Raw genomic sequence first — 72,089 nt, 5'->3', positions numbered from 1 at the left:
ACTTGCGAATCAAAGCAGGTGCGATGCAATGAAAACATGCGGATCGCGCTGGGGGGACCGGCGTCCTTCGGCGCTGCGGACGCACGGGGGCCCGAACACCCTTTGTCTTCATCCGCAGATATTAAAAAGCTTTTGTTCCAGCGCAATGTACCTTTGGGTTACAATTATACATATTTACCACGAAGTACGAACCTTTGTACTCAATTCATTTGTCATAAACAAGATGTTTCAACACACCCTTCAGCCGATAATTATTTTAATAGCCGTTAATGTTTCCATTCTCGGAAGGACCCTTCAATCCTAAGTGTCATGCAGTTTTTTAAAATCTCACAGCTCAAACGTTTGCAAAGACACAAAAACATTCACATTCTGCAGTTTTAAAACAAACGATGACCTTTATTTTTATACCAACACTGCAATTTACAGAATCAGTTCAACTGGCTGTGTATCTGAGCTAGTTCGTCTAGTCCTACCTGCAGCAGACGTGGAGATCGTGACAGACTCTGTCCGGGCAGAACCAGGGTTGGGATTCAGACAAACTTCCCGAACCTGAAGGCGTGAAGCGGCATTGCTGGGCTCTGAGTTACCATACCAGCACAAATTAGCTTCTACTGTACATTATTTGTTTTAATAAAGTTTTAAAATATTCGAACATGTATTTCTATTAGCATCTCTAAATTTAGGAGTTTGCTGATTCATCATTTAACTTCCGCTAATCTCTGGATTCTTACGCTTTTATATTAAAGACATTTATAACCCTGGTGTGACTAAGTTGGTGCGGCTGTAAGTCACACTGTACGCTTGCACACATCTCTACAGGCATTACTTACCCCATAACCCAGTTATTGTGAGGTAGCTGAGCCTGATGATTCAGAGAACCTGCAATATTGCTAGTGTTCGCTCAGAGCTGCAGATAATGTCCTTCCAGATGTAGGGGAGAGACGTGACCTCATGTGGTGCTCAGCTCCGATCCCTTGTGGCTGGGTCTGTCTTTCCACTGGATGATACTTATCCTGCAGGAACATCACCCCCATAAGTTATGAGTGTATGTGTGCGTGTGTGTGGATTAGGTTTATATTACATTGTGGGGACCTGTCATTTTGACACTGTAGGGACCATTTTTCATGTCCCCACAAAGATCTGTTAATGCGATCAAAAAACTAAAAATGCCATAAGTCTCACATTTTGTTTGGTTACTTATGGTTAAGGTTAGGGCTGGGTGGGGGTTAAGGTCATCATGGTGGGATTAGAGTTTTCCCCATAGAAATGACTGGAGAGTCCCCACAAAGATATGATTACAAACCTGTGTGTGTATGTGTGTGTGCGTGCATGTGTGTGTGTCTGTGAATGGTTTGGTTTAATATACCCTTTCAGATTACAGCAGCAAAGGGTGGTGCTCCATGTCTAACTCCATGTGTATATCTGATGGTGGTGGTGGGTGGGTGGGGGGGGGGTGGTGGGGTCAGGATGATTTTGGGGTATTTGGGGCATATTTGGTTTGGGTTAGGGTCTGATATGGTGTGTTTTCACGGTGTCCTGTGTGTTTGATTAGAGCAATATTTGCATGTCAATACAGGCAGTTTGCAGGCTAAGAACAGGTTAATAATGATAATAATAATTATCATTATTATTATTATGATTATTGTTGTTGTAGTTGTAGTTAGGGACAGACTCAGGGAATTCGTTTGTACTCTGGAGCTACCAGTACAGGAATGTAACCCTACTGGGCTTCCATATCGTTATATATGCAGCGTGTCTCACTGAATTTATCACGCCAGGACTGCAGTTTTATTGGTATGCCTGCCATTTGTAGTCTAAGCTTTTTGACTAGTTGAACATAAAATTGCAGCTTTGTGCCCCCCAACACTAACAGAGTGGAGAAACAGCAGCTATGACTCAGTGTGTCGGCATAACTGATGCCACACCTATGAAGCGCTGAGTTTGAATACAGGGTTTGCAGCGAGCAGACAATGAGTGGTTGGGGATTCAAAATGTTAAATGCAACAGCCTGTGTTGTTACCTTCGCAGGGTGCTCGCATGATTCATTTTGTTGACATCGGTTACGCCGCTTGATGGGCTTAGTAACGACAGCTTCGAAGCTGGGTGAGAACAATGGCAGAACTTAAATATACTGTGTAGAAGGTTGTTTTTATTTTTTCTCTTTTGGGAGCGATCCATGATGAATGCAATTGCACGGTCCATAAATTTACCTTCGACGCCAAACAGCGCAGCATAAAAGCAAACCCTACTTCACCTCATCTGTCTGGTCGGCAGACAGCAGAAAGCGAGCGGGGGTGACTTTGAAACATAGTGGATATTTGTGATTTAAAAATACTTTCCTTTAAGAGCAGCTCGGGCTTCGGAAGGATGGTGGACTGTTTATGCTTACACCAGCCTCAGGGTCACACGAGAGGGACGTCCTCAGATCCGGGACACGGAAAGGACCCTCACCCACCCTGAGGACCCTCACCCACCCTCAGCCCTGTCAGATCCTACTATTAGCTTTCATTTGCGAGTCATGGGATTTATATTAAAGTGCTGCTTCTCTGCCTCCTAATATCTGACACTTATGGCAGGAATTCATCATTCGGATGAGTCCAAAAATGGCCGTGAATGAGAATTTAGAAGTAATCACAAAAAAAGTCTAAAAATACTGCGAAAAACTCTACAGATGGTGCTTTGTCACACGGCAAGGGTACGTTCCCTCCCCCACCCTGCTTTTTATAGATTATAAAATGTGAATTATGCTGGAGTGGAAGCTTCCTTCAGTCTTTCTGGGTCATTTCCTCAATGCCGTTGCTTTCACTCGGGTCAGCTTTGGCGTTTAGGCACAGATCTCCATCTCAGTCTCTCTCAGTCGCTCTCCTCCTTTGGCTGATCACCAGATCTTGTCAGCCCGTTTGATATGCATGCAGGTATGCCGCTCTCTCTCTCACAAGCTGTTCTTTCGGTCTGCTCGCAACAGTGGAATGTTCCGGCGCAGCCCACGCTGAGGCGTCTTGGACCGGCATAATCCGAAACACCGGGAAGTGAATAGATGTTTCTCACGGGGTGGGGGGGGGGGGGGTGTTTTTTACGCAACAGATCAAACCTCCACCTCCAGAGTTCTACACAGCAGCCAAATCAGGGTCTCTGGGATGAGAATACCAATCCTGGATGGGTTTAATGTGTTTGTGCATCTGACCAGAGTTGGAACACCAGAGTAACACAATTTGCCTACAAAAAAAGTGCTCATCTGTCTATGTTGTGGTTTAGATTATTTAGTTATTCACAAAGGAAATTCAGTACATATCTGGCAGGGTGAGAGAATTTAAATGACGCTGTACGTGTTAGAATCCATGCATGGCCCATGAATATGGAACACCTGACAGAAGGCCAACCATTTGCTGGATTAGATCTGTAAATCTTGTAGACCCTGACCGTTCCCTTCCCTGCCAGGCTGATGTGTGGGTCACGGTGCAGCCCAGATTACAGTTTGTGGGTCCCAGGATTATGTTCTGCATCTGTGACCATGGCCAGGCTCTGGGCTGCTGAGAATGACCGCGCTGGAAAGCTGCTCCGGAACCTTCTGAGGAAGCTGAACAGGATTTACAATATGTGGAATGAAAAGTACATTCATGAGCTTTGCAGCGCATCTTGTGGTAGCTTGAGGTACTGAGACCAGGTGTTGGACAGAATTTCTCGCTGCTCCCAGGTACTTAGAAAATCATTATTTAAATCTCCCTGTTTGAAGTGAAAAATGACGAGCCGATGGTCACAATGTACAAAAGTCTACCAGAGGGAACACACTCTAATTTTCAGTTTTTCAATTAATGCCCATAAATGCATTGCTGTAACAGGTTGCCCCTCGTAGGTGGTAATGGAGTTATCAGCATATAAATCGTAAAATACAAATTAAGTTTATAGTTTTTGGCCTCGTGCAGGGCATTTTTCTGTAAGGGATACAGAAAAACGCAACGCAAAGGTAAAAAGGCAGCATGGTTTTGCGTGCGCAACATGAGCAGGATGGGAGGACGTTTCCACGGTAACACACGAGGCCGGCATGTGTAGTGTTTAGGAGGCTGGGGGGTGCAGTCCCCGATATCACGCAGGGAGACTCAGCTTCAGACAAGCGCGCAGGCGGCTGTACTGCTCTGCCTCTCTGCGATAAAGCGGCAAGAGCCACCGTGAGACTGTCCGAGACAAATCGCGATGACGCGGCGGCCGCGGCGCAAAGCGGTGCATGAAACCGAGTCGATTAAACCCCGCCTTCCGCCCGGTGCGCGAAAACGCCCCCCCTCCGCGGCCGATCCAAGGGGCACCCGTCAAACGCGGCCCAGCTAAGCCGCAAACTTCACTTTCTGGATTCTAATGCGGAGTATAAAGAAAGGCACTTTAAAGTGGGCGTACCGTCTGTCTGCGTCAGAGGAGTGCAGAGAGAGAATGTGCTTTTGATTAAATGAGAGAATCAAATTTAGGGGAGACTGCCTTGGGCACCATTTCTGTCTCTCTCCCTCCCCACGTGTAACTTTCATTTCACCGACTTGTGAAGGCTTAGGGACTGCTTCGTGTCCTCTCTGCTCCCCAGGTGAGTTACATTTGTCGCTGAGCGACAGAGAGACCTGACAGGCTGATTTGGAGCCGCCTGACAGGCAGTATAAAGCGCCTCAGAAGTAGCGCCCCCACCTGGGCGAGGGGGGTGGGGCACGCTGTTTACACCTGCCTCTTAAGAGCAGGGATGAGTGCTCTGTCATCTCCCCCTGTAAAACCTGCAGGTGCTCATGCTCCCTGCCCTGAATTTTTATTAGCTGTTTGTAAGCACACAGAGAGATGGAAAAAGCGGGAGAGTTCAACAGGCACAGTCTCTGTTTGATTCGTCAAATTCAGGCTTCTTCAAAAGGCTTTTTACAGACTTCTGAACAAATAACATCGCATTTACTGCTGTCATACAGGTTTGCAAGCACCAAAATGCTTTTTAAAAAAATTGCATTTTATTAAATGCAGTACATTTATTGAAAACTGATGGTGATTTCAACTCATAATTTCGCTGAATTTGTTATATATATATATATATATATATATATATATATATATAGTAATAGATTAATCTAATCCATCATCAGCAACTCTCTCTTTTCCATTGTCACAAATGTGAAGGTCATGTGAAAATTGTACTACAGTACAATGTAGAGAGTTGCATGTAGTTAGCTGGTTGTAGCTGTATCTCTGCTTTTCAGTTCTCAGAATGTGATCTAACAGAATCCCCATAAGCATCCATCTTCTATAAATGCTTGTCCTCTTCAGGGTGTTGTGGGGGGGTCTGAGGTTATGGGTGCAGGGCGGGGAATGACCCAGGAGTGCCTGGGGAAACCCTAACCATGACATGGGGAGAACATGCAAATTCCACACACTGAACCCTGGCAGAAACCTGAACACTCGCTGGTCCCAGATGCGGGAGGCAACAGTGCGAACAACTGCAGCACCGTACTGCCCCCTCCCTAGACCCAGCATTAAGCTATTCACTGAGGAGGGTCTGGCTGCAGAACGCTCCACTAGGGGGCTCCACTGTGGGGCCGCAAATCACATGACCTCCACACCGGATATGGTGCTACCAAAATCGCGAATATGACATAGACTATTAACATCATTTCCCGTAGATTTTAACGAGATTATTAACGATCGCTCCCGACGTTACACTAATACCACCAAAGCAGTAAATATATATTTGAAGAGTCGATTAAAGTCCGCTCCCGATGTTGCACTAACGTCATGCCCAGCGCTGTTGTGGAGGTCATGTGATTTCAAGCCTCCGTTTCTGAAGTTTTTATAAAATCATGTGATTTCCGGCCCCATGGTGGAGATCCCCCTAGTGGAGGTTGCCCAATCTTCTGCGGCCAGATCTTCGAGTATGCACTGGAGGCTTATGCCAGGTCAGCCCAGGTTCTCCTCGCTCTCTTAAAGATGCAGGTCTAACATCGTAATACTTCTGCAATCGTGTTCAAAACACCGTCTTGCCTGAAACACCTCAGCAGGTACGGGCCCTAGCCTGGGGCCCTACCACAGGTGCGGAGTGTGACATTACAGCATGCAGCGAGATGACAGTTCATTTGTCCAGCATCCCCCTTTATTACAGGCCTCATTGATCCTGAACCCCCCCCCCCCCCCCACCCCGATGCCCTTTCCTTATGGGACACCGGATGGCATCTGCCCCTAACCCTCCATGTGTGATGTTTGATGAAATGTTTCTAGTGGCACTGATCAGCTGATCCACAATGCCACCTGCAAACCTCTCATAGGGGGTGACGTCTCTTCTATTTCATATAATTAATCATCTTAATAGTTTATTTGAAAGTGTAACTTTTTATCACAGAGCTTTGTGGAAGGCATGCTGGGTAGATGGTGATGTAGCCTGATGTATTTAGGGTTATCGGTCCAGCTCTGTGTGTGTGAAGTGTGCACAGCCTCCCCGCATTTGCGTGTTTATTCCCAGTGCTTTGACTTCCTCTTGCAGTCCAAAGACATACAGTTAGATGAACCGGTGCCTCATTTGTCCGTCATTGTGAGCATGTGTGCGCACCCGGTGATGGACTGTCATCCCATGCAGGCTGTCCCCTGCCTCGAACCCTGTGTTTCCTGTTACCACCAGGTGCTGGGTAAGTGGTTATGCGAAAAGGAGAGATACAATTCTCTATCAGAAGCTGCATAAATTGGTAAATTCAATATGGACGTCTGAGATTGGAAAGATTTGTTGAAATGGATCTTTTCTACTGATGCAGACTTGTGAAGTGCGATCTGTTTGTGTTTTTCAGTGCTTCTCCTGCAGTTATGAAGTGACACAGCTACTCTGAATCTAAAATCTTTAATAACGTGAAGCTTTTCTTTTTACACAGTTTAGCACGAATGTGCAAATTCAGCTTGTTTCTGCATGGCCGAAATCCTGAATGATTTCTCCTGCACTCGGACCACTTAAGTTAATTTGCACATATTTGCATTTTAAGTTGCACTCTGAAATGTGTAATGAGGCATGTTTTGTGGCTCTGATGCTTTGTTGTTTTAAAAAATAATTTTAAAAAATTCCTTGAATTGCAGTGGGGGCACCAGCAGTGAGGCTCAGGGAGCAGCATTTTTTCCTTACATCTTTAGTGCTGGGGGTTCAAGTCCCGCCTCAACTTGGAGGAGTCTGGAGGGGTGTGTGGAGTCTGCAGGGGTGTGTGGAGTCTGGAGGAGTGTGTGGAGTCTGCAGGAGTGTGTGGAGTCTGCAGGGGTGTGTGGAGTCTGCAGGGGTGTGTGGAATCTGCATTTCCTTCTTGCACTGTTTGGCTTTCATTCACATACTCCAGTTTCCTGCAGTCTGAAAACTTGCACTTGGGCATGTTTGGTCTCACGGAATTGCCCATCGGGTGAGTATGGACTGTGCTTCCCAGGATTCCCACAACTCTGCATCAGGAAGATGCAAAATGCTAATTTTACCTTGTAGATGTTTACAGAATATTCTACATAGCCTCAGTGTTTCAGTTTCTGTGAGATGCACAATTATTTTTAGTGGCTGGAATACCGCTGTCAAAAAAAAAGAGGACTCAGGTACAGAGTTTTGCGTAAACAGACCTGACATGCCTCAGGTGTAATTACCATTTCTCCTGATTAAACTGGTAAAAACTGGGCAAATTTTAGCTTTCATCTCCCAGCTTGATCCTTTTCATTAACATTTTTAATGAATATGCATGATTTCCAAGGTGAAAGCTGTAGATGCAGGTAAGGAGCGACTAGCAGGCTTCTGAGAGTCTTAGTGTGAGCTAGTAGTCGTCCCTGAAGTGAGGGATTAGTGTAGAAGTGCTTTCTCCATCTGCTCCGGTCGTTTAAAAGGCACGTCGACGATGCTGATGAACCGCGAGTGGGGAGCGGTGTGGAGAAAATGGGCAAAGATAGACGGGGGGATAAACACCATAAAGCTTTAGCCGATTCCCTAGAGAGGCGTGTGTTTGGGAAGCTTGTGGGACTCGCAGTACGGTATTCAAACAGATGCTCTCTCGTGTTTAACTCATTAACGAGGTCAAATATCAGCGCACCTGCTGGAAAGACTAATTAAATTCCGTTCATCTTCTTCGACTGGGGGGCCACTGGTTTAATAATCAAAACCTCCATCTCAAAGTCCTCCATCACTGCCTCTTTAGCTAAAACAAAATAGAGTTAAATTCAGTGATGGGAGAATTACAGGCGTTGGAATTTCGGTAGGTGATGTTTTGCCATGCGGCGTCAATCACTACCTGATTTAACCCAATAGGAACCTAGCAGGAACAAAAAAAGGAACCAATAGGAAGTGTGTTATTCCAGCCTGGGTTTGACGGCACACAATAGCCCCGCCCATTACAGGTTACAAAGGTTCATTTCTACTGAAACTAATTAAAACGCTACCTAATATGGACTCGCTGTGTGTGTTCACGCTCGTTCATGGGGATTACTTCAGTGAAGCTTAGAGCGTCACATATTCCCTTCCTTTCTATCAGTTTTTTTTTCATTTAATGAAAATTAAATAAGAGAATTAATTTAGATTATTTCCCGAGGCCCTGGCCACTAAGGATGTCGAATGTTTGATCTGTGGAGCTGGGTGCCTTGGGTGTGTGACCCTCGGGAATAGTGTGGAATCTGTTTCTTTATATATTCTTGGACAGATCAACTCTGGATGACCTCGGAATGGCACAGAGCTTCTGTGGCCAGCATGGAAAGGGGCCCCTTTAATGATGTCATCATTCCCTTTGCTCTGCGCGAGCTGTGAGCATCAGGCCCAGAACAGGCTTCTCATTTGAGCCTTGATCTCTCCTGTCGCTTCTTCGCCAGCTTCACGGTCTCATAATTGCGGTCTGACACATCCTCGGATTCCAGTCAGTCGTCCAGTCATACAGTAAGCTCCGCCCCCGTCCCTGCCCCCACTCCCCAACATTTCAGAGCTGGAGCTGGGCCTGTTTGGGAAGTAGCCACCTCAGTCCTGTGTTTCCCCCATTGATAACTTTCACGCACGACATCGGTTAGCAGTAAGAGGAGCTCCAATGCCTTCGCCTTCCCTAGGAGATGTGATCTGGATGCTGGGCTGAAATTAGTACAAATCACTGCCCAGTCCCGCTGACTCCCACCAGTGGCATTTAGCAGCGTGTTGCTATGCTAACGTGCTTGTTTTGCGAGGCTGCTTGTTTGGGTGAGTGCAGGGTCTGCGGATAGGTGGGTTACTCCTGTCGCATGTTATCTGGTGATATTAACATGAAATTGGTGTAGGGGTGGGGGGGGGACTTGGGTTTGGGAGCGAGGTGGTGAATAACGGGGACCGAAAACCCTCTGACTGTGCCTGCATTGATCTTTATTAAAGTACACTGGCAAACTGTAAGATGTCAAAGTTACCTCTGCCCTTAAAAATGGGTCGAATGGGCAGTGATTTTTCTGAAGATGGCATTGCAGGACTGCTGGATTTAACGGTGGAATGTTTTAAAATAAAATATAATGTCGGTGGCTTGTGTTCGGTGATGGTTTTCAGGTCACTATTGTTACTCCTTAATGGTCAATTGTCAGGTCAGTATTGTTATTCCTTAATGGTCATTTGTCCGGTCAGTAATGTTACTCCTTAGTGATAATTTGTCAGGTCAGTATTGTCACCCCTTAATGATAATTTGCACGGTCAGTAATGTTACTCCTTAGTGATAATTTGTCAGGTCAGTATTGTTTCTCCTTAATGATAATTTGTCAGGTCAGTATTGTTTCTCCTTAATGGTCATTTGTCAGGTCAGTATTGTTTCTCCTTAATGGTCATTTGTCAGGTCAGTATTTTTACTCCTTAATGGTCATTTGTCAGGTCAGTATTGTTTCTCCTTAATGGTAATTTGTCAGGTCAGTATTGTCACTCCTTAATGCTCATTTGTCAGGTCATTATTGTTACTCCTTAATGCTCATTTGTCAGGTCTTTATTGTTACTCCTTAATGCTCATTTGTCAGGTCAGTATTGTTACTCCTTAATTCTCATCTGTCAGGTCAGTATTGTTATTCCTTAATGCTCATTTGTCAGGTCATTATTGTTACTCCTTAATGCTCATTTGTCAGGTCAGTATTGTTACTCCTTAATGCTCATTTGTCAGGTCAGTATTGTTACTCCTTAATGGTCATTTGTCAGGTCAGTATTGTTTCTCCTTAATGGTCATTTGTCAGGTCAGTATTGTCACTCCTTAATGCTCATTTGTCAGGTCATTATTGTTACTCCTTAATGCTCATTTGTCAGGTCTTTATTGTTACTCCTTAATGCTCATTTGTCAGGTCAGTATTGTTACTCCTTAATTCTCATCTGTCAGGTCAGTATTGTTATTCATTAATGCTCATTTGTCAGGTCATTATTGTTACTCCTTAATGCTCATTTGTCAGGTCAGTATTGTTACTCCTTAATGCTCATTTGTCAGGTCAGTATTGTTACTCCTTAATGGTCATTTGTCAGGTCAGTATTGTTTCTCCTTAATGGTCATTTGTCAGGTCAGTATTGTCACTCCTTAATGCTCATTTGTCAGGTCATTATTGTTACTCCTTAATGGTCATTTGTCAGGTCTTTATTGTTACTCCTTAATGCTCATTTGTCAGGTCAGTATTGTTACTCCTTAATGCTCATTTGTCAGGTCAGTCCTTTTCGTTTTGCTTTATTCTGTTATTTCTGATTTTATTTCTTTTCCTTTTTTGATTGTCACACAGTAATTGAAGCAGCAGCAGTCTCGTTACCCAGGGTCGTCCATGGAGCCCATCCTTCTCCCCGTCCCAAATACGTTGCGTCCTGCTGTGTCGCTGCTGATTAGACAGCCGAATGCACAACCGCACCAAAGATCCAACGGCTCCGCAAAGATCTTAGAGAACCCCATGGGGAGAGCTCCACTCGCAGGGAAGGAGCAGCAGAACTGCCGTGCTGTGAGTTCAGTGGCCAGAAGGGGGCACTCTTAAATCATTAATTCACTTTCTTTTTGTTTTACTTGTGGCCATTTGAAAAGCAGCACTTGAAGGTCTGTGTATATCGTATTGCGAGTTTAAAATTGGAGATAAGGCGTTGGGAAGCGGGGAGGGGCCAGGTGCTGCGGAGATAGCGAGGTGAGCCGTGTTTTGTGCCGACTGCTCGCACCCGTCCCGCGTTCCAGGGGGGGCGATAAATCAGCACTCCGCTTCCTCTCGGCCCCCCGTGACCCTTGTTTACATTCACGCGGCGCTTCACACCCATCCCTCGACCTGACACCACCGTGCTATCAGCGCATTCTGCCATTTGTCTCATTTCAGCCTGTCCTCCCTTCCCCATCCTGTCTACTAAAAAAATAACCACCCCCACCCCCGCTGGGTCCCTGCCCAATCTCTAGGTCACGTGGTTCTGTCGGCCACCATGACTGATTAAGACGTTATCACTGGTTTGTCTGCATGAAGATTTGCGGATGTGTAAACTGAATTCTCTGTGGGGGGTGTTACCCTGGCTAGGAAGTCACTTACACATTGATTACTGAGTTTTTCTTAGATTGATATATGAAGAGTGTTTCATACGTTCCACCTGCACTTGGGCCCATGGTACAGAATGAAGGAACCACCATCATGTTGACGGTCAGTATAGGCATGGTGATAGAGGGATCTTCTGGGAGGGGGTCGTTGATAAATCAGTTGGCTTTTCAGCAGGTCTCTGCTCCTTTCGTGAGCAGGAATCGACTGAGCACCTGGACCTGCAGAACCAGACCGCTGCTGGTCCTTTACCAGGCAGTCGTTGTTCCTCTGGGCCCCTGCAGGACCCCATAATCCGTGTAGGTCTGAGCAGTGGTGGTGTGTTTAAAAATCCATTGTATCTGTCAGGATGCTGACTAGAAGGTTGCAGGTTCAAATCCCCGGGTCGGCTGAAGTGATTTCAGTGCTGCGAACTGCTTTCTCATCTACTTCACCTTGGATCAAAGCATCAGTTATGTAAACGAAACACAATTAAGTTAGTTTTATGTCAAACGAGACATAGTGTTGTTAATGTTTTTTGTTTTCTTCAAACAAAAAACTATTCATTTAATAGTATAAATCCTCCAAACAAACGATGAACAGACTCTGACTCTGAATCTGATCCCAAAGCCCTGGGGTCCAGCAGAGTCTCTCCTCTGGCATCCAGGCGACTGAATCTCCTCTATTCTTCCAGCTTAATGTTTCGGAATCTCGCCAAAAGTGTCATCGCCATTCCAGCCGGAGCCACTGGGGTTCAGATCAAGGCCCGTTATCCCATCTTGCCACTGCTTGGCTTCTTAGCGCAGTGCTTAGAAAAGTATTAAGCCAAAGTGTGATCTTCCCTGTCCTCTCCCTCATTTCAATGCCAGTTAGAGGAAACGGTCATTTATCGGGAGAGAAAACCGAGATTCACAGCTCCTGCCGGAACAATAAGCCAGACTTCCTGTTTCACGGTAATCTACGGGCCTTCTGAGCCGTGACAAGACAAATGGAAGGTGCAGTCGGGTCGGACTTTTTAACGACTTGGCCTTTGGGTGCCGCCTGATCCGCTCGGGCTGTAAATCCCTGTGAGAACCGTCAGAGGGAGGCGGGATTCTGCCAGGACCGCAGGAATCCTTAGTCCCCCGAGTATCCGGACTTGCGCTCGTCCCTGTGAGGCTGCCTCGTATCCCTTCCATGGAAAGCCGGAGAGGAGCTCGAGGGAGGCCTGGATTTAACGAGCCGCTTTCTTACGCTTGTTCGGATGATGAGGGGAGAGGGTTTGATCTTAAATCTTGCTGGGCTGTAATTACCTGCTGAATCTCCCCCCCCCCACAGGGCGAAATGGGTTTGCAGAATTTATTGACGTGCACATGTGCTCCTGTCACCTTCATGTATACACAGACACAGCCCTCACTGATTGGTTGCTCTGTCTCCTGGAGGTCAGCTTTGCAAATGCCCACTCGTCACCCACGATGGCAGATACGCAGTGAAAGCTCTCCGTCCAACAGCTGTTGTCCAGGGGGTTGTGTGGGTCACACTGTGCCTCCGTTCAGAAGGTCACCAGTTCAGATCCCTGGGCCACCAGAGTCATTTCGCTGTTGGCCCCCTGAACGAGACTCTTAACCTCCAATTGCTCCAGGCTGACTCTGCTTTCTCTAAAAAAAATGCACGTCACCTTAGATAAAAGCTGCCATTAAAAAAAAAAAGTCTAAATGTTGAACCTACAAACAGTTGACCAGTCCGTTGACCTTAAGCCTGCAGCCTAATAACATTTTATACGATTAAATTTATGAGGTCAACGGCTTCTTTTTTACCACTAATTTACTCCCTTCCTTGGCTATCCCCCCCACCTTTGCTTTACCCTAATTACTCCACTAATTAAAATCAGATTTCTTCCCAAAGCAATACCGTGTGTTAATTCCTGCTGTTCGTTCTGTCCTGGCTGCTTCCACCTGCTTTGGGTCATTAAATTGCATAGTTGAACTTGCATCATTATACTAATTATCATGGCCCTGAAATAGTATAGGGTCTAGTCTACGTTTATAGTCTTAATTTAGGCATTTATGTAACTTTTTGGGTAATTGTATGTTCCGAGATCATGTTTCTTACGCTGTTGTCGAGCATGTGTGCATATTGCTTTCAAACTGGCTTCCAAAGGCCTTTAATGGTGTTCCACTTCATGTAACTCCAAAATGAAAACATTAATAGACCAGCAAGGTTTGCCGTTAGATCTGAATGTCCTCAGTATTCTGGCCCGTGATCCCTCTCCGGCTAGAAAAAGGATAGATCTTGGGCTGACATTATAGCTGCTTGTCCTTTGATAAACTGCTGCTGCCTACTCAGTGCGCCAATCGTTGGAGTTCCTTCTGCCTGAATTAGCTCAGGATACCAGGTTTCCAGGGAACCTTTCGTCTGCAGAAGGATTTTTGAGTGTTTCCACAGTTTTCCCAGAGTTTCCCAATAGCACTGAAGGCAGGACTTTGATCGGGCCACTGAGATGCATCTTAATGACCTACTCTGACATCATTATCCACGTGTCTTTGGTTGCTGTCCCGCTTCACGGGGATTTCACTCCAATTTAAGGCTTTTAGCAGGCTGACATTGGGGTTTTATGTGGTATTTACCTGCCTCCTCTCTTGTCAGATGCACCAAGCTTTCCAACAGTAGTTTGTGGAGGATCTCTGTGCCTGTCCCGAATATTGTTGAATGCTTTCTACACTCTGTTTTGAACTTTCTTGGATGACGATGTCGCTGTTGGCCTCATAGCAGCATCTTCCAGCAGTTGTTGTCTTTCGTTTTTGCGGCTGCAGGAGAGCTCTGGCAGTCCCTGTGTTTGTTTCCTTCAACACTGGATGTTTCTCTTGAAAGGTAGCTGAAGACGAAGCAAACATCAGTCCTGGTGTGAATTAACATCGCGACACACCTTTCCTTGACTGTAACTGCACTTACTGTTTATTATTCATTATACATATTTATAACCCTCTAGGAGGACCGGGTTTTATGCCTGGCCTGAACGCGCCACCGGAATTTTCCGTTTCCTCTCTCCAAAGTTCCTTAACGTAGCTCTGCTAAGGAGAGTCGTTTCCCTCTGAGCCTGTTGGAAGCAGGAAATGGTCCATATCAGCGTGTTAGGGCTTATTAGAATTAATAACGATAAGAGATGTTAAGAGGTCTTTATTTTGTGACATACAGATAGGGCCCAAGCAGCCAGCCAGCTCCTGCTTCTGATTACGTGCCTAATCAGTCCCACGTGCAGCTCGGTAATCGTTCCGCTGGCCTGAGTGAGATGGACCCCCGCAGCTTTATCGTGTGAAAGATGCTAAATGAATTAATTCCTTTGACAGCCCCTAAAACGACCACACTTACTCCACCCACCCACCCCATTTATTTTATGATCTCCTGAAAGAAGCCTTATGAATCTCCTGCATAATGATGTGGGGGAGGGGCTTTTAAAGAGGATTGGATTTCAAAGAAAAGAGCCTATTCAGCCACCCTACTTTCCTTGTCAGATATTTATTGCGATGCTTTTATACGGATTTGTGGGAAAAGGTTTCAGTTTGAGGTGAATTATTGACTCTGAAACGGGCCTTTCTGAGCATGTGTGGGTCTGTGGGTATATCTGAGTTTTGTATGTGTTACATTGTCGGGGCCAAGTGTCCCCACGATGTGATAAAAACCCATTATTTTGGTGTTGTGGGGACCATGTTTTTGATCCCCACAAGGGAAAACTCAAGTTTATAAAAAATCTGTGACTGTAATCGAAAAACTAAAAATGCCACAAGTCGCACATTTTTATTGGTTTCTTATGGTTAAAGTTAGGGCTGGGTGGGGGTTAAGGTTGTCATGCTGTGATTAGAGTTTTCCCCATAGAAATGAGTGGAGAGTCCCCACAACGATATAATTTTAAATCTGCGTGTGTCTGTGTGTGTGTGTGCGTGTGTGTGTCTGTGTGTGTCTGTGTGTGTGTGTCTGTGTGTGTGTGTGTCTGTGTGTGTGTCTGTGTGTGTGCGTGTGTGTACGTGTGTGTCTGTGTGTGTCTGTGTGTCTGTGTGTGTGTGTGTCTGTGTGTGTGTGTCTGTGTGTGTGCGTGTGTGTGTCTGTGTGTGCGTGTGTGTACGTGTGTGTCTGTGTGTGTGCGTGCGTGTGTGTGTCTGTCTGTGTGTGTCTGTGTGTGTGCGTGTGTGTGTCTGTGTGTGTGTGTGTCTGTGTGTGTGTGTGTCTGTGTGTGTGTGTCTGTGTGTGTGCGTGTGTGTGTGTGTGTGTCTGTGTGTGTGCGTGTGTGTGTGTCCACGCGTCTGGACTCTGCCGTTTGTCCAGCGCCGACATTAACAGCTCAGGGTCACCGTCACCCTTCTGGATTGCAAAAAATCAGGCAGACGCAGATGCGTTTGTGATCGTTATGATATCTTCTACAAATGGACACAAACCAACCATCACTCTGGTAAAAGATGCAGGCCGTGAAGCCCCAGTAACATCCCTCTTCGTCCCTAACGGCTCTGAGTGGCCTGCGAGGGCTGTGTAAGTGCCGTTCCTGTCCAGAGTAAGCGGAGTGTGCCGGGGCGAACTGCCGGGGGCCGACAGGCAGGGCAACCATGCTGCTGGCGGAGCAGCCTGGCAACTGCCTCCCCTCCCCTTTTCTGACCCCCCCTTCCCGTCCTCCTTTGGGCATAAACAGGTCGCCATGCCGACGCACTCTGACCCGGCTCTACCCACAGGAAGCTGGGCTCTGGTGGCACAGGCTGGCGCTGTTTGTTGGCACTGCAAGTCTCACATGCTTGGCCTGCGGTCTCTGTCCAGGAATATTCCAGACCCTCCCTCAACCAAAGGAGCCACAATTATGCTTAGCAATTTTATAGCGGTCCTAAAACATACCAAAAAACAAAAGCTTTAAGGAAATGTAATTAATGGACTGGAATCCCGTCCACAGTGCCGCCTGCCCTGGTCTTCTGGGATAGTCGCCAGGCTCACGGGTGGTGTATTTGTGTGCTTATAATTCATGAATTGTGTATTTCTCATTTCCAAAGAGAATTAATAAATACATGTAGAATTACTTCTTGAAAGAGTTTTCAACATTTCATTCGTTAAAACTTCACGGATAACAGCAGCGGTGGGAAAATACTGCTTCTGTTTTCTTTGAGCTGAAAACTGATGTTTAGCGAGAACGTGCCAACGTCGATCCTGCCTCTTTCATGTTGAGGTTTATTATAATGATGGCGGATTTGAAAAGAAAATCTCTGTGGCCCCCTCCTAGATTCATTACTAAGCCAACCCCCCCCCCCCCCCACCCACAAACCATGCCATCTTGCTGCTGAATGGACGGATGACACAAGCCGCCTTCGGCAGACCGCAGTCATCCAGAGAGCCACGATTCTTCTTTTTAAACGAGCAGTTAGAGTAATAAAATACAGCCGCTCCCTGAGTGCGAGGTTCCATCTGTTAGACGGATTAAACGGTTGGGTGGCATTTCCACCTGTATCCTGTAGGGAGTGAGAAGCACCCCGAACACAGCACCCCAAGGATCTGCTTACTGTCTATTCTGAGAGAGAGAGAGAGAGAGAGAGAGAGAGAGAGAGAGAGAGAGAGTGTCAGAGTCAGTGGGTGAGTTAGAGTGACCGGAGCCCACCTTCGGTTCAGCGCCCCCCAGTGCTTTTCTGTCTAGTTTCCTTGTGACAGGATTCCATAATTCTGAACCTTGTTCCCATTGAAACAATAACTACATTTTTCTTTCTTCCTCAGTAAAATCCACATTTGTTTTCATTTAGCAGACTTTTGTCCAAAGTGACCCTAAGAACAAATTCTATCATAAAGTAGGATGTTGCGGTTCACTGACAGCTTTGACCTCGTTATTTGCCTGCATGTCTCACAATGATTGTAACTGTTCTCTAATACTTTATTTTAAAACTGCAGGTTTTTAAAAGATGTTTTTCTTGAGATTCTGCATATAGATGTTAAAAATGGTTCCAGATGAAATGGTGTCTTTTTTGCTACGTATCCGTTACTGAAGAAGTAGCTCAAATTGAATTTAGGGTTGAGCTAATTGGAATTTTCTCCTGTTTCACTGTATAAATATGCAGTTTAGGTAATGCAAATAAACTGTGTCTTTTGTATTTTCGGATGTTTCCAGATTTTAATTACATACCCAGCCAGTGCATGCCGAATTGAAAATAAACACAGTAGGGGCCTTTAATGTAATGCAGAATGTTATGAGGTGACGGACTTGTATGCTGATCAGTGACTGGTTTACAGTTTCTGTTTAGTAAAGACTTTCATCCTAAGCTACATTAATTTTTTTTTTTTTGAGGGAGCAAGGTCAGTTCAATCAGAGTTAAGGGTCTAGTGGTGAAATCATCCAGCTGATTCTGGGATTTGAACCGACAACCTTCTGATCACTGGCACTGAGTCCCAACCTGCTGAGCTGCACACTGATCCCGAAGTGAGCAGCTTAACTAGCTGCAGGCCATGTGAGTGTGAGTAAATGAAAGGGTGTAAATTAGGTGTCAGAGAGGGGTTCTTAGTTTGCTACTTAATGTGTTTTTTTTATTTGGGACGTGCTCCTTACCCCCTTACACAGGCAGCCTCCACGTTTGCCATTCAGCTAATTCATTTTCTCAAGAAAAATTTCATCTTATTATTCATAAGTAAATTAACCAATTTTAGGTGTCATTGCCAAACGCTGCCATTGGTTTACTGACCCACCAGGCATCCAGTATCCCCTAAAAACACATCAAAGGGTAACACTCCCTCATTCCCTTCCTCTCTACCTCCATCTCTACCTCCGGCTGATTCTCCTCAAGGCTTCGTCTGAACCTCTGAGCGCGGCTTTAGACAAGGCAGTTTGATTTAAGCGCGTCTGCAAGATCGATGGCGAGAAAAACATGGGGGCGGCTTTTGGACCCTAGGCTGTCTGGTCTCAGACGAATGGATATGAGTCCCAGGTAAAACAAGGAAGGGGGGGGGGGGGGGGGACCATCCCACTCTCCGAAGTACAGCTGGGGAAACGTAATCAGCTGATTAGGCAACGGCCTGCAATCTCCGTCCTGATTCTGCCGAGGCCTTGATCTTTCTTGCAGCACGACCGATATTTATACGCTTCAGAAGGAACATATCGTGGATGGCAGGGCTGTTTATTACACGCTGGGACTGCCTTGTTCCGGAGTGTGGGAGCATCCATCTCCGTCACGCCTTGGAAATTTGATCGTTATAGGGAGCGAGGGAGTGTTGGGCCATTGTAAACTACTAGCAGGAAGCCCCCATATCTGTGTAGCAGACCCCCGTGCATGTTATTTATGTTTGGCATCAAATCAAATCATGACGTTTTATTATCGAGGGATTCCATGCGCCTCCAGTAAGCCAGACCTGCCCTGTGGGGCCGTATGGAGGCCGGACATTGACGTGAACGTTGACGTCTTTCTCTTGCTAACGACGTTAACTTAAGATGCTACAATCTGTTGCTTTCGGACGTTTCGGACGCCAAGGATCGGCGTCCTGGTTTCTGAAGTCCAGCTTCCCGAGGGTTACAAGCATTTGAGCCCGATATGCAGGACTGTGAGTGAATCGATCATTATATACAGCACCGGGCAAAGCTCACGTGGCGCCCCCTGTCTGACACAAAATAAAATTGGCTTGCTAAGTCGGGCGATGGCATCCTAATGGATTGACCGGCTCTGATTATAATAGTACAGTCACACAAGTGCTGCCCCCCTTTTAAAATGCCCCGTAAAACAGGTGTGATTTATCACACCACATGTGTTTTCATTATATTCCATACATATTCATAATCACTTCCAGAGCTTTCGCCGAGCAGAAAATCAGGAAGCTAATTACATAAAAAGGTTTCATTGTAGTTACTCTGATTTATTGCTATAGTGCTAACAGAATTAATAATTCTGATTGATTGCTGGAGTAAGTCAATTTAATGGGAAATTAATGGTAAAGGGAAGAGAAGACATTGTGTTTATTCACAAAATATGTTCCCTTATTGGCCTCTCTGGGATTGTACAGTAAAGTCTGGATTTCTGTACACTCGCGTAGCTTTGAATGAATGGTTTCAATTGAACACAGAAGCACCTGAAAATTATATGAATTTGAAGCCAAGTGAACAAGCAGCACGCAATTCTGGTACCTGACCTGGTTCCATACGATCTCCTACTTTCGGCTGCATCTACTCAAAGTTAAACTGCTCGTTTCCAGACTGTACCGGAATACCGCAATGCATTTGAAGTCTGGCCTTTTCTTAGCACCGCCCGACACTTTATTTGACTTATTCGCTGACTATTTAGACTGGTGTTTTGGACCCGTGTGAATTTCCTTAGAACGTGGTTGGTGTTTCTAGAACCTGCATGCTGACAGTTGCATTCTGACAGACAGGAGTCTGCACTGGGTCTGTCCCAACTCACGTTTGAGAGATTTACCAGAGTATTTCAGCAGCTGACCCTGTTTATCCCTTCTGTTTGGGTTGAGATAAGGGGGGGGGTGTATGTATAATGTGTGGCCTACGATGGAATATTTGGATGTCAATTTCGTTTACTTTTCAAAGTTCAGAGCTGGGGTTGGATTGCATCGACGACGTCCGTCCTGAAGTGAGAAGCAGAATGTCGAGCTGTTTAAGTTTCATTCAAGCCAGATGCATCTCTCTGACAATAAACCTGGAAAACAGCAGATTTAGAGGTTCAGTCCTTCCAAGCAAATAGATATTAGCATCACGCTTTATAAGAAAAGGCTAACATCGCACAGTGTACATAAACAGGGATGACACAGGCCTTGATGGATGTGTTTATGATGTGTTCTTCCGACACCAGCGCTGCAGAAAGCCTGTTTGATTTTATTGCCATGGTGACAGGATACATTCCCCATTTTCCGCTGCTTCGATGACCCTCTGTGTGTTTTTTCAGCACGCTTGATGAGATGGTGTTTACAGTCGCAGCAGAAATGAACCACAGTCTTAAAGTAACACAGTAAATTTAACGTGTTCCTAAAACAAGTATGTTTAACACCTAAATCTTCCTCGGCTCAGTAGGTCTTCAGAGTTTGACTGGAATCACATAAAAAAAGCAATTAGATAGATCTATTTAATATAAATCCATACGACCTCGCCACTCTCCCAATCTCGATCTGTCTGAGATGAACATCTGACATGCCGGTAAAAACGCAATTTAAAACATAATGGCCTCAGACAAAGAAGAAGGAAATAAAAACTGCAAGATGAAGAGACTTTGTTCCTCTGTTGCTCTGTCGCTCACAGGGAGCCGTAACTTCAAACACTGAAGAATATCCAGCCTATTAGGACGTCTGTCAAATCATGTTGGGACATGGAGGGAGGATGTCCGACTGCAGCCCTGGGCAACGGCGCTCGCTACTTGAAGGCCTTTTTTCTTTATTGTTATTTACGACATGCCAGGTGGTTAAGACTCATGGGTCCAAGGTGTTCATGTCGAGCCCAGTCCCTTGAAAAATCATTTTATGACTTATTTGATGTTGAGCGCAATATAATAGAATTGTCCTGTGGGAACCATGGAGATGGTAACTCAGGGGCGGGCTGTCACTGTAAGCTCCTTTTGAACAGCGTAGTAATTGTTTTTCTGTACACACACACCCCCCCCCACCCCACTTTTCAGTTCACCCTTCAATCCCCGTTGACAGAGGGTCAGAGAGCCCACTGTTTTGTGGGGCTCCCACCTGTGTTTAATTTCTTACGATTGATTAATGCGCCCGACCCTCGTTTCTCCAGCACTTCAAACGGACGCCTTCGCCGGCTGTTCCTACGGGAGGACTCTCCTAATCACACACTCCGGGTCTGACCACCCCCCACCCTCCCCTCAATGCACTGTGGGCTTCCAGGGGACCGGTCACCTTGTATCCAAGCTGATGGGAAGCACGTAATTAACGACCGCGACTTTGCTGAAACTTTAAACCTACCCGGGTAGCCGGCTTGCCCCCCTCCCACATCCAAAGGCCAGACAGAAAAGGGTAACCGGAATGTTCTTGCTCATAATGTTTGCTTCTTCAAACGAACAAGACGGGAGAAATGGACTCCTGTTTGCTAGACTTATGTTCTTAATTCTCAACGGAAAAAGTGCACTGTCCTGCAGCTTTGATATTTAACAGGATACAGACTTAGAGTATAATTAACACAATGCATAATCGATTTCAGAAGATTTGATAATACGTCTGATAATCAGCTATGGCTCTTTTTCTGTTAGGTACTGTTAGGCACAGTCAGTTCACCATTTCTGTATTAAAAAAATTATAAATCCAATGCATAGACAAGCATATTTTTCTAAATATCAGCTGTTTCAGGTTACGGTGTGACTATCCTATACTGAAGTATGTGAGGTCCATTACATCATGTTCTCTTAATGCCATCGAAATCCAGGTGTGCTATCAATAAACAAGAACACATGCATATTTTAATATATCTATCAAATTATTACACTGACCCACAATGTGTTCAATGATAAATATATATTTATACACAAGTTTTAGTTCCTGTCTGTTATAAGCAAGTTTCTCAGTCTCGGATATGTTTTAAAATTTTCCCTGAAAATATATGTGGGCAGTTTCTAATGAACAGAATTGTACAGCAATTCACCAAGTTATTTTGGATGCTTGTGCAAAATAACTACCTGTGTTTCTAAGAAAAAAACTGCTGGAACCTGAAACTCTCACAGACAGCGGCTCAGAAGTTATAATCCACCCACCCATCCATCCATCTTCCACCTGTTTATCCTGGTTGGGGGAGGGCCAACCACAGCACGAGGTTGGAATGCCAGTCCATCACGGAGCAGGGGGCAGGGGTACACCCTGGATGGGATGTCAGTCTTTATTACGGGGCACAAGGCTGGGGTACACCCTGGATGGTATGATGAGATACAATAATATATGTTATTGTTGGTGTACATGAAGGGAAATTCATGCAGAAATGAGATTAAGTTCAAATGTTATTGACAAGATGCACATTAAAATCATATAGCAAGTGCAAAATACATCTTCAATCATTCTAAGCCTTGAAATTATACATAGATCTTCCTTTCTTGTGGCTTCAATTCAGTTATGATCAGTTTTAGGCCTGCGTCTCAGAAAAAACTCAGCATATAATGAAGGCATGTTAAACACTAAATTATGTTTTCTAAAATAAATAAATGTGACCAGGACCAAATTAAATCTTTTGAGACTTTATGGGAACAATTTTCATAATTGTCCTCTCCTTTTCGAGCAGACATTTTTGTGAATTTTTCCTGCCGTCGGTTCATTATATTACTTAAGCACGATGGTTAAATAGGCTCTGTTGTATTTCCCATAGAAATGACCAACTAAGGCAGTTTACAAGGATAGTTTTTGGTTAACCTCTAACCTACCCACGCCACCTTGACTCGCTCATAGCCCCAACACCGTTAGCTCGTATTAACGGACCCAAGCGAAGGGAAAATTGACCATAATGAGCCAATTTACTTGCTTTCTACTTCCTCCTGGCTGAAAGTAACAGTTCTTGGCTTTGAGCCTTTTTAACGCGGCGTAGAGGCTGCACTCATATGTCGGGTTTTTACTGGCCAGTTCCGCCGTCTGCCTCATTCGTCTTTATTGATTCCCGGTGTTTTCATCCCGTCTTGACGCAGAAATCAGCAGGTGCCCAATAACTTGGCTTAGCGCAGTCTGCCTGCAGAGCCTCTGCTTTTATTAATCGTTAGCGGTATTAGCTGCCTCGTTAAGCGATAATAAAGCCGCAGAGCGTGACTGGAGGAATGCATTTGGCGCTCCTGTGATATGACATGCTGAAAATCGGGCATCGGCGTGAGAGCTGCATTTGTTACGAGGCTGAACACAAAAGCATGTTTGTGCTTGACTGTTAGCTGTGCAGCTATTCGTGTCAATAATGACCCATTAATGATAAACCACCCACTCCGCCTGTGACTTACTGCTGAATCCCGCTGATTTCTGTTTTCACACATAACACTCCTGTGTTTTTGCAATTCTTTCTGTTTCTTGTCGTACGAGACAGGTTCGTCATTATGCCTTACTCCATTTTTTTTCAGCTGAGAAATATAGAAATTCTATATTGTTATTGTGTGTGGTGAGCAGTTGCTCTGATATTTAACCCCATATTCAGAACTGTGGCTAAGTGGGGAAAAAGAAATCACTCTTACCTTACTCTTATGGTGGAGAAATTTCTATAAAAGTCTGGAATGTGAAACAGCTCAGGTTTTCCCTGGTGACAGAGGTGAGACCTTCTTAATTGGCTGTGGATGCATCTGCGTCCTGAACAAAATGCTTTGGACAAAATAAATGACACAAAACTAATTACAAACGTGAAAATACTTTAGAGAAGCATCTTGCATGGTAATCCACCTGTGTCACTGACTTTTCATACCTCATTCAAATCAACACAATCTCCATGAAGATCTTGAAATGGCCCAGACATTTTTTTTGGGGGGGGGAATAGCAGAGCCAGGTCTCTGAATATTGAAAATGTGTTAATTGTCAGAAAGAATAAAAAAATCTATCAGCACCCCCCCCCCCCAACTGAACTCCAAAGTTTACTTAACCAGAGTCATGGAGTTTATCTCAATGCAGCCTTTTCCACTTCACTAACTGCAATTAAAAACAGCAGCCATTAGTGGAAACGCAGGATGTCGAAATGATGTTAACTGATTCATCTGTGGTATGCGAGACATCCCCCCCCCTCCTCGAAACTAGACACAGATTTGCACACTGGGGGCTCACAAACAATATGACCTTGCTGCAAGCATTTCGACGGGCCAAATTCACAAAGGCTATCCATTTCATAGCTGCAGTGGCTAACGGCTAATGGTGCTAATGCTGTTTGTTGGACTCTCTATGAGTCAGGCGTGGGCTTCAAGAGTCACCCTGGACTCTGTGACAGCTGCAGGCAGCCTTGTTAGCTTTCGAGTGCATCTTTAAATGACTTCCAGCAGGCGGGGGTTGTGGGACACGCAAACCGTTTATCATTTGATAAGCTCTTGTGCTGAAGATACTCACTCGATGCGTGGTGAACGTTAGCCTGCATGTGAAACTCCTATAAAGAGCAGAGGCTTCATCTTGATTTATGTACAAAAAAGTCTGACATGAAAGTATAAAATACAAAAATACGAAGAAAACCGATCTTGCGGTAAGAGTCTCTTCAGGCTTCTTAAAATGATTCCAACTCCTCATGGCATTTAGTTATTTAGTAAGATGAAAGAATCCCCCCCCCCGCCCCACAGCAAATGGTTTGGCTCATCCTTAGGGAAACCAATGACGTTGCTGACACTTCTCATGGGAAGCAGTACTGTGCAGTGAACGTATGAAAATAACTGCCTTGTGTGGGTGTCAGCATTTATGTAGCGAGGTGCAGTCTGCTTGTTTATATCTTCTTGGTGTCTTTCTCATCAGCGAGCTCTGCGGTCCGCACGCTTACACAGCCCGCCCGTCTGGTGGCCTTGCAGACCACAGGCGTCGCTCTCCGCCCTGTGGTCTCGCCTGGGCCCGAAGCCTTGGAGTTCGGCTCCTTGTGAGAGCTGATTCTAATCAGGCTGACAGGAGAACCAGGCCTGGAGCTGGAGGCTTATCTGCTAGCGTTATTAGCAGGCTCGGCCCATAATGTTTGCTAGTTCCTGAAATCATTATTCTGCATTCTCTAGTGTGTCTGAGTCAGTCTAGAAGCATTGCGGAATGAGTCCCAATGTAAGGCAGCATCAAAGTGACTGGAAAATGTTCCTTTATTATGAATAGAACAAGCGACAAAAAAAAGATGGATAAATGATTGCAAGAGAAGTGTTTCTTTCCCATAACCGCATTTAAAAACCTTAGAACTATTCCCTCTGTTGAAGTTTGGCTTCACTTGAGTTGAGGTTTGGCTTCAGCTGGGTTTAGCCCAACTGTATGCTGCAACAGTAAATATTTTCGGCTTCTATGTTTCCTGCCGAAATTCTTTGGGTTTTTTATTACTTTGATTGGTGTCACAAAAACTGTTGCCTTTTTTTTTGGACGACGGTCCCTTATGTTTCGATGAGACATGGAGTCGGGCATAAATGAAGACGACTCTTCATAACTACCAGTGGGAGGACACACTGGCCCCCAGCATGGGCCAATTATGGCATCAGCAGGAAGAGAAACGGATGTGTTTCTCGCCCCCATTTCCTCGTAGACTGTTGGTGTTTGTTCTGCTCCCACCATAACCTCACTACATGCCCAACAATGTAAGGGAAAGATTAATAAAAGAGATATGAATGTGTGGCTCCTTATGAAAGCACATCTCTGACGGTGATTCATGCTTTTCTCTGATTTCTCAGATTTCACTTAAGAAAAGGTGTTTGTCCTCCGAAAAACCGAAGACAAACGCCACATCTATCTCCTTTACATGCTGCGGGCGACAAATATTCATTTCGGAAAAGGAGGGGGAAAAAAAATGTAATTTGTCAGTGATGTTCACCATGTCCCTAGCAAAACCAATACAGGAGAAGCCACGTCTCTCAGCACGGGCCATCTGCTCCGGTCCCCTCCTGACAGAGGAAATGCCATGGAGCCGGGCTCCGCTGGCGGTGATTGGAGCGGGACCCCCCGGGACACCGGCAATGGACTGCCTCTGGGACACCGGCAGTGGTCCGCCCCTGGCTGACGGCCACCTTTCAAGTGCGGCGCGCAATTACTGCTAATTGCCTCGATATTATCAAGTCGTGTTTTCTTAAGATTTGTCATTTGGCATTGTCATGGAAATAAGGAGGGTGAGCGTACTGCCCATAATGCCCAGCTCAGGTGAGAGTGAGATTTTTCTTGAAGGTCACCGCTTGTGTTGAGGTGCGGCTGCTTCTGCTGAAGGACAAAGGCACCCTGACATTTTCTTGACTTTCCCTGGGGGCTGGGGAGGTGCGACATACCTTACATTTGCAGACTGCAGACTGTGTATTAATTATTCTTTTGGAAGTTTTATGCCTGGAAAAACAATAACCCGATGTTAAGCAGCAAATAAACTTACGGACCCCCCTCCTAAAGAAGGAAATGCCATAGATCTTGTTTATTTTTCAAGTTTTCAAGATTTGCAATGATTATTTAAAAACCACTAAAATAATAATAATAAAAAAAACCTGTATGAAAATCATGCCAATGTTGCATTCTGGGAGGGGCCCAGCAATCAAGTTTCCATCAGTTCGCTGCCTTAGCCTGCAGCGACTGTCAGCTACAGCTACCTTAATTGGTAAATTTGTAAGTGAATGGTGTATTAAACGTTAATTAGTCATTGAACAGCACTCCATTGACTGTGAAACTGGTTGGCTCTGTCTGTTTCGTTGCTTGGCATGGGCTGGACATTCCAACCTGTCTTCACGGCAACGAAAGACCTGATCAGACAGATTAAGCAGCAGAGAAGCAAACAAACGTCTTGTCCCCTTTAGCTTCTGTCGCGTGCAAATGACAGTATGTGCTTTTGAAAGGAGTGCTTGGGAATTCGATAATTGCGCCTTAAAATCTTTTCCACTTAAAACTTTTACAACCCACTATTGTTCATGTGGTTCATGCATCACATACAGGACTGGAAATAACCAGGTGACCTGCCGACTGTGGTTTCTTTAACCACAATGATGTCATGCTTGCTGTGAAATATCTCCCTTGCAATACTTGGCCCCATAGAAAGGTCACCATATTTTAGGTACGTCCTAAAATATTTACGCATAATTTAAACGTGGCTTCTGTCTCTGAGCTGTGCAGATCAATAATTTTGTAGTGTGAGGGTTAATCTGTAGCTAAATCACTATAGCAAAATTGGAGTGTTCACTGAACTGGACAAAGTCATACGACACAGATTTAAATCAACTTAACGTGCAACCCGACGCGATTACGGAAAGGAATCGGGGGCAGATTTATGGCGATGTCATGGCTGAGCTGAAAAACAGTGGTGAAAACAGAACCTTCGTCCGCCATGCAGTGTTTCATGCGAATTAGTATCATTCTTGTCGGTTTCCCCTCCTTCCCTTTCCTCTGCCTGTATTAATTTGATGAAATCCAGGCCCAGTCCTCACAGGTCTCACTTCCCTGTGTTGAGCAAACAAATGACAGGATCTGATTAAGCAAGACTGTATTTTTTTTGCATGGAACAAATGGCTGGACATTAGTATAGCAGACTGTTCAAAGCTATATTCACCATCATAACAGCACCATAGGATACACCCATTACATACCTGAGGGCGATCGCTTGTACCTCCCAGGATATCTCCCAGAATACCGTCTGCCTTTTACTGAACTCTGAAATATATAAATATTCCCCAACTACACCATACAAGTCGGGTCCAGATATTAATTCTGGGAATAATCTGTCCTGCAGCCACGCTTCATCTGGAATTGTTTGTCTCGATACAATACAAACATGCACCATTAATAAATATATAACAAAATATACAGACGTTAACAAATATACAAAAAAAATCCACCATTTTTCGCTGATGGGAAAAAAGTATCATGTTGTACGTTTTGTCATGATATGTGGCACAAAGGACCCAAAGGCAGTTCAGCAATGAGAAGGATGACCAGGGGAGGAGACCAATGGGACCCAATGCCAGGGTGGACACACTGGGCCGGGGACAGATAGGACGCCGGACAGGACAGAGCATGGCAGGACCAACAGGTTACAATGGGACCATAATGAGCACAGAACAGGCAGGGGCTGGACCTGGGACCTAAAGGACAACAGGGAAGGGCAATGAACAAAACCACACTGGCAAAACGCAGCAAATACGGGACAGAACCGGGCAGGAATGCGGACCCTCCTGGGCCAGTCAGGACCACAGGGCCTAAGAACATAAGAAATTTAGAAATGAGAGGAGGCCAATCAGCCCATCAACTCATTTGGGGAGAACTCAAAGCTCAAAGTTGTTAAAATCTTACAGTATCTAGCTCTGATGTAAAGGAACCCAAGGTTTTAACTTGCACTATACTGACAGGAAGATTATTCCAAACTCTACTACACTCTATGTAAAGAAGTGCTTTCTCAAATCCATTTTAAAATGTTCTCCCACTTATTTCCACCAATGGCCACAAATTCTGGTATTTAAATCTAATATTGAAGTAGCCATTTGGCTTAACAACCTCCAGACCTGTTAGAATCTTATATACCTGGATCATGTCCCCCCTTAGTCTCCTTCACTCGAGGCTTAACAGATTCAGCTCAGCTAACCTCTCCTCATAAGACATTCCTCTAAGACCAGGAATCATTCTCGTAGCCCTATGTTGCAAAGGACAGCAATGTCCTTTTTAAGGCATGGTGACCAAACCTGCACACAATATTTTAAGTGGGATCTTACCAAGGAATTGTATAATCTTAGCACCACCTCCCTTGATTTAAACTCCACACACCTAGAGATGTAACCCAACATCTTATTGAAGGGTCTCAGAGGGCCAGCAGGGCTGGAGGACGCCAAAGGGCTCCTAGGGGGCAGGAGGGCAGGAGCAAGAAGGTGCCGAAAATCAGGACAGCCAATACAGATAGTTTGTGACTGTTATCCCATTCTGGAGACGGTGATTCTGCCTACCCCTCTTTGGGGCCCTAGCCGATACCGGAGAGGCTGCGGGCTGAGTGGCTTCATGTGGCAAACAGGTGGTGGCCCCACGTCAGCCAGCAAGCACTGGACCTTCTCTGCCTCCTGGGGATCCGTGTCCTGGGTGAGTCTTGCTGACATCTTTCCCGCAGACTGGAAGAGAGTTTCAGCCTTGGGGTTATCCAGACTGTGGGAATACTCCTTCACTTCAGGTGGGTATGCAGAAGGGAGAAGAACTGCTCCACTTCAAGACAAGGTGGCTCCCACAACGCTGCTAATCCCTTCGGCCCCCAGATCCGAGGCACTCGGGGGATGCGGTCGGCCAGATGCAGGGAGGCATGGAAGCCAGAGCAGAGAAGTGGGCTGTTGGGGCATTTTTGGAGTCTGATCATTCTGTCACAACATGAAGGCATTCGTTCAGCAAGCAAAAAGGTGTTTTATTTAACTGAACAGGAAACAAACAAGGCCATGGGAAATGAAAAGGCGAGTATGGGGAAGGACACGGCAAGGACTGGACTGTGGACGACGAGACAAACAGTTACTTAAATACAAATACTAACGAGGGCGTAGCAAACATCAGGCTTGGCTCATGTTAGGGAGGAGCCAAGAAGGTAGTATTAGGCCTAATAATAGGGGCGGCATGGTGGTGCAGTGGTTAGCACTGTTGCATCACACCTCTGGGACCCAGGTTCAAGTCTCCGCCTGGATCACATGTGTGTGGAGTTTGCATGTTCTCCTCATCGTGGGGTTTCCTCCGGGTACTCCAGTTTCCCCCCACAGTCCAAAAACATGCTGAGGCTAATTGGACTTGCTAAATTGCCCATAGGTGTGCGTGTGTGAGTGAACGATGTGTGAATGTGCCCTGTGATGGGCTGGCCCCCCATCCTGGGTTGTTCCCTGCCTTGTGCTTCCGGGATAGGCTCTAGACCCTCCGCGACCCAGTAGGATAAGCGGTTTGGAAAATGGATGGATAACAATAGTGTTTAATTTCTATTGTGCTTTTCAAGAATCCACAGACACTAATCCAGTGCAGCGTGTGAACCTGGAGTTTCACAAGGCACACCCTGCACTGGATGCCAGTCCATCACAGGCATATACTCACAGAAACAAGCACATGCAAGTGTAAAAACGTACTTGTAGAAACGGATCGATTTCTACTGCACTGTGAGAGTAAAACACAAAACATGTAAAATGTGTGTAATTCTTGAATTAACTCACTGTTAGTGACGTTGAGGTTTTGCCACCAAGCTTCTGCTTGCAAGATGTGTCTGCTTGGGTCTGAGATCACCTCAGGGCCAGCAGGGTTGACCACCAAACGCCCCCCCCAGCAGAAACAAATAAACAGTTAAGTGGTGCACATGTGCTTCTGGATTGACCTGGCAAACGAATTTATGAGAAAATCAAACAAAAACGTTATTCTTCTGATTCAGAGCTTTGGAAGCACCTGCAGTTAAGGGAAGGTCCGGGGCTGTGGAGGCTGACCTTTCTGTTAGTTTACAGTTCACTAATTTGAGATCTGTTTTTATGTGTGTACTTTTGCTTTTTTTAAAAATACTTGATACTTGAACAGCTGCTGCCAGTAAAACCGAACATTTTCAGAGCCGTTTTAGGCAGAAATATTGTCTGTTTGAGTGCCACCCGATCGATGAATTATAAAATAGATGCTTCTTGTTTGAGTAAAATGCGGAGGGTGAAATGACTTGGAAGTAGTTTCTGGAATTAATGAAATGCACAAGTTGGGGAAAACTTTGAAAATGAGAAACACAGTTTATGTTGTGAACTTGTGGCGTGTTGAACTGCCCATCAGTGCCATGGTGGAAAATGCTGCACGTCGCACATCTGCTCGCATCGTGTTGCGCAAGTCGAGCGTGACGTACCTGCCATGCAGCCCTTGAGCTGATCCTCACTGATCCAGGCAAACTTATAAATCTGTTCCAAAGGCGGCAACTTGGCGCGTGTTGATATGAGCGCCTGCCAAAGAATATTTATCTGCTAGCTGATTAACAGCGACTTAATGAATACCCCATGGCATTTTCGCCATCATTTTCCCTAAAACAAACAGGCATATTATATGCATATGAAATATAGTTTTGTGCTGTGTTGGCGAGATAAAGCCTTTAATGCTCAATCTGGTATTGAAGGTCATGGAAAGAGGTCCAGTTTTCTGGAGGTGATCCGTCGTTCTAGAGTCTTTTTGCATGTCCGCCCTGTAGCTATCTGAGTAGGGGTGAGCCTTCTAACCTGCAATGTGTCCATCATTGAAGAACACAGCAGCTGCAAGCTTTTCAGGCTGTCCTCCGAGAGTCAACCGGTACCCCAGGTCGCGTAACTGCCTTTGGACTAAACGCGGAGTCAAGAGGGTGTTAAATTGGGATGTAGCATGCAGGCCCTGGTGATGACAGGCTCTCAGAAGGATGGTTACCTACTCAAAGTGGCCTGCTGGAGCAAGAGCCCGGCTTTTAACTCCCTTGCTTAAGGCCCATAAAATGCATTCGTGGCAAATGTAACTAACATACCACCTAACAGATCATGTTACCCAAAACAATCATGCTGGATATTCTTCCTCAGTCTTCACATAAAGTTGACGAGGGACTCCATGTTGGTTTGAAAATATACCGTAATTTCCCAAATATAGTAATGAACAAGGCTTGTTTTTACATACAGTACATGCCAAGACAATGCCTATATTTTACAAAGTTTGGTATAAACTTGCATTACCCCTTATAAGGTTCGCAGTGATTCCTTTTAGGGTTTTAACCAGAAATATACTATGTATGAAAAACCATACACCGTGCGTTATCCAAACGTGTTTAAAATATCTAAACTGGAGCAACACTGGTGTCCTGTTTACAGACACACTGCCAGGAGGTCTTGTGGTTCTGGAAGGTTCTGGGTGGTTCTGTCTGTGTGGTGTACTTTATTGCTTTGGGCCTGATAACTGCAGACTGGGCATCTGTGAGGCGTAATTATTGATTCTTATCCTAATTATTGATAAGCATTATTACAATTACTAAAAGTTTGGTCCCTGAGCCGGTCTGCATCTATGGTACACTAATAGCATGATTAGCTAATCAGTCGGACCCGTTTAAGGCTAATAACTGGCTTTCTGAGTAGAGTGCATGGGGTAACAGGGCTGGCTGCATGCCTTGCCTGTTGGAGATCTGCAAGCTGATTAATCCTGTTCCAGAAATTATTCGCAGATTTCTCCCGCATCGTAATTTGGGTCTCCCACAAACCTGCTGGGCCGCAATCTGAAGAAAAATGTTTTGCCTTCTCTAATCCAACACAGAGCAGCAGGACTGAACAGAACAGCTTGAAGGAGCGTCAGTTTTTTTTCTCCTTAAACGAGGAAGGAGCAGATGTGTCATCATCCACGCTAAGATGGAAAAGGTGGAGTTTATAAAGATGTCCACCGCACTCCTGACTTCTTAAAGGGGCTCGTGTGAGGCTAATGGAACTCAGAAGCCATGTGAAAAAAAGACATTTCAAGTTGAAAGCACTTCAAAACAGGAATAGCATTTCACAACAACTGACAATACCTGCGATATATAGTGGACCCTGGTGTAGGAACCTGGGGAGACGTGCCCCCCCCCCCCCCCCCCCCCAAATTTGGCTTCATTCATCCTCCCAACAAACAGACCTTTGTATTTATATTATTAGAATGTGTCCCCCCCCCCCCCCAGTCTCAAACTCCATCCTATGCCATTGGACACATGCACCTTTCTATTAAGGTATTTAATACCTTATGTTGACTTAGCCACCAATGATTTTCTTAAAAGGTTTTCCTAACATGTTCTAGTGTTTTTATTGGGCATTTTTTCTGACTACCTCAACGGAATGTTATTTTTAGCAATGTGTTGTGTGACTAATAAAATCCTAGACCTGTTTTCAGTAGGAAACCATTATGTCGATCTGTATGAACTTTCGTGCAGATGCAGAATGCACAAAGCCTCGAGACTCCCCTGCACGCGTGGCGCCCCCGCCCGACCCGGTCCGGACCGCAGGGTGCGCGCACTTGGGCACACGCCCCGACTGGCTACCGCTCTGTGATTCCGCTGGAATCTCTCGCCCGGTAATAATACTCCCGCCCCGGGACAGCGCTTGGCGCAGCCAAAGGGGGAAACCCTCAACTGCACTGCGCCACGCCCGATGTATCAGACGGCCAGGCACAGCAAAATGATCCCTGTCATCCCAGTTATCCCAGCGCTGTTCCGTCCCGGAAAGACATTCCTACACCTAAGTCTGTTCTTTGCAGCAAAACAGGTAGATTTAACAGTGCAGACAGAACAGCGCGACTGTGGTGTTTTTCTGGCGAAACAGTTCACTCGTTGCGTGGAAAAGTTGAATCCGATCGAACAAAACTCAGCTCGGAAAATTGCATTCCCCTTGAATATTTTTCACTCCGGGGGTGGACGAGGAGGGGAGGGGAGGGTATTCCACACTTCTGGCCCATGGTACAACAGCCCGCAGGGAATTATCCCCAGTTTTCTCAGTCTCAGTGCTGACGCGAGTAAAAGTTTACAGTGTTAAGTGAATAAAGAAATGCGGCATCACTGCCCTTAGTCAGAAAGTGCGCCTCCCAGACTGCGCCGCTTTGTTAGTGGTGTCCCTGTCGATGGATTTGTGATGACTGAGGTTCACCTACATCTCAGCTGCTGCAGCTCCACCTTAACTTAAAACATCACTCAACCTGAGTTTACAATGACTGTCACTGCCGGTTAAGTGCGGAGAAAATGGGCTTGTATTATGTCCATAAATGGTGACTTTTGAGCTCCTTCGGTCCTTTTGCGTCCGTCTCCCGGCCGCAGTCCGAAATATCCCCGCCGAGTATGTTACGCCAGACTGCGTATGTTACAGTCAATAACGAAACGCGGTATATATCAAAGCGCGTTGCTCTCCCCTGTAATTATACTGTGCAATAAACGATGCCATATTCTAACTGCATGTGACAGCTGCATTATGCGAGTTAAAATAAACTCTGTAATTAACGGTACGTATTACATTACTGCAATCTCATCCCGACTGAAAGAGTAGAAAAGCACCTCATTTGCCCTTTCGCGTTAATAATAAACAGCAATTAATGATATGCTGTTTGGAAGCGGCCGAAAAGCACCTAACAGCCTAGTGCACTTTCGGTCTGTGGGAATGACAGTTCAGTTGATCTTATGGGCTGTTTCCGTTAAGAAATAACGTGTAACGCATTACCTGTAGCCTATATAAAAAGCTCGTCATCAAAAAAATCTTAATACACGTTCCAGTTATTTTCTGATCTGGACTGAAATCAATGGGTCTATAATCATTAATGCACAACCTTAAATGTGCAAGAAGTCGCTTAAGTCATTACATCCTGATTTGAGTAGGCTATATGATTCCTATGAAAGTGGCAAACTATAAAGATTCAATACAAAAATCGTTTAAACTAGTATTGTAATTTATGCAAATAACGGAAGTGAAAAGACGAAGGTAAGACCTTAGAAAAGTCGCTTTTAAGTTTATACAAGATCATTTAAGCATTGTGCCGGAATGGCTGTAGCGTTTATGATACAATGAATATCTGATAATTAAATCTAAGCTTATCATAAAGTCAGGCTGGAAATTTAAGGGGGGTCGTATTGTATAGTGAAGACACTGGCAGGTAGAAAGGGAGAAATCCAGCTCGGAGCGGAGCAACTGGAGGCTGAGACGGGGCTCCTCCCTTGTACGGACGGCCCCTAATTGTAGGTTCATAGGCTCCACATCCAGCTGCTCATCCACAGGACGGGAGCGCGCTGACAGTTCGCAAACGCCCGGGAAAGTTCGGTCCCAAAACTGTCCGAAAACGGCAGCGATCGACACTGCAGTGCGTTTCGCTCGGCGCGGTCCTATACCTCCAAACCTTCCCCATCTACGTGTGGAGTCTTGTTCTGAACATCCCTGCATCATCTGCGCCCCCTGGCCCCGTTAAACAAGCAGCCCCAGTTTGGCAGAGTATGCCTCGCGGCGTCTGGATGATCTCTTATCTTCAAGTGGCATCTATTCGTGTGTCAGTAACCTCCTCCTCCTCCGCCTAAAGACACCGTGCATACAGGTAAGCTTCAGGTCGCTAAGTTTATATTAGATTAACGAAAGTGTTTGCAGCAAACAAAACCAATTCTCTAAAAATAACTCTCAGGTGTTGTACTCATGCCCGGGTGATAGTTTAAACACTTAATCTTTTTGATATACATGTTGCACACATTTAAGTGAATATGCGTGAAAGGATAATGGGACTTTTTGCAGTCACGTAAACAAGTTTGGTAAAATAAAGAATTAAAAGAGCGTCGAAATAACTGAGTATTATATAATATTTTTTGTGAAAATCATGTCCCGGCAATCAGTTCAGCATCCGGTGTATATATTTTATATCATTGTTAATGCATCATTATAATCTTCATCTTTATTTCAAGTGCCGATTATTTCTGTTGTGATATTCTACAGTACTCATAAATTAAATTCCCAGTATCGGTGTTATTTTGCTTTGCCCATGGATTTCTTTTTTAAAGCATGTTATTAACTTAATTTAACAATTTGAACATTTAGTGTAATTATTAGGAAAAGTTGAACTTAATGAAGTACTTCGGTGCGATCGTTTCTTGTAAACTTTCTCCAGCTGGTTGGCGTGTTCGCGGACCCTGTATTTATCCTGTCTCCTCTAAACCTTTTCATGTTCAGTAATAGTCAACCCTTTCTATCAGTAAGTTGAGCTCGGGTCTGAGCTGGTATTTAATTATCTCCATATAATGAAAGTGCGCCGAATAGTACTAATTATGTTTATTCATACATATAGGTGAATGAAATCTGTCCGAACCTCTTTTGTATGGGTAGGTAATTGAATGAGGATTTATTTAATTACATTAAGACTTATACCACATTATACCACCCAAATAAAAGCCCAATGTCAGACTTGAACCTCCATCCAATGTGCATAATTTTTATTTTATGAAACATTTTGCCAATATACAGGGGTGAGCAAGTTATTAAACTCAGAATTTTATTAAATTATTATTCAGTACATGTTAGTGTGATTTCTGTGTACAATCACTGGCTTACAACCAAAGGATTCATCTGATAAGAGAGGGGCCAGGGGAATTAGTTATATTTTTAAAAGAGGAAAAGGACACCAGCATGGGAACCAGGGTTTCCTGAAGTCCTCTTTCAGCCGGATGTGGTGGCCTGCATTTGTCCCTTGTAGTAACACGTTTGTAACCGACATACAGGCTGGTAAAGTATGACTAATTCCACAAGTTCCTTTTAGCTACTACCTACTATTAATCAGGAACTTAGGCCACACTGTGGTTGGTAGAGATGTCTGGCTGATTAAAACGCTCCTTTTCTGGGTAGAATAATGCTTGTTGAATGTGTCTGCAATTCCCCGCCACGAATGACAAATTACGCAGCTCAGGGTGTCATTGTGGAGGTTGTGGCTCTTAGGTCCTGCATCACAGTCCATGCCTTCTGGGAAACATGCCAAATTGTGCTCACAGTTTACTACACACATAAATAAATAACTCACACGTGCAGGGTTACAGCTAGTAATTCTGCAGCTTCAGAACACTGCACTGCAAGTGCTTTAGGCTTGTAGGGTTTAAGAAGTCCTTATATGACCGAGCTTTCCAAGTGCCAAGGTGGAAGAAGGTTTTGCATTATTGTGAAGCTTCCTTATCTGGTATGGAGGCCTTATCGCCACAGGGTGACAAGCCCCTGCCTCTGGTATGCAGAGGTGGTGAGGAACGGAGCCAGGGTCCAGCGGATGGTCAATTGCGGCTTGGTGCTGCACTCAGGCACGGCTGTCACTCCCTGTACCCTCCAGCCATTCCTCTGTACTTTAATATTCTGGAAAAAACATGCAGAAATCACAGAAGGAGGCGGGAGAAACGGGGTAGAGGCACTGGACTGAATTAGCGAGTCGTCTAAGCGCCCACAGCTCCTCGTCCAGGTCTCCGCCACTGCCTTCGCAGTACCGCTACACGGGCAGTCTGAGCACAAAGAGCCCTTTGAGCCGTGGGTGCTCAACACGCCGGGGGAAAGTAGAAGAGAGAGCTGCACTTTCACAGCTAGCGCGAGCTGCATTTTTGCCGGGCTTACGTGGCCGTAACCACATGCAGATGAGTGATATCCCGGTAACGATTAACCTCGAGCCACAGGGACGATTTGTAAGGGGTATCGGTTACTACTTAACCCCTCGGCCTTAATTGGGAGGTGCAGATATGAGCAGGCTGCTAAGGGTGGTGTCCGTTTAATCACGCGCCTTTAAGGGCGGGGCTGTCCAGAGTGTCTCGAGTTACCTGCGATTTGCTCCGGATTAGTGCGAAAGATTATTTCATCTAAGAGATTTCATGTCACCCCGATGACATCTGTCCTTTTTCCCAGCATCCTCTGAGTGTCTGCAGACGAGTGACTGGCACCTGACACCCAGGCTGTTAAAGGCAAATGAGGACTGAAAGGGCACTGATGCCATTTGAACTAAATGGATTGGTAAAGAAATATCATTTGATTTGATTCCACTTCCTTAGAACAGGCCGTTGCTTCCAGGATCCCAGTTTGATTACATTAGTGAGGGTTGGGGGGGGGGGGGGGGAGACACCTGCACTGACTCTGAATCCCACGTTTTTGGGGTTTTTTCACCGATAAGCCGAGGGTGTCCTTTCACACTGTCCGAGACGACATCGGAGTCATCTACCAATGCCAAAGGCACATTTTATAAATACATCATTGTGATGATACATCCCATGGAGATAAAGAGCCTCATTTCAAGGGATTAAGTATATAAAGATAAAGCATTATCAGATTCGCTGTAACTTTATATTTATAATCTGGTTCTGTGGTAAATCTTTTGACTTTTAACAATATGCTGTTAGTGTTAGAAGCTTATCAGACATTTCACCTTCTTTTTGCATTAATTAACAGCTTGATGACCAATTGGATGTTAGTGTGAGTGAGAGGAAGATTAGATACTAAACATGTCTAGTTTTGGGAAATGAATCACCTTGCCAAAAGTGTTTAAATTCAACATTCCCTCGATGTTTTTTTTCCCTCTTTAAGGATTCATAGACTATGTAGCTGATGTGGCAGATACTTTGTCTGTTTGATTACATGCATTCCTTTAAATGATTTAGCGCTCTGTGCTGTTGTGGAGATTTCAACAAACCTCTTGGGTTCATATACAGAAAGCTCAGCAAGCGCCTGTATGAACAGCACCTGTCCATGTGTGCAATGTACACACATCCCTTCCCTCCCTATCTATACTATAAACTGGGAACCGGTGTCCTGGTGCCAGACTCTGACAGACTTGAACAGTTTCTATGGGCTGCAGCCATATGTTTTGGTACAGTTAAGATCTCCTGGATGGATATTCCTCGTGGGACTGAAAAGAATAATCACACAGCGTAACTGATTTGCTGCCACAAAGCACACGATATCCACAGATCCTTCTCTAATATCAACACTTCTCTCTTGGATCTTTGGGTTATAATTTTGCTTCTTACATGATTCTGTTTATAAATATGAACCGAATGAATTCTGTATTGATTCAGTGGTCGCTGCTGTTTGTCCATTGCTGATTCTGGATTATGGAGATTCAGAGACTTCAAAGAGCAACAGAACATGCTTTGTATAAAGGCTTCTCAATTTCCCTTAAATTGAACTTTCTATTCTTCCCCCTTTTGCTATAAAAACACCCCAGATGGCCTCAGGAAGGGCCAAGGCACCGCGAAAAATGATTGCTTTTCATAAGTTCCATTTTAAAAGAGCTTTATGAAAGGTGGCATTTTAATATTACATCGCTCATAGCAGAGGGGCTCATGAGTAATGTTAAGCACGTAAGATCATCCAAACGGTTTGGTCACAGACTTGTGTCTCCAGGTTTGTTGACAGGTTATAGAAATGGCGGTTGACAAGCATATGTTTCAGAATCAAGGTGAGCTTATCCTCAATCAGGGAACCAGGTTCCCTTGGCTACGACATTCATTCTCATCAAGGACTGCATTGTTGAGCTCCGTCATGGTAAATGTTGGCGGTCCCTCAGAATTTCTTTAATTCTACGAGTTTATCCAGCTAAAAATAGCAATTTATGTTGAAGAAATAGGACTGTGAGAGAGAATGAGATGAGGGAAGGAGCAGAATTATAGTACGGTGCTTGTGTTTCTGTGCAGGCATCACCTTAAACACATGACAGGGACCTCCCACTGTGTTTTATTTGTAAGGTAAGTGCTCCCTAATTGGCAGCATAAACAGAAGCGTCCTTAGAAAAAGCAGGACCTGATTGGCAGCGTGTCAGTCCCCCCCCCCCCGATCTCTGTGGAGTCCAACTCGATACGACGGGACCTGGAAACCCGCTGATGCCACGTCTTCCAGACACATCCACACGCCACAGCAGAGCGACCCTGACAGGCTGCCAGTGTTGATGTGGGGGGACACATTGCAAACCTCTTCCCAGCACTGCCAAAACTCCTGTCCGCTGGGCCCCTGCTGGGCCGTGTGTGTGGGACACATGCCGATCACATGACGCAGGTCTCTTACTGGCCATCATTGTGTTTTCCTTTTTTCCTCTCTCAGTACAATAACAGATTTCTTTGCATGCCTGAGTTTGGTCCCGCCGTTCGCCTGTTGCCAATAGCGACACACCACGCCCTCTCCTCCTCCCGCCACGTCGAGGCCATCTCAATTGTGCAAGGTCACCAGGGGCCGTCCGCACAAGCCACTCCCAACTGGGCGTAGAACACATCGCTGTCCCCTTGTTTTTTAGTGTTTGGCCTGTTGAGCAAACTGACCCCCCCCACCCCGGCTGTGCAAATAAGACACTTTTCTGTATAAACTTTAAAGACACGTGCTGATACAGTTCACTGTTTTCAGTGATTTTACAGTGATTTACAGTGATTTTTCCAAAATGCTTCATCTCAGAGGAAGGATAAGTAATATTTTATAATCTTGTCATAGGATGACTATGTGATTTTCAGCTGTTTATTATGACATTACAAACAAACAACAAACAAACAAATTTATTTTTGTATAGCGCAGTTTCACGACATTACATCGTCTCAAAGCGCTTTACAGCATCCGCACCCAAAGCCCCCAGTGAGTAAGCCAAAGGCGACAGTGGCAAGGAAAAACTCCCAAGAAGGAAGAAACCTTGGGAGGGACCAGACTCAAAGGGGGAGCCCATCCTCCAGGGGCCGGCAGGGAGAGTCAAATAGGAAAGATGGTGATGACACAGGCAGTATGGCGAGCTAGATGCAGGGACGTCATTGGTAGTGGCGATGTCACATGTAACAGGGTGTGCTGGACATCTTGGTAGATTGAGGTCTCCAGGCAGCACCCCCCAGGAGGAGTAGGGGAAATGGAAGATGACACAGGCAGAACGGCGAACTGGATGCAGGGACGTCACTGATGGAAGCGACGTCACATGTAGTAGGGTATGCTGGACATCTTGATAGATTGAGGTCTCCAGGCATCACCCCCCAGGAGGAGTATGGGAAATAAAATGTACAATTAGTTAGAGTAGAGGAGGCTATAGGCAGTGCTAACAGCTAGGTGAGTACAATATGAAGTGCAATGTGCAAGCTCCGGCAGATATGGCTATGGCAGCATCAGTAGGAGGGAGAGGCAAGTGGGAATGCAGGCATGGGGAGTCCCTGAAATGTCAGCACTCCAATTCCACAAGGGATTGTGAAGCTAGAGTGACAGACTGACAGTCCAGTTTATCCAAAGCCAATGGCACCAATCCCCACCCAGCTCTACACCTCATACTTTAAGTCTGACTGGGAGTGAGGAGTTAGCTAGAGCTAGAACTAGTGTCCCTATATGCTAAATTAAACAGGTGTGTTTTTAGTCTAGACTTAAATATTGAGAGTGAGCCTGAAACCCGCACATCCGGTGGAAGACCATTCCACAGGTGAGGAGCTCTGTAGGAGAAAGCTCTGCAGCCTGCCGTAGCTCTTTCTACCCTAGGCTAACTAATATAACCAATAACACTAACAGATATCCCATGGCTTGAGAGTGAAGCAAGCGTGGAGGGTTGTATGTGGTCAGCAGGTCACTAAAGTGTTCTGGTGCAAGGTCATTCAGTGCTTTATAGGTTAATAGCAGTATTTTATAGTCAATTTGAGACTTAACTGGCAGCCAATGAAGAGAGAATAAGACCGGTGTAATATGATCAAATTTTTTAGTGTTTGTTAGAACTCTGGCTGCAGCATTCTGTACCAACTGAAGTTAATGCAAGGATCCAGACGGGCAACCCGATAGGAGGGCATTACAGTAATCCAGTCTGGAACTTACAAAGGCATGTATTAATTTTTCTGCATCATCAAGTGAGAGCATCTTACGTAGCTTGGCTATGTTCCGTAGATGATAAAACGCAGTTCTAGTAATACTTCTAATGTGAGTATCAAAGCATAGATCTGAATCAACAAGAACGCCAAGATTTCTAACCACCGTGTTAGGTTGTGTAGGAAGGCTACCAATGCTGAGGTGGTGGAACTTATTTCTTGCAGCCTTGGGACCAATTACCAGAACTTCTGTTTTTTCTGTGTTTAACATAAGGAATTTTTTTTACCATCCAGCACCGGATATCTAAAAGACAGTCTTCTAACCGAGATAGCAGTGATGTATCATCAGGGTTAACAGATATGTACACCTATGTATCATCTGCATAACAATGAAACCCAATACCATGTTGTCTAATAATGTTACCAAGAGGTAACATGTATAGAGTAAACAGTAGCGGGCCCAGGACTGATCCCTGTGGGACACCATATTCAACTTTTGTGGCCTTGGATGATTCATTGTTCACATGGGCATACTGATAGCGATCAGTTAAATATGAGCGGAACCAAGAAAGAGCTGTCCCTGTAATGCCAACTACACCTTCTAACCGGTCCAAGAGGATATTATGGTCCACAGTATCGAACGCTGCAGTTAAATCTAGCAATACCAACAGAGATACACAGTCACGGTCAGAAGCCACAAGTAAATCATTCATTACTTTGACTAGAGCAGTTTCTGTGCTATGGTTTGGTCTAAAGCCAGACTGATATAATTCATTGGCATTACTTTCTTGTAGGAAAGAGGACAACTGACGAACTACAACCTTTTCCATGATCTTTGAAATGAAAGGAAGATTTGAGATAGGTCTATAGTTCCCTAAAACACTGGGTTCAAAATTTGGTTTCTTTAGGACGGGTCTAATGACAGCCATTTTAAAAGGTTTTGGAACATATCCAAGCCTAAGAGAAGAATTTAACACATTTAACACGGTTGTGCTAATCTGTGGTGCAATTTTCTTGAAGAATTTTCTAGGAATTGGGTCTACAAGGCTAGTAGAGGATTTACAGGAGAAAATTAAGCTCAAAAGTTCTGAGTGTGTAATAGGAATGAATGATTCAAAGGTCTCATTATTGGTAGGCATAAGACTAGCAGGAGGCTGGCAGCCATAAGTAGGTAAGGATGTGCACAGGATGGTCTGTCTAATCTTAGTTATTTTACCATTAAAGAATGTAAGAAAGTCATCACTCTTAAGAGCTTGCGGGACTTGTGAGTTCAAAAATTAGCATTTAGTTTTTTTATTTAAGCAAACAAATTTTGTGGTTTTGTTACCTGAATTTCTTAATGGAAAGTTTTTTCCATTACGGTGAACTTCTCACTCGGGATAATAGTTATGAAGTAAAACATTAAATCAAAAGGTGAGGAATGTGTGACTAATGTTTTCTGAAATCGATATTCCGAGGGCGTTCCAGTATCGCCAGGCCTCGTGGGGGAAGGCGGGTCCCGGTGGTGGGGGGGTAGGGGGGTGACGACGGCTTTCCCCATTCCTCAGAGTTTTGCAATACTTCATCTGCCGATTTTCCCAGTTCTGTCTTTCGTTTGGTAGCCGGGATGAGCGTGAAGCTGCTCTTTCAGGTAAACAGGCTGTCTGCTTTTATCAGCAATGATCACACCCCATGACCTACCCCCTGCTCTAGCGTCTGGGTGTGAGGAGCTGCCGCGTGTACTGATAGCACAGCTATCGCGAGGGCCAGCTGCGCTTGATAACTACAGTGATACAGTATCACTAACTGTGTCAAATCAGTGAAATTCCTTTATTTTTCCTTTCTGCCATTTTATTTAATTTAAATTAGCACACTTTCCATGTATAGAGCCGTTAGGATGTCAGCATGAATGTGTGAATGGGAATTTTGCTTTTGATCTGCAGGACATCGTTGGGGCCGGGTCAGAGTAGTACATTGTGTCCGCACAATTCATCCCGTGGGTTGGGGATTGTTTGACAGGGGGTGGGGTGTACGTGTTTGTGTGGGAAAAGCTTGTGTAGATTCGGGGTTCTTAGAGCCAGGCTGGACTATACAGAGGCCGGCCTTGAAAAGAGAGGTTCTGACCCAGAAGTAATGGAGCCCATGACATTGCTACATCTTGGCTGTCACAGTGAGTCCAGCGTCAGGGGACTGATTAATGAGGGTGGATTGGGTTAAAAGGACGGCCAGCCGCATGTCAAAGGGGGGCTGAGATGCGGCTATGAGTGGGGGGGGGGGGGGTAGTTTTACATGAGAAAGAGTGGTGGGGGGTGATGCGAGCGGACCTGCTACTTTGAGGCTTTTTCTGTCAGCTAGACTTTGTGTTTGCGGCAAACAGATTTAGAGGAGTCTGTGGACAAAGGAGAGGATGCAGAGTAGCTGGGGGGGGGGGGGGGGGGGCGAGGGGGGCGGGGCATGCCGAAGAGGTACCATGGAAAAGCAGAGTAGGGAGGGTTGACAGGCTGATGTACAAATACCCCTGTGGTCTAACCTGCCCCCCTCTCCCCGCAGCAGCTGTGGCAGCGCAGCCTGACGCCACCTCCAGCACGCCATGGACACAGCCCCGCTTGTCGGCCGCAGGACTGGGAGCAGCAGGCGCTGGTGCCCCTTACTCTTCTGGCCAAGTCTTTGCGGGGTTCTGTTGGCGCTCCTCCATGGGGCGGCTGGCATGAAGCAGGCCGTACCCCGAGTCCGACTGGGATACAAAGGTGAGCGAGGCAGCTGCTTTCCACCAACTGGTTGTTCCATTAATGACTGAAAATGGGCGTTTATTTTTTTAACACTATTGTTCATGACGTGTTAATTTTACTTCTGTTTGTTGACCTGAGGATGTAAAGCTATGTCTCATTAATGTGCTGTCATGACTCATCGCCGATGTTTCGAGAAATAAACAGACCCCAGACCCCTAAGCTGTCCCCACGCCATCCCATCCAGAGTGCAAAATCACCCCAAATGGCATTCCTCCGAATCAATTGGCACATTTTCAGCTTTGCGTCCCGTTTCGTGGGAGCGTCCCTAGAGCAGCACTCCATACCTTGGCCCCTACCCACCTCCTCTGCTGCTCTGACACCCGATAGTGTAACTGAGATGCCCATGATCTAAAAACCGTGCAGTGCATTCAGGTCCCCATCGTGCCCCATCGTGTGATTTACGAATGTGTGATATCTTGTAGTTTTATTGGGAGCTAAGAGCCAAACACAAGGATTAATTGCTGCTATGGTGGCCCTTGCAGGCACCTTGCAGGGTGGCCCTGACATACCCACCGCAGACATACATAAAAAAAAAGCATTCAAAGTAGTGTTCTTCAGCAATGCCCTTCCTAGGTTACTGCTGAGGAGTCTCTCCAAATGAATGTTCTGCCAAACACCCCCCCCCCCACACATCCGATAAGCGTGCCTGTTATTGGATCTTGCTCTGGAGCACATCATGTGACTGTCTGGAAAAAAAAGAGTGATACTTGGGGACCGGAGAGGCGTCTGCACGTCATTCTGATGTGTGAGGCAATGGAGTCTGTGTGACCACTGCATGGTATTTAAAATGCTCTTCAGCCTCAGTCACCACAGTAATGCAGCATCAGTCTCTTTTCCTTTTGCTGCTTTAGCTAACTTGTGCTCAGCTTTTCTATATTTCTCTACATGCATATAGTGTATTTCATTACCTGGGACAGACTGCTTAAGGTAGTCTGAAGTCTACAGGCAGTTTTATGTATATATAGTATGTTAACCTCACCAGAGATACTGCAGTCAACCTTAAGGAGGCATTCATCTTTACAAAACAAGCAGCAGACGCAGAGATCATTGTCTGTCTCATCTGAATCAATAAGATTAAATGGTATATTGGTGCTATAGTTATTATTTGCTTTGAGATTTTTATTCTACGATGCTCAGTTGCCGAATGATAAAGTACTGAATACTCGTCTATGTCTTTGTGTAACATAATAGGTAAGAAGATCATACAAGTTGTTGTTTTTTCTTGAGTTTGAGTCCCAAATAGTACCTCGAAAAACAATGACCTCTCTTTTCATCGACCAGGAAATCAGCTTTCGGAAAATCCCCAGTAAAAGGATGAATTACAAAGTATTGTGGTCACTAATAAATGAGATTTTTTTTAAATGCTGCCCTGTTTGTGATTGTTCTTCAAACATGCAGTGTTTATGGGAGTGTTAAATCCCTTAGCTCCACGTCCAACATCCACATGTCAGCGCTGATTTCAAAAACGCTCCCTTATAAACAAAGAATGCAGCCTGACTGGTTTTGGTGTTCCTGTAATATTGGTGAAGAACATTCCTTCTTGATATCTCCTGGAACACACTTCGGAGCATCCTGTTGAGGAATTTGGGGCCTGGGCGACATCTCTAAGACAATACACTGCCTGTATTGCCTGGCTTTCTCTGGAAAACCTGTGCCAGCATCCCTTTGTTGGCCTTTGAGTCTTTGCTCCTTAACCAGGTTGGTACTGTCGATACGGGGAGGTGTAAAGCAAGATGAATGAGCTTCTTGAGGTCTTATGCTTTACTGTCCTATAGCTCCAGCTAGATAGCTAGCTCAAGAAAACCTCCAGGCTGCTATGACTTGGAATGGCACAGCAATGGAATAACAGTTTTTTACGTGAAGATGTTTATTTGTGGCTGAATCCTGAACTTGATGGAATCCCATGGGGCCGCTTATGGGAAATGGTTTCCCCTGCAATACAGATGAACTCTGGAGATATGCACCGATATTGTTCATTAAGTAAACTTCACAAATCCTTAAGACTCTTACTGTTCGTCTGCCAGAAGTTTGCTTTTCATGTTTTATTTTTGCTTATTTTACTGTATTGCTTCGAGTTGCCCTAAATGGAAGGCATGGTTTCTTAGCCTAAATAAATAACTGCAGACTTGACCTGCCGTTTTTAACTGCAGACGTAACCTGGGTCATGAATGAAATTGATTTACAGACTGTCCAATGAGTTCCACGTAGACCGAGGCAGGCAGGCTTAAAATCCCGCTTGAAAGACTTTTGATCCCTCATACCTAATTAGATGTGGAATCCTACACGCCCAGGCAAGTCCATCAGCACTGTTTCTTCAGTTGAAGCCATTCCTCCCCCCACCCCAGCATCATGGTCATTACAGGAGCACGTGGCATTTTTTTTGCTAACCCACATCAGACTGAGAGAGACAATTACATTTTTACTCAACCAAAGGGTGGTCTCTTCATCATTAGTGCAGTAGCAAAGTCTTTGATCCTGAAGACCAGCCACAGCGGGTAAATTACAGTACAGCTACAATGTCATGCACTATCGTGCACAAATGAATGAAAGGATTACGTCTTCATCACACACATTAATCAAGTCTTGTTGAATTAGCATGTAGCAGGGCTCTAGGCCGAGCCTTTGGTTTGGCTCTTGGCTCTATGTGTTTACATAGCAGATTAGAGAAGCTGGACCTCGTCTAATCTATTTAGGGGCTTAGCAGGGGCGCTGGCGGGGGACGTCCAAAGATGTGGATCTGCAAATATTAGTTGAAAGTGACCTGCGTAATCCCTCACACCCAGGTCTAATCAAACTGTTCGTCCTTTCAGACCTCGTTTCTCTTGTGCAACGTTTTGGTCGAGCTTGTGGAGAAAATGGTCGTCTCCTCTTGAGCCGAGTGCTGCTAATAATCTTCCAGACTGCTCATTGTCCTGCAGCTCATAACCCCTGGGGTTCCCTTCCCAGGAGGATGACTGCCAGATGTGTGAAAGGAAGGAAGACGTCTGACGAATGACCTCAATCTTCACGCTACATCTGAAACAACTTTAATGACTATGCTCAGAGGCATGTCAATCTTCATGTTGATTCTGAACACAGTGATGCGAGAATGTCATAACCATCTCTCCAAGGTTTATAAATATTTATCCTACGGTCACTGGAACCAAACTATATCCTTCAATACATTCGAATGCAGTACAAGTGAGGACAGCCATGCATTACAGGATATTTGTTTTGTTGATGCCTATGGCTTTTTTGTGGGTTAAGGCATTAGTTTCTTCATGCCTAGAACACTTTACTGGAATTTATGAGAGAATGTGATCTTGAATATCCAGTATTACATACAATGTGTTTTCCTTTTTTTTTTTGCAAATAGATGCATTTTTCTTATACTCTAAAAAGTAAAAATACATGGTGCACCTCCCTTATGGAACTTCCAAGCTACCAGATTTGTTGCAGACTGATCAGATAAGCCCAACTTGGAGGAGAATATATTAATGAGGACTTGTGAGATGATACCAGCTCTCCAGGCCTGTCTGCGAGTGTGTAGCTAAGCATGTTAAAGCACCTGTTCGTGGAAGTGGTGTCTGGAAATCCCGCTACGTGTGAATGTGTTGTAAACGTTCCAGGAGTAGCAAGACACACTTACTGTGTTTCCTCTCCCTGGCGCAGACCTACAGCTGTCGGGCGGTGCATCCCTGTTCCTGGGCTCCGCCCCGGGCCTGCGCTTCCAGAGTTTCCTGTTGGACGAGGAGCAGAACCGCCTGCTACTTGGTGCCCAGGACCACATCTTCCTGCTGGAGCTAGACGACCTCAACAGCAACCCCAGGAAGGTGGGTGGCTGAGGCACCTCTCAGAACTGGGCTTCACGCCCTTAGGCGTGGAAGTTGCATGGTAAATAAGATAAGATACTTTATTTGCCAGTTTTATAGGTATGTTGGAATTTGTGGGCGTGGTTCACTCTGTGGCATCATTAAATACAGGACACTTGACACAGACATGGACAGGTGTAAGACATGAATATGTATAGTACATGTGTAGCTATGCAATATGGAAGCATGGTACCCAGTATGTGCATGCATGTGCAGAATACGTATAGGAAGAAAATGATGGTAGTGATTTGCTATCAGACATATGTAGCACATTCACAGGCCTTCAGAGCACTGCATGGTTATCTGACTGAATAGTTTATAGGACTGGGATGAGCTACCTAACTCTGCATGTTTTTATTGGGGCTATGAGCTCTGGATGGGTTACCCCACCCTGTATGTCCTCAGACACCAGTCTTACTGCTGTGAGAGGAAGCTGCTGGTAAACCTGTTCCTCTGAATTCTGAGGCATTTAGGTCTGTAATACCTGAATCGGTATTTTGGTATCACATCAGGTGAGATGCTGGTGCCTGGGGTGGTGAGGATCTCTGATAATGGGCCTTACTTTGCTAGTCAACAGACAATGCATGTTAGAGAGACCTGAACCTGCACTCACTGGACACTTTATTAGGTACACCTGTTCACCTGCTAGTTAAAGCAAATATCTAATCAACCAATCATATGTCAGCAGCGCAAAGTAATGTTATTGTTCACATCAAACACCAGAATTGGGAAGAAAGGTGATTTAAGTTTGACTTTGAATGTCCTATGGTTGTTGGTGCCAGGTGGGCTGATAAGAGTATTTCAGAAACTGCTGATCTAGTAGGATTCTCATGCACGACCGTCTCTAGGGTTTACAGAAAATGGGCCAAAAAAGAAAAGCATCCAGTGAGCAGTGGATCTCTGGTTCTAAATGTGTTGTTGGTGCCAGAGGTCAGACATGAATGGACAGATTGGTTCAAGCTGATTGAAAGGCAACAGTAACTCAAATACCTACTCGTTACAACCAGGGTATGCAGAAGAACACACAACATGTTGAACTTTGAAGCAGATGGGCTACAGCAGCAGAAGACCACACCTGGTGTCACTCATGTCAGCTAAGAACAGGATACTAGGCTTACAGTGGGCACAGGCTCACCAAAATTGGACAAGGGAGGATTGGACAAATGTTGGCTGAGTCTTGATTTCTGCTGACATTCGGATCGTAGGGTCAGAATTTGACACATGTGGCATAAAGCATGGATCCATCCTGCCATATATTGACAATTCAGGCTACTAGTAGTGGTGTACTGATGTGGGACATATCTTCTTGGCAGACTTTGGGCCCCTTAGAACAAATTGAGCATTGTCCCTTCATGACCACAGAGTACTCAGCTTCATATGGCTACTCCCAGTCAGATATTGTGCCACGTCGCAAAGCTCATATCAAAGCTCACTGGTTTTTTGAACATTAAATTGAGTTCATTTTACCCAACTCCCCTCCACAATCACCAGATCTCAATCCAATAGAACACCTGTGGGTTGTGGTGGAATTGGAGATTCGCATCATGAAGGTGCAGCCGACAAATATGCAGTGTGTGATGTTATGTTAACAAGATGATTCTATAGTCAAAAGGGGGTTCAAACCTGTACTAGCAAGGTATACTTAATAAAGTGGCTAGTGAGTGTATAAACACTAATTTTATGATTGCCTGTACAGTTTTTTCCCTGTGAGTGGCTGTTTTCTCAGGCTTGGCCTTTTTAGGTGCTCTCAGCAGTACGGAGGTTGCTGTGATCATTCCATAATGGCTGATGTCTAGTTCAGGCAGTTTGAAATGCCCAGGAATTCAGATATGTTTCTATGTCCCAGATAATATCCTCATTCTTCTCTCAAAAAGTGTTAAGCAAAACACATTTTTCCAGAAGCCTTGAAGAAGGTGAACTAGACCTGAAAGCTGTCAGTTATGTTATGAAAAACATCACATTTGAGCGTCAGTGGTCGCAAGAGGGCTGATGGACACCTCTGACCTGTCAGAATTAGCAAGCAAAATAAACAGGCATGTGGTTTCATGCACGTCGAGGGCTGGTTGAATAGCTTCCTCTATTTGGCTTTCGGGTCTGTGTGATTAGGGTTGTTTGGTGGCATGATTTAGAAAAACAGCAGCTGTCATACGACTGATGACAAGAGCCTGCTTTTCTTTAGCGCTGATTAAACAGTGGGATGTTTCACCCAGTTGTCCTGTCAGGGACGATGTCAGACTATTGAGAATCTCCTAATGATGTGTGACATGTTACATGTTTTGCTGTCTTGTTTTGATATTTGAAAGTTTTCAAAGTTTAATGGAAGAGCTCAGCTTGCTTGGTTAAAGGGCAACCTTCAGGAAATTTGAATTAGGAGAACTTCTAGAGTGAAAGTAAGTTCAATGAGGCTGGCCATGGCTCACCGGTGAGTGAGTGAGGTCGAGTGTGGGCCTCGTTCATATCTGACATGTAGGTAGTCTCTGAATGAGGTCTTCCTGCCTTTTTAAGCTTTTTAAAAGTGATCCCCATACGTCATTGTCACCCAAAGCCTGCTGTCTTGTGGGATAATGGCGGTGGCAAAGGTTTGAGTTGGCTGTGCGCCAGGGGTGCCGTTTTGCCCCAGGTGACAAGGAAAGCATCACGTCACCCAAGCTAGTGCTTTGGCCTCCTTTGCGGCCCTTGGGTAACATTATAATCATGGTGGGTGAAACATTGCCTCAACTGATTCCAACAGTACACTAATAAATTCCATTTTAGTGTCCTTCAGCATCCACATAGGTCACGGCTTTGCTACCACATGTCCTTCACCTATGGTGTCGAGCCTCTGATAGCAGAGAACCTCAAAGACCAGCTGTGATCTTGCTCAACAGATTTCCGATCAAGTCTGTTTGGTCAGCTGCGCTCCCTTCAGGGTCAAGAGATGATATCCATTTTGATTTCTGTCTCTCCTGTGTTTTTAAACTCCCAATCAAAAGGCAAGCGTATCTCCTCTCCATACGCGAAAACAGATTCTGAGTGCGATCCTATAGAATCCATTACTAAACAAATAAAATCCTTCAGTGAAAATATGCTGCGCACTGGGTCATTTTTCAAACCATTTCTTATCCAAAGGTTTTATGAGTCCCGCCTTTGTTCTCTGAGGTATTTTACAATCAATTAAGCAAATAAACTGGGTATTTTTATAGTGCCAACATTTCTGTGTGTATCAGTTAAAATGTTCCAATAAACTATGTACACACACACATATACCCATCCATCCATTTTCCAAACCGCTTATCCTACTGGGTCACGGGGGGCCTGGAGCCTATCCCGAAAGCAATGGACACGAGGCAGGGAACAACCCAGGATGGGGGGCCAGCCCATCGCAGCACACACACACACACATATATATATATATTTACTTATTTATTTACACATATATTTTAAATGTTTTTATATACAGCTACTTATTTTCATTCCTTTCCAGTTGCATTGCATTGAAGGTATCTGTTCTTGACCACAAGCCCCGGATCACAGTCCGTTGTGTGGTTTCTAGGCTTCCACCAGTGGGTACTCAGAGGGCAGGCAGTGCCGGGCCAGTCCAATGCTGTCTCTCCCCGCCCACCCGGCCTATGCACAAGATACGGAAATGCCTTCCAGGAATGCTGCTAGGTCAATTAATTTCATCCTGCCTCAGCTGAACATGCCAGTCATTATCAGAGGAGCCCTGGGACCAGCTAAGGAGACAGTACTTACTCCACCCCCACCACCATGCCATGTCTGAAGAGAGGATGCAGTGCCTGTCTGTCACACCCCACCCCGGCAAGAGAAAACAGCCTCCTCTTCCAAAGGAATTGTAAACGCACAAAGCCCCTCCTCCTCCTTCTGCTCCCCAAAGGAATGCAATTGCCTAATGACAGTTCATTAGTATGATAATGTTTCAGAAACGGGACGCTGTAGTGTTTCCGTGGGTTTTGTCTGACCAGAGACCCAGAGCACTTTAAGCTCCGTCTGAGAAAGGCTCACTTCCTGCCTGCTAATAGGAGGCCCCCTGTGAATGCTCATGTCTGTCGTCCTCAGGCTGGCCAGCTACCAGATCCATCTCCCACCTTTCCTGGTCAGCCACTGCAGACTCTGTGAAGGTGACACAGCCCAGGAGTCTAAAATGATTACAATTAGTGCTGTGTTTATCCTGTCAAGCAGTATTCCTTCAGGCTGCATTTATGAGAATCAGGACCCTCCTGCCCTTTTAAAAATGGCTATAATTCAGTGTCTTCCTTGTTTTTCACAAAATGCAAAGCATAAAATATCGTCAAGATGATTATGACATAATACAGAAATGTCTTTTAAACATTTACAATCTTAGGCATTTTATCAGTCTAGATAAAACTTTGTATTTCCTACACAGCAACCATCAACACTCTGACTGCAGATTTATGTGTGGGGCCATCATGGACGGTCTAGTGATACCTCATTCACCGCGGAGAAAAAAAAAACACACATCCCAGCTGTTACCTTGTTCATCTGCCACATATTTCACCAGATTATGGGTAGGCAAGTCGGCAACCCCCACTTCGGTAATCCAATAAACCAAGAGAAACTCACAGAATGTTGCCATTCTCACAGTGGCATGGAGAAGGCTGATGGGCAGCGGGGGACCGGAAAGAGGCACGTCTGTGTTTGTTTTAAGTAGACTTTGAGAATGTCGTGTGTTTCCAGCCGCTCCATATGTTACTTGTTGCTTTGGCTATGGAATGACGTAACTACAACTGTGTTTGTCCCCAGGATTATCCTAAAAAGGCCACAGCAGTAAAGTCCGCATTCTCCCTCCATAACTGAGCAAGATAATACTTGGTCTGTCCTTTTAATGGGTTCCTGTACCGGTGAGCCTCTTAGGTGACAGCCTTCATTTTGCCAGGCAACGTAAGATGTGTGTTGGGGGAACCCAAGCTTGCCATGACCCCCGTGTTCATATCCTGGTTGGTTAAAAATGCAGGGTGGTTGGTCACAGAATTCTGAGACATGCCGCCAATGGTTCTGCTCCCAGCCTGGCACAGCCAAGCCCTTGATATGGAGGGGGGTGGGATAAATGAGAGCACAGGGCTGTCACACAGTTCCTCAAGTTAGATGGAGATGCCAGCTTGCCTGGGCCCCAAGATTTCATTCTCTTGGCAGGGAGAGGTTATTACTTGCTTTATTGTAGGGTTTCTTTTCTGGGCCATTCACACGCTGACTGCAGCCAAGCTGCTTCAAAGCTTGCCTTCCAAAGTCCATTCGGAGGCGCATGAGTGAATATAGCATGTAGCTGTTATTTAGGGATTCCCTGGACCCGTTTAACACTGGGTGACTGGCCCTGGTGAGAGTCAAGACTTTGCGTGTAAAGCAGTCCTGCAATTTATGACACGGATGCATGTGTGGGTTTGGCAAGTGTGTCATTAGGCCTTATTTCAAGAGACACACACACTAGTTATATCACAAATAATTCCTGAAAACCTTAAATTACGCACATGGAGGGAAGATCAGTATTACTTTGTTTCTGAGTTTCAGTTCAGAATTCCACAAAATATTTCCTTGTTATTTGACAAATACATCACACCATCCCTTAATGAGGGCACTAGCCTTCAACTCACACCTCCAGGGTGGTAGTGTTGATTCCTGCCCCTTTGAATTGAATTTGCATGTTCTTCCTGTGCAAGTCCACCCACAGTTAAGAGATACACAGATTAGCTGTGTTTGTACATGTGCTGTCCCAATTATCCCATCCAGGTTAATTCCTGCCTGGTGGCTCCTAGTGATCCTACATTATATCATGTTCTCTATGACTGGATGACTGTGGGGGAAAGGCGTCATACTTGGAGATGGATTTCCCTGGTGCTGATTGGCTGGATTTTGTTGTGCCCTTGACAGATTAACTGGCCTGCACCAAAGGAGAGAGTAGAGATGTGTACTCTTGCTGGAAAAAGTATTCAGGTAAGACAATGTTCAACTGTGTCTTTGTTTCCATGAGCATAATTATTTCTAGGGTCCAACATCTGGGTTTCTCTGCCCACAGACGGAGTGCGCCAACTTCATCCGTGTCCTCCATACATACAATAGGACTCACGTCTACGCCTGTGGCACAGGGGCCTTCTTCCCCCTGTGTGCCTTTGTGGAGGTCAAGGGACAAGGAGAGGTAGGAGAACCTCTGCAGAAGATGGAGGAGTGGGGCCAGGCGTGTACTGCAGTCTGTTAGACGCTGGCCCAACATCAGTGGCTAATTGTACTTCACTGAATTTTTCTGAAGTTTATTTTTCCAGCAATTACTGAAGTTTGTTCTAGAGCTGCAATGTTGATAAACATTATCTTCAGTCTCTACAGATAGGTTTTCGTGTTTAAACTTGAATGAAGGAAAGAACTAAATCAAGGGTTCTACTTGAACTCAACAAATTCAAAGGTCTTTTTTCAAAGGACTTACTTAATGAGTGTAAAATAATCAAGCTCCCTGTAAGAATCTGTTTATATTTAATGAAATTTAAACCTATCCATGGTACTTCATCTATATTTTAAACTGTTGTCCACCACAGGAAACCACGTTTCACCTGAACACCAACAGCGTTGAGTCTGGAAGGCTGAAGTGCCCGTTTGACCCCTGGCAGCCGTTTGCCTCTGTTCTGAAAGGTCAGGAAAGGTCCTGACCCCTTTCCGGGTGCTGCCAGCAATACTGTCCTGCTCACCATCGTCCATGTGCTTCAGGCTATCTTTTCACGTCTGCTTCCTTTGTAACCATGGGCCGCCCGCTAGCCGTATCCATGCAAACTCAAAAGAGAAATTCTTTAAATAAAAAAAGAAAACACATTGTGGGTTTTTGACAATGTTTAACTGCGTAACTTGGTGATGAGCTGCAGCTGATGAGAGGAATAGGGAGCCAGTGAATCTTTTTGAAATGAATTACGCGCAGAAATGTTTGAAGGGACAGAGGATTAAGGAAATTTATATGGGCTCCTCCTGAAATGGGGAGAGCGATTATCCTAATCCTGCTCCATTTATCTGCCTTTATCTGCTTCTGCTGGAAGATGTCTTTTGTCTGTCACGTGAAGGAATGTATGGATATGAACACTGATAATTACCCTTGAATCTTGGCTCGGAGCTCCATGTGGAAGCTCCATCGTTATGGTGTCCTGGAGGGAGAGGGTCTTAATTCATCCACTTCAAACAGAGCTACCACTTAATGCCTCTTAGTTTGCTGTTCCTCTAGCTGGCCACATAGGAATTGAACTAAGGGGTCCAGGATGCCACAAGGAGTTGGGGTCTAGTCAGTAGGCATTCACTTTTGAATGGCACTAAATCTATGCAAGGTTGTATTCTGTTTCAATGATTCTATTTCCCTTGATTGTTTGGAGATGTTCTGACCCAGGGACTGGTTAGTTCTACCCTTATGGTTCTCTGGAACATCAGTGTAGCACTGTTCTTGAAGTGATGTTTAGAGTGATGTGGATTAACTGTAAATGGAATGTTGACTTGGAACTCTGAAGGACTTCTGCACTGCAACATGTGTGATGTCTTACAACTATTCTGCAGCTTACATCATTTGCAACACCCGGGGCAGTTCCGAGTAGCTCCCTTGAAACGCTGATGTTGAAGCCTGCTTGTGGTATCCATGGTCTTGTGAAATCTTGTTGTGAATGGGCAGCCGGGCTGTTACTTGTCTCAACCATTCGTCACAATTAAATCCTGTTTATTTTTATAAATCGGCATCCACAGTGTAGCTGCTCCAGAGCACCCCACGTACACATATACAAACACAGCACACTGTTTAAGCAGGAAAAGTGGAGGAGAGGAACAAAAACCCCTTAGATGGGACTACTAGGGGAAATAACCTCTGGAGGTCAAAGGTCAACTATCCGTTCTCCTCTCCCGGGTAACCAGCCAAGTTCAAGTACAATGACATTTGCCCTTCTAGGGGAGTAACTACTACTCATACACTAAGGCATAGGGGACCTCAGTAGGGGGCCTTGCCCTACTCCAGCCGAAGTTTGGGTATTGGGTTTAAATTCCAAGCCTACTACTACTACTGCTGATGCGTAGAAAGGGAAACTCACAGAGCTAGCCGGAACAAATGACCTTGAGAAGGTCGCAATCCCCAGCCTTCTATTCTTTTGAACACTGGTGTGTCCCTTGTGACCGGCTAGGACTCTGAACAATGACATCACTGATTTATTATGCCAGTCAAAATCTGTTGGTTTCCCATGTACATCGCATGTAATTTTAATGAATGAACAAAATCTGACATTACTTGAAATCAGGAGCTATCAGATCTTTGGTGATGTCACAGGCTTGTTAATGTAATGGGTCCTCTATTCTGCTTCCAGATCAGTTCTTGTACGCTGGCACAGCGTCCGATTTTCTGGGCAAGGACACAACATTCACCCGTTCCCTGGGACCCCCTCACGACCAGCATTACATCAGAACCGACATATCTGAGGATTACTGGATCAACGGTAAATGCAAATCCAAATTTTATTGAAAATTTGTACTGTGAGATGCCAGCTGTGTGCCTAGTTGTAAACATGATTAAATTATGATTTCTTTTGATGTATTTAAATGCTTATTTAGGTTCTTTGGATTATTGTTTTCTATTGTTTTATAACTTTCTACTATTGACCTTATTCTTCCCAAAGTTCAGTTAGAGGGAGCCTTATCCATTAGTACAAAGACCTGGAGATTATATTCCGAATAAAGGCTCCACCATTCAAGCATGCCTTTGGTTTGGAAGCTGCATAGGAGGAAAATACAGACAGCTCTGTGCTTTGTGTTGCCACGAGTGTTTCCAGAACCCTGTTACTGGAGTTCACACGCCACTCATTGTGCATGTGTAAAGCTGCTGCCCAGTTTAATGAGATACTTCAACTTATCGGCATTTTAATTTTCACTTAGCTCCAGATGTTGACACATGCTTACCTCAAGCCTTTGGCCACTCTCCTGCCTCACGTGCAGTTGTGTGTGTGTGTGTCTTGTTTCTGTGTTGCATTTTTTGGAAGGCACTTCTGTCTGGAATTAACAAAAGCATCTCTGTAAGCAGGGCCAGGCCTATTACCTCAGTAGACATGTTCCAGAGTTTCCAAGATGCAATATGACCTCAAAATGTTTTTTTCTCCTTCCAGTGCATGAGTGAATCCTGCATAGGAAACACAACAACAACAATAATAATAATTATTATTATAACCGTAATAATAATTATGATTATTTCTATATTAGTGATATTTTCTGTGCAGTCATTTTTTATTTTTTAATTGTTATATTGTAAACTCATTCATAGAAGTAAATCTGAGTAAACAGATCTAAAGCTGAAAAAGTTTGTCAATAAGATGACAATAACATAATCATTTAAACGGAAACTAAATCCTTTGGAGATACGTCCAGTGTGTTCCGTCCGTTGAATCTTCCGGACGGCTCCTTTTAAATCCCGTCGGACAGACTTGCCTACTCCGACTGGAGGGTTTTAAGCGGCATATTTAAGGTGAAACGCCGGCGTCTTTCTCTTCTTGCGCCAGAGGGCCGCTTTGTGGCCGCCCATCCTGTCTCCGACACCTACAACCCTGACGACGACAAGATCTACTTCTTCTTCCGCGAGGCGTCTCGAGAAGGAAGCTCGGGCGATAAGAGCGTGCTGTCGCGAGTGGCGCGAGTGTGTCAGGTAAGGGGGGAGGCTGAGGGGGTTTGTGACCTGTGCCTTCACTACTATAACTGGCAAATACGGTTTTGCATTGAATAAGCAATATTAAACGCCCCTTCGGAGGTGGTGCTTCCTTTCGCATTACTTTTATGATCTTTTAATTCAAGCAGACCCAATATATTTTCGCTTTTGCTAGTGAAGTTAAGTTCGGGTCAATTTACACCACCGATTCTATTTGACTGTTCGTTTAAATGCTAATGCATTTTGTTATTTAAAATGAAGATGTATTTTTGTAACATCTTATTTTTATGAATCTCATAGTCTAGTGAATGTTTATCAACAACACACCCCAGGTATAATTACTATGAGACGCAATCGCATACGCAAGGCTTTAGTTTTTTTCTTACATATAAATCAACAGCCAGCCTCCAAAAGCCTGATAAAATCTGAGTTGCCTTAAGAAATTTGCAAACGTTTGCTATAAAAGTGATTTAATTAGAAGGTAATAATGCTAAAGCAACAAGTCTATATAATATATTTAATTTATTAATATGTATAATGCGTAGCCTAATTAAGGCTTAATTTACGGTATATTGTGGGCTTTTGGTATCGGCACATTTACTAACCGGTTCTTTTAACTCTCGAATAGACTTTCGGAGGAATCGAAATCGGTTTGTTTCGCGTCTTATGAGTCTCACGAATCTTGGCGCGTAACCGTAATTCGTGAAGGGGGGGGGGGTCTTTCGAACGGGCTCTTTTCAATGAATCGGTAGAACCACAAAGCCAGTGGCCCAATGAGACAGTATGAGGAAGCGGGGAGTCAGTGAAACACAGCCACCATGCGGCCCGGCGTGCACGCTGCACGAACACCACGGACTACGGTATGGCAATATGGCTACAGTGTACGAAAAAGTAATTTGTAAAAAAAAATAGTATAGTAAAAAAATATTGAAATGTTCTACTCGCTGATGGTGGGTCATTGTTTAAATATGGATAAATTCGCCCGTGTTTTTATAGATGGGATGGAGGATGGATGATGGGTTCCTGATCTTTAAACAAATTTATTTGCAAAATACATTATATTTTGAATTACCTCAGAGTTTTAAATACTTATTATTATCTTTGTTTAACTGATCAGATACTTTTTTGAGGGAAAAAAGTATATTACTTTTAATAAATATATGGGCACACACATTTCTCTTTTAAAGAAAAGCACAAAGATCACAATTACTTTTGGAGCTAAAACCTGTAATAGCAGCAATGGTGTAACACTGATTTTATCGTCTTTTGAAGATGAAAGCACTGAAAATAAGTCTCATAAGCCCTGAGATTATTTTGCATGTCTCCTGCTTGCCAGGCATTCCGAAATGATGTCCTGGCTTTTACAGTACCTTCCGGTTCGTGGGCAAGGCAGAAACTCGCCAGGCATTTGTTAAGGTTCCCCAGAAGCACATTTGGATAATCCGCTTGACCATGCTCACTGTCCCTCTAAGAAAGTTCTCCCTTTGTTGGTTTTTTTTTTCTCCACAAGCATAGCATAGACATGCAAATCTGATATAGTTAGTAATTGATGGAGTTGTCTCATATTGAATTCCCCTGTTCTCTTTAATGGCTTGAGTAGGTCCAGCCTCTTTGAAAGCAAATTAGGGGAAACTATTCTCCGTTCTCATTTAATTAGACCATCAAGTTAGTGGTGTTTTTAGTGCAGATCTGTATATGTCCCTGTGAGGTTCGTTAAAAAATGCCAACCACCCCTCCCATCTCTTCCTCCCTCGGACTTTAGAATGATGTGGGAGGTCTGAGGAGCCTACCTAACAAGTGGACCACGTTCCTCAAAGCCAGGCTGGTATGCTCCATCCCAGGGCCAGATGGAGTAGACACACACTTCAACGAGCTGCGTAAGTCATCCTCTCCATTGAACCCTGAGGTCTACATGACATTTACTGTGAGTGGGAATTAACAGCCTTTGGCTTGCTTTTTCAGAGGATATCTTTTTCCTCTCCACAAGAGATGAGAAGAACCCTGTTATATATGGAGTCTTCACCACTACAAGGTAAAAACTTGCATCTCTACTTGAGATTTACTTTAAATGGCTTAAATATTCACATATACATATTGTCCAAAACTAGTTAGTTAATACATCACAAGTGTATATGATGTCAAGCAGCCAACTTACAAGTGCTGCTAAACTGACCTTCAAGTGAGGGACTGATAACAAGTACACGTTCGCACTAGACGCTAGAGCTATAGAAACGTCGTTAGATCCGAATATCAGAAAAGCTGGTCAAATCAAAATATGAGGACCAGGGAGTGTTCCACAAAGAAGGACTGGTCAGTTAGCTGGGATAACTTAAGCCAGAAGTCATGATCATCCAGTAACAGTTTAGGTAAGCAGCATTCCTGTTAGACAACCACGACTTCTATCTTAAGTTATCCCAGCTAACTGAGAAATCCTGCTTTGTGGAACATCCACCCAGGTTTCCACTTACCAGTGAAAAATAAACAAAAGGAGCATCCAGTGCACAGATTATCGTAAGTGTGATCGTAAGTGTAAGTGTGGGAATCCTTAATCATATTTGTGATTTCGCTGTGCGTATGTGGCCAGTTCCATTTTCAAGGGTTCGGCAGTCTGCGTGTACAGCATGGCTGACATCCGGGCTGTATTCAATGGGCCGTACGCCCACAAAGAAGGACCGGACCACCGCTGGGTGGAGTACGAGGGGCGGATCCCGTACCCAAGGCCTGGCACTGTAAGCGTAAACTCCACCTGCATTAACACAGTTCCGACTGAGCACTGAGTGCTTTGTTCCCTGTAAGGCAGCACAGTCAAGTAGATGCTTGTCTAAGTGGAGCAGAGTGTCAAAACAGTGGGGTCAGGGTTTCATAAATATGTCCAGATCTATTTTCCATAGCAGCATTCCATTCTCCCACGGATTTCATCCTGAAAAATCCGGTTTGAATGCCGCAGGTTCCTGACTGCATAAAGGTCAATGGAAAATCAGTGTATTACCTCTCCTGCAAGCAACAACCTTTATCAGAGCTTGAGTGACAGAAATGCTTGCTTGATGCTAAACCATTCGATTGGAACCAGCAATGCATTCCTTCTGTATTCGTGACAGCATTCGATTTTAAAAAAACAGCACACTGTGTTCTAGCTATTGTTTGGTATAAGGAGCTGTGCACACTAGCATAACACACCAACATATACAACTTATACTGTTAAGATAACATCTGGCTCACAGATATATATGTTATCATATGCTTGTATAATGGGGAACCTTTTAGGTACTTCGAAGTAACGAGGCCATACATTTAATTGACAGTTTTTTCTATAAAACATATACTGTCAGAGTACTATTTGTATATTTTCACTCTGTGGTAGCAGAGATAAAGGGATCATATTTATCCAAAAAGTTTCATACTCAAGAATGTTCAAAATGCCCAGCTGCTTCTCTGAAAGCCCTGTATGTGTCCTTTGTATCAAAGGGAAAAAGAACATCAGGTCAGATCATGTAAATACTTTCAGTATAAATAATCAGCCCGTAGCCTTTCCCATCAGGATTGCTTATTTTTACAGGTAGCGTTGGAGAGTCTGTGAAACACATGTTTACGTTGCAGTATACCGCGCATACCCACTAGGGGGAGACATCTCCTTTTTAGAGGCCGGGAAATAAGGGCGTAGTGCCAAGTACATTGTTCAAAGTACGGTGAAAATATTTTATTTCAATAAAGCAACTGAAAGTATAATTGGTTGTTTTATAAAGAAATCGTTTGTCTCTTAATTTTAACAAAATATTTTACTAAATCACCCTTTCTTTCCCTGATTCATGTTGTTTTACAGTGTCCAAGTAGGACGTACGATCCTCGAATAAAAACAACTAAGGACTTTCCGGACGATGTGATCAGCTTCATAAAGTACCATCCCATGATGTACAAGGCTGTGTATCCCGTCACCGGGAGGCCGGTCTTCACCAGGATCAACGCCGATTACCGGCTCACGCAGGTCGTCGTGGACCAGGTGGCGGCTGAGGACGGCCAGTATGCGGTCATGTTCCTAGGAACAGGTACGGTCTTTGCCGGCGTATTTTAGCCTTAATATTCACTGAGGTACTGGCAAAGTTTAGGAACAACTTAGTATATATGAATCATATGGTACATACAGAATTAGGTTAAAACTGATTGCAGATTGACTGTCAACTCTGAATTATGAAATCCGTAATTTAAAACTTTTAAAACAAGATTTGTACATTATTAGTAATATCACTTGATTTTTGGGATGGTTGTTTTTTCTTTGTAATCATACATTTGGAAGTAATTAGAAAAATTATATTTTAGTTGCTTCGTATTTACTGTTGCGAATGATTAACTTTGTAAGTGTTGCACCTTCTCCCTATGAGCAGCAGATGGCGCTGTTGTCCATAAATGAAGGTGTTATTCGTTTTAGAAGCGGTGTGGATTGTTCTCGCTAATGACATTGTCCGCTTTCTTTTACGTGTTCTTGCTGTCTGATCCATTGGTTAAACACACGCTCGCTTTATGCAGTTCCATAATTTGTTGTCATTCGGCACCATAGAAGAATTTATTATTATGTGTTAGAGTTTACAAAGCAGTCATTTATAAATCAGTCATTTCCATCATCCCTAATAAATTGCAGTCAGCACAGAGTAAAACCATAGGGGATTAAGGTGGGGGAACCATGTCAGTTAATACACGTGTGGTTCTTATCAGACGTGGGGACAGTCCTGAAGGTGGTGACCATCACGCAGGAGGACTGGGTCACGGAGGAGGTGCTGCTGGAGGAGCTCCAGGTGTTCCAGGTGAGGAGGAAACTTCACCAACAGCAGGAAGCAGGCAGTTACCATCTGTGTCGTCGCAGGGTCTGATGCTGGGTGCCTTGTTTACGGTCAAGGCTGGTCTTTCCCCAGATCGGCAGCGTACACTTCTTCAGTTTCAGGGACGTAGCAGCACGGCTTAAATTTAAACTGTCTGGTGTTTCTCGAAATTTAAATTGTTAATTAACCCGGTGGACCGCTCTAGCCAACTGACGCATCAAATTGGTTTACGCTTTACTTCCTTGAATGGATAGATTGTAGATTGCAGGCGTGTTCTTTAAATGCTGATCTGCTCGCTACCCGTCATCTGCCTCGGGTGGGGGGGCCGGGGCCAATCGACGCCCCACATGGATGCACAGACGGCGGCGGGGAGGAACGTTTTCCAGGAGAGGAGGATTCTGAGTGGCAGGTGTTCCTAATTCTGCCCCCCCTCCCCTCACGCCCCCCCTCTCGAACACTCTGCCTGTCTCTTATCTGCTCTTTCATCTGGATCGCATTTAGCCCGAATAAACAGAGCCTGTAAAACCACAGCGCCATTTAGATTTTATCTGCACAAGCACACAGAGAGTCACAATTGAATTATGGCGAAATGAGATAAAACGGAGGCTATGTTGGCCATTTTAAAACAAGCCGTTTGATTGGTTAAAGAGAGCTAAGAAGAAATGCCCTTTATACCACGTTTCTGGATACCTTAACATGTACCGTGCATTTTTTTCTTTAACATAGTTTGTCTTTTCCAGGTCCCGTCGCCGATTCTGAGTATGGAAATCTCCTCCAAAAAGGTAAGAACATCCACGTGCACCTTTGTTCACGATCTGTAGCGTAGTGATGATCTCTAGCACCCTCCGCTAGTCAGTGGATAAAATCCCTCAGTAGGACAGCGTCGCTGGGCTGCATTCTGTGAAGTGACACCCTGCTCGGGGCATGTAAACGGCCCCCCAGTTCCCCCATCCTCCTCGTTACCGTGCCGACAGCCCATGGAAAAAGGCTCTCGGGTGGGTGTTTGTGTTGGGGAGCGCTTGATGGCACCAGACCCCTCTGCTCTGCCCACTGAGCAACCCCCCCACTGCATTTTATCATCTTACCAGGTTCACTGAAGGGTCAGAGGGACATGCCCCCACAGTGCCCCCCCCCCAGTGTAGTTGCTGAGCCGGAGCCCCCATTCGCATTTCGGCTGTTTTTGCACCATATTTTTGAGCTTAAAGATCATCTTCTCAGCCGTGACCATCCTGGCATCAAGGAGGCCGATAATTCCTTCCTCAAGCGCGTTTATTCCAAGTGTCTCCCCCCGAGAGCCAGCACCGCAGGGAGTCTTGCATAAATCGGCTGCCACGTCCGGTTTAGGTGTGACGCGTGGATCAGTTGGCGGAACGACTGCTGTGCGTCGTCATGCCCTCCCCCCTGCCCCGATGGCACAGGACCGCGTCTGTTTATATGCAGCCACGTGGCCAAAATCGCAGGAAAAGCATGAGACCTTCCAGTCTGTGCGACATCACAACGTCAGTGCCGCTTCGTCGTCACGGTGACGGAGGAAACGATCCTCCAGATGAACACGTTCGGAGACTAGTATCACCGCCGGTACGAAGGTTACGAAATTGTCCCCAATAATGTTATTATGTTATTTTTCACAGAGAGAGCCAGTATTCTGTTTCATGTTTATTGTGTTGATATGTTGAGGTCTTTTGAAAACTGGGTCTGAGAGTCTGGTAAAATAACACTGTGTATTAACACTCTGTAAGAACACCATGTAGCTCTGTTCTGATCTGCCTTGTTCATTATTATTGTGTTTTCCATAGCAACAGCTGTACATCGGCTCCCAAGATGGCCTGGCCCAGGTGTCCCTGCACCGCTGCGCCCTCTACGGGCAGGGCTGCGCTGAGTGCTGCCTGGCTCGAGACCCTTACTGTGCCTGGGATGGCCACTCCTGCTCCCGCTACATCCCAGCCTCTAAGAGGTACGTCAGGCAGTAGAGGTGCCGGGCCTAGGTCCCGATGTGGCGGGTCGTGGGTTCAGACGCTCTCATCTTGAAGGAACGCACAGGTGGCCGCTCGTTATGGGGCACGATTAACGATGTGCTTCGGGAGGACTCAGGTGACTCCACCCCCTAGCTGTTTGTTCTCAAGGTCGTAGTGGGAATTGGAGCCTGGGGAGGGGCGCGAGTTTTTATTTCATTTTCATCCTTTTTGCTGTATGTTTGGGGCTGGGGGGAGGGATCACAGTTCGATGATTAATGTTGGCCGTCGCTGTTGTTTTCGTTGTGCCGCAGTACACATCTCCCCCCCCCCCAGTGGTGGGCAGCATGGGGCATGCCTTGGCTCCTTGTCAGGAAACATGCAGTCCTCTCTTCCCTGGGGGGGGGTCATTGCACGGTTGGGTTTTGGGATTTTTTTTTTTTAATCTTTGAAAACTGATCTGAGAAACGTGGGAGGTGGAGACAAAGGAAGAAAACAAGGGTAGCGTTGATGTTTTGGATGGGGGGGGCGTGGTGTTTTGGGTCTGTAGGCCTCCTGTATATTCATGTGTAGCTGTTAAACTGAAAAGATAAATGTGTGTTTGGGGGGGGGGTTAATTTGGGATCAAGGAACCCTGACAGGATAGCGACCACCCCTATAAGGGCACGAACTTTCAGGTCACTCAGCCTCCTGCCTCGCCCCCCCTGTGTGTCAAAATGGGCCCCCTAATCGGGGATGGATCTGACTTCACAGGCGAGCCCGGAGGCAGGATATTAAGAACGGAGATCCGTCAAGCCAGTGCTGGGACCTGGACGACGGTGAGTGCACTGCCGGCTTGGGACGGCCGCCAAGGAGAGAATCAAACATTGGCTGCATTATGGGGGAAAACGTTACTGTCAGCGGGGGAGGGCATCGGCAGAGCGAAAGTGTTTGAATAAACATTTCATCTGCCCTTTGTGTGCTCGCCCAGGCTGCAGCGGTTGGTCTGTTGTGATTTATTGTGAAACTATCCTCCTGGTGTAGCCATGGTGATGGAGTCTGAGGAGAAGCCGCTGTTCGGAGTGGAGCACAACTCCACCTTCCTGGAGTGCGTCCCCAAGTCTCAGCAGGCCCAGATCCGCTGGTTCTTGCAGAGGACCGGTTCTGACCACCGGGAGGAGGTAAGGTGCAGTCTGGGCCACGGGACCCGTCTCAGTGACAGAGTCGGTCTCTCTCGGTGATGACTGACAGGTCGCAGAGTCTCACCTGTTGCTTATAAGCAACAACGTTATTCAAGCTGGTAGACTCTCTGCTAAAGAAACTGTTTTTCAGCTGATTTAGCATACTCTTTCAGTACTGAATTCATTAGCAGTCCCAGCTTGGTCTGAGAACCCCTGTTCATCCATGATCATCGATTCTTCTGTGTTCCTAACAGCTTGAAGACTTGATTACTGACTAACAGAGTAGCTGTAGACTCAGAATCTCCATGCTCGCCATGAAAGTGTGTGGCTGTCGCTGATTGGCTCACCGATGTGTGTGGCCAGAGCACTTGAATTGTTTGGTAGGTGCTGCAGAGATGATTGAGACTTAGGTGGTTGAGGTTGCGTGTAGAAGCATCTCGTCTCCTGTAGATGTCATGAAAGGCGTGCAGCCTGCTGTGGATGATATTGGAGCCTCAGGAGGATGTACCTGCAATCAGACGCAGCAAGAATAGTTTAATTTCCATTTATTGTCTCAGCACCAACCCCCTATATTTTTTGTAATATAAAAAAAAATGTGGACATATTTATGACAGCAAGGGCAGGACAGAAGTTTAACCAGTCAGACCCTCTGCCTCCCAGCTACCCCAGTCTACCGCAGCCAGTCAGCCGGCCGTAACTCTCGGTGGATTTAAGCGATTGGGAGTCATGGTGTCCCGGACTTTGATAGTTATTATTTTCCTGGGCCTCAAAATATGACAGATTATTGAGCTTAAAGAAAGATCATCTACGTAGGGAAGCGGTTTGAAGAATGGCAGGGAAGCAGATTCTGCACACACCCATCCACAATCAGATCTGCAGCGAGTACGTCACGCGAATGTGGAATGCCGTGCCCGGCAAGGGGGGTCAGCCAGGGGGGTGAGCTACAACTACATCTCAACAACTGCACCTCTCTTAGGTTTACATGTATTTCAATGGAGAGCATGCAGGTTCATAATTGTGTAGTGGAATTACAGAAACCTCCCCTTCCCCGTTCAGGGTCGCAGCGATCCTGATCCAGTCCCAGCAGCCAGACACTGGGATGTTTGGTTCCATATGATGTTGTGTTAACCAGAGGAAGTGCGTCCAGATGAAGGGCAGTTCCAGCAGGGGTGAATAAGAGGAGTGATGTGTGACTCAGTAGGTTAGGATGCAGTATCTGTGATTGGAGGGTTGTTGGTTTAAATCCCAGCACAGCTACACTCCAAATGTGCATCGCTTTGGATAAAAGTGTATGCTAAATAAAGACGTTACAATTGAATAAAAATTTCATCATCTAGAGCTGCAGCCGTCTATTTGTTGTGTTGTTTTGCGAATGTCATTATGTTCTGCTGCCCTGGCTCCACGCCGCCGTGCGATCATGTTTACCGCCGAATCTCAGGTTGGGAGAGAACCATGCAAACAGCAAATGTAATAAACTGTGATGGCTGAGATGAGCCACGATCCTGTACTGTTCTCGCCCTCCCCCGCTTTGCAGAGCAGAAAGCAGACCTCACAGAAATGTTTTCCTGCTTTTATGAACTACTTAGGATTTTAGAAAGGTGCAATTAAAAGAGAACAGAACCAACTGGGTTTTTTTTAATGAAACAGTACTGACCACAGCCACCCAAATAACTACGATTTTTGGCTGCTTAGAAATCTGAGCAGAGTTATCTTTTCGGCTCTTGGTTTGGAGCGAGGCGTCTGTCCAGCGTTTTTTTTCTCTTGATGGCGCGCCGACAGCGGGATGCTTGCCAGCCTGACGCACTCGCCGCCGTTCCTGTCGGTCTCCCTGCTGCAGCACTGCCTCCCTGCGAAGGACGTCTTTCACAAAGACCCTCCGCCACCGCGGCAGCGCCGCTTCCTGCAGTGTGATAAATCTCCCCCCCCAGCTGCGGTGCGCGGCGAAGCAGCCATCTTGCTCTCGCCCCAGCCGTCTCCGCTGATTAATAGCTGGCCTGTTTAACGGCTTCCTCCGCGTCCGGCTCTCTGTCCTCGTTATCGATCGTGGCGTTAATTAATAGCGGCGCGCCAGCACGCTCGGGACCAGGGGCGGTCTGGGGCGCGGCGTTTTGATTTAGTGCGACGTTGACTGCCCTCCACTCCGTGTGCCTGCCGGTTTCCATGCCATCCTGCCCACCTGGGCATTCCGATCCAATTCCAGAAAAGGGCTTTTATTGCAAGGGAGGGTGCCATTCTCTCTACATGGCTTTTATATATCAGCATCTCTCTCTCTCTCTTTGTCTCCATCACTCTCTCTCTCTCTCTCTCTCTCTCTCTCTCACTGTCTGCCTCGATGTCTTTTTTTCTCTCTTGTGACCTCTCTTTCAGTCCCTCACTCTCTCTTTCTCTGTCTCTTTTTGTCCCTCTGTTTCTCGCTCTCCCTGTCTCTCTCTCTTTCTTGCACTTCCTGTCTCTCTCTCTGTTTCTCGCTCTCCCTGTCTCTCTCCATCTATCTCTGTTTCTTGTTCTTCCTGTCTCTCTCTCTCTCTATCTCTCAAATTTTCACTCTCCTTTCTCTGTTTCCCTCTCTATCTTTGTTTTTTTGTTTTTGTTTTGCTTGGTTGCTTATTTGCTTCTCTTGTTTGGTGTTGTGGTGACGACCCGTCTTACCGACTGCATTGGGGGGTCTGGTTTAATAAAAGCTGGTAAAAGCTCTCTATCTCCCTCCTTTCTCTTCCTGTCTCTCTATTTATCTCTTTGTTTCTCTCTCTCTCTCCCTGTCTTGATGAAAATTTTCCAGATTAAAATTGCTGCCGGTTGTTCCCACAACCTCCTGCTTTTGTACAGCCAGTCTGCACACCTGTAGCCTTTTCAGAGAGCACTGTGGCTCGCCCCGCCCCCCATTATATGCATGGGCATAGCTTGTGCCAGAGGAGATGTTTATTGTGACTGATCAGAAGTGACCGCGTCTCTGTGCTGAGCCTGAGAGGTGCGGGGAAGAGAGGCGAAGCGGAGACAGGAAAACAAAGGATCCAGACAACACTGGCGCGTGTCTCCCAGCCTGTCGGGCCCCTGCCCCCCCCAGCAGCTCATGTGGGGAAGCCGGACATTTTTCCACAACCCAGACGGTCAACTGGGTTGTCCTGTTGATGGAATCACGGCAATGTACTTCCAGTGACTGTGTGGCTGTCGCCATGGCCTGAAGGTGACATTCCCAGTGTCGGCACTGCACTTGGTGTCCTGCCCGACATCCACCCCCCCCACCCCCCCCCCCCCCCACCACATCATTATTCCTGTGTTTTTTTTAGATTTATGCGTCAGTGCATAGGTTTTTTGGCCCTGGGGAGTTTTCTTTTCACTGGGCTGTTTGCTTTTAACATGTAGATGGTCTAGGATCATCCCAGACCAGCAGAATAAATCTGGGGGCAGCAGGTTTGGTCACTCCGTCTCCGAGGGGGTGGGTCGGGGTGGGGGGGTGAGCATATTGCTGCTAATTAGGACCATCTTGCAACAAATGGCATGTGAATCGTTTGACCCGCTGGACTTAAGGTACATTTTTATTGAGCTGTAATGCATTTAAGAGATTTATGGATTATCTCGCCACCATGACTGACCTCTGTGAGGTGCTGTGGTGTCCCCCTCCTCAAGGTGTGTGACCTCCTTGTGTGTCAGGCCAATCAGACTCTGTGTTTTACATGTTCCTCAGTGCCAGTCACACGTGCCTCATGTCCGTCACGCTGGTCAGCTGATCTTCACTTCTATGGAGTTTTCGGATCTGCACGCTTAGTTTTCTCCGTCTCTTGCCATCGCGTCCCAGTGGCAGTATTTTCACAAATACGCCTGCCGACGAGCCCGGAACAGGCCGGTGACACTGTAGGGTGCCAGCGACATGGATCTCCATCCCGCAGTCTGTTTGCTGTGCAGCCTGTTACGCTAGCAGGTGTAAACCGGCTGATTACATTGCCATCTTCTGCTTTTGAGGATTGACCTTTATCCAGCACGTCAAATCCACTCTTCTGGTAAATTTCTCAGGTCACTTATTTGCACGGGCCGGTGAATGAGTCAGCACTTTTCCATGTGGTGGGGGGGGGGGGATGGGTGGGCATTATGTTTACTTAACGTGGGAGAAGGGATGCAGTTGAGTTGCCTTTAAAGCCCGCCCCCCTCCCCGATTCACACTTATGTTCACGCCTTTCAGAAAGCACCTTTGATTCTGAATGTATGCTTTGAAGTGCCCCCCCTGCCTCCCCCCCATCCCATGCTGCCCACTTGCAGCTGTATTGTTCTAGCCTCTGACTCCCCATGAGGCATAAAACACTGTTAGTGGGTCATGCGCGACACTGACCCGCACCGTCACTTCCATTAGCAGGATCTGTTTCCGTTTCCTGCGGTCGTGGCTGTACACTGGCGGGTGTTGGCTGTGCAGCTCAGAAAGTCAGTTACCAGTGGGGGCAGTGACCCCATGATGTACTAGGCCTTTCATAGGCCTTGGTCAGTTGTCCTAAATTATGAATACAGTCAAGTGATTGGCTGAGTGATTATGAAAATGATGCTGATTGGCCCTTCGGCAGGTGCTGCAGATTACCCAGTTAGCTGGATAACTTAAGCCAAAAGTGAACACTGTTCAATAGAAAGAGAGGTAAGTAGCAATACCGTTGGATAAGCCTTACATTGGGCTTATCTAGCTAATAAAGAAAGCCTGCTTTGTGCAATACTCCCAGGTAGCTACCCACCCTGGACAGTCTGGCATGATCGCCCTGCTTTCGAGTTGCTACCTAACGTCAACGGGGTCTGTCCTCCCCATCCCTCACCCCCTCCACAGGTGAAGCTGGACGAGCGGGTGATGAGGACCGAGCTGGGTTTGCTGATCCGCTCACTGCAGCGACAAGACGCGGGCACATACCACTGCATGGCGCAGGAGCACAGCTTCAGCCGGACCGTGCTGCGGCTCGGCCTCCGGGTCATCGAGCAGGGCCAGATGGAGTCGCGGCCGGCCGCCCAGCGGGACGACATGGCCGCCGCCGTTGCTGGGGCCCCGCCACCGCTACAAGGACTACCTGCGGCTGATGAGCGGACCGCAGCACAGCGTGGACCAATACTGCGAGAGCGTGTGGCTGCGTGAGCGCAAACTCGCCCAGAAGGCCCGGCCCCCCACTCCCGGCAAGTGGAAGCTCCTACGGGAGATGAAGAAAAGCCGGAACCGGAGGCACCATGCGTAGGGCCTGGAACCTTCTCGAAAAATGACGCCTGACTTCAAGATGGACGTTGCGAGTCCTTTCCTGCAATATCTGCGACGAAGCAGTATTTATGTTGAATAATCTGTAAATAGTTCATATAGCTGTACAGGTGAGCGTGGGTTAGTTAGCTAGTTAGCCATTAGCAAGTCCGTTGGGAATCTAAGTATGCTAACTAGACAGGGTGAATAGGTCAGAAGTGTTTTTTTTTTTTTGTACAAAGCTTTTTGTATATTTAATATTTTATTTAGGTAGATACATTTTTCTAAATGGTATTTATATTTATTCCTCATTTTAGCTGCCTTAGCATTCAATATTTTAACTTGTCGTAGTTCCTCTGTATTGCCCCGGAAGATCCATTATGATTTTATAAATTTCATATTTCCAGCGAAAATAGGTTCTAAATCGACATATTTGCTGTAAATCGTAATTGCAGACGCTGCGGCGGTTCTTGTTTTATTCCGGACAACCAGTCACACTGGAATTAAGATGAGTTTCCTTTTGTCGCTGAGAGCTGTGGTTGAGGAGCTGAAGGAATCCCAGTTTGGCTGAAGGCACAACGCCAGCGTTCCGGTCTGCGCTGAAGTCAGGCTCTAGATACTCAAAGCTGATCCTGGAAACATCCTTCGAACCCGATATTCCAGGTGACTCTGCTGGACTAAGATGTGGAGCACGGTTCCTGAAAGCAAGTCGAAGTGCAAATTTCCCAAACTCACTCAGGTCATTTTTTGGTTGTGTTTGAGGTGAGATCATCTGTGACCTAAAGTCAGGCTTCCTCATCATATCTTACAGTATTGTACTCGGTCTTCATGTAATCCAATGAAGAGCTTTTATTAAATTTGACTGAGTGACTTTTGTAAATTTGCTCTTCAGTTTATCCAATCCATCAGTTTATTTGTTTATGCTCTGTTCCCACCCAACGCTGTACATTTAATGTAACTTTATAAATAACACGCTGTCGTATTTTCTAACTGCCAATAAAAGGAACAAAACACCTGGGCAGAAGGTCGGGGTTCCTGCAGATTTTTCTGGAAGCATGATGTGCGCGTATTGGACGCGCATTGGGTGGGAGGCCGGCTCACTTGAGGGGTGCCTGCCTTCCCGCCCGGATCCCCCACAGTCGCTCTTTATATAGAAACCGCGCCCCTCGGACGCTAATGCAGGATGTCACCTCAAGTTGCTTTCCATCTGCTGCCGAGGAGGTGCAGCGATTGCGCCACTGCGGCTTTTCCTGCGGGCGGGCTGTTTGAATGCCGCTTTATTCTCTGCTGTTTGGTGCAGCGGGATTGCAAGCTCACTATTTGGGGATAAAAACTATTCGGTGTAGCCTTTTACAACAGTTTTTGTTCACCACAGCCCTTGTCCCAGTGGTTCCTTTATGGGATCTACTTTTTTATGTAGATGACAGTTTTATTGAAAACAGTATACAAATTTAAGAAAGTAGGGTTATAC

At 45.5% G+C, this 72,089-nt stretch overlaps 1 protein-coding gene and 1 long non-coding RNA gene across 2 annotated transcripts; one reads left to right on the top strand and one right to left on the bottom strand.

The window, feature by feature from the left end:
* Nucleotides 1–34,693: 34,693 nt before the first annotated feature.
* On the top strand, nucleotides 34,694–71,642 carry sema3d (sema domain, immunoglobulin domain (Ig), short basic domain, secreted, (semaphorin) 3D). Its single transcript, XM_049024595.1, is given in 19 exon segments — nucleotides 34,694–35,019; nucleotides 43,763–43,959; nucleotides 47,653–47,813; nucleotides 53,736–53,798; nucleotides 53,881–54,000; nucleotides 54,392–54,485; nucleotides 56,177–56,305; nucleotides 57,359–57,501; nucleotides 59,264–59,378; nucleotides 59,464–59,533; nucleotides 60,086–60,230; nucleotides 61,322–61,544; nucleotides 62,209–62,297; nucleotides 63,053–63,094; nucleotides 64,109–64,266; nucleotides 65,018–65,082; nucleotides 65,288–65,424; nucleotides 70,226–70,425; nucleotides 70,427–71,642. Coding segments are annotated over 18 exon segments (2,307 nt in total). The 5' UTR covers nucleotides 34,694–35,019; nucleotides 43,763–43,802; the 3' UTR covers nucleotides 70,623–71,642.
* LOC125748463 (uncharacterized) lies at nucleotides 54,501–58,165 on the bottom strand. Its single transcript, XR_007399554.1, has 4 exons — nucleotides 58,107–58,165; nucleotides 56,943–56,982; nucleotides 56,766–56,855; nucleotides 54,501–54,638 (listed from the first exon to the last, which is right to left on the bottom strand). It is a non-coding gene; the product is annotated as an uncharacterized LOC125748463 (long non-coding RNA).
* Nucleotides 71,643–72,089: the final 447 nt, after the last annotated feature.

This window comes from Brienomyrus brachyistius, chromosome 1 (assembly GCF_023856365.1).
Source record: "Brienomyrus brachyistius isolate T26 chromosome 1, BBRACH_0.4, whole genome shotgun sequence".
Taxonomy (NCBI): Eukaryota; Metazoa; Chordata; class Actinopteri; order Osteoglossiformes; family Mormyridae; genus Brienomyrus; species Brienomyrus brachyistius.
Note: the sequence above shows the minus strand (reverse complement) of the source record. Positions and strands in the feature narration are given on the sequence as shown.